General features: G+C 40.7%; 1 long non-coding RNA gene and 1 gene segment (V, D, J or C); one reads left to right on the top strand and one right to left on the bottom strand.

The window, feature by feature from the left end:
* Nucleotides 1-802: 802 nt before the first annotated feature.
* On the top strand, nucleotides 803-12,667 carry LOC125104231 (immunoglobulin heavy variable 3-23-like). The segment is given in 4 exon segments: nucleotides 803-922; nucleotides 1,026-1,336; nucleotides 2,740-2,754; nucleotides 12,656-12,667. Coding segments are annotated over 3 exon segments (363 nt in total).
* On the bottom strand, nucleotides 1,192-20,459 carry LOC125104251 (uncharacterized). Its single transcript, XR_007128622.1, has 3 exons — nucleotides 20,415-20,459; nucleotides 14,618-14,624; nucleotides 1,192-1,320 (listed from the first exon to the last, which is right to left on the bottom strand). It is a non-coding gene; the product is annotated as an uncharacterized LOC125104251 (long non-coding RNA).
* Between the last annotated feature and the right edge of the window lie 40,489 nt (nucleotides 20,460-60,948).

The raw sequence follows: 60,948 nt of genomic DNA, 5'->3' as shown, positions 1-60,948 counted from the left end.
GCAATTGCATGACTGGGTATTTACCCCAAAGATACAGATGTAGTGAAAAGAAAGGCCATTTTTACACTAATGTTCATAGCAGCAATGTTCACAATAGCCAAAATGTGGAAAGAGCCAAGATGCCCTTCAACAGATGAATGGATAAAGAAGATGTGGTCCATATATACAATGGAATATTACCCAGCCATCAGAAAGGATGAATACTGAGTTTTTGATTCAACATGGATGGGACTGGAGGAGATTTTGCTGCATGAAATAAGTCAAACATAGAAAGCCAATTGTCATACAATTTCACTTATTTGTGCAACATAAGGAATAGCGTGGAGGACATTAGCAGAAGGAAGGGGTGAAGGGGAGAAATCAAAGTGGCAGATGAACCATAGGAGACTACGGACTCCAGGAAACAAACTGAGGGTTTTAGAAGGGAGGAGGGTAGGGTGATGTATGAGCCTGGTGATGGGTATTAAGGAATGCACAGGTTGCAAAGAGCACTGGGTGTTATATACAAACAATGAACCATGGAACACTACATCAAAATCTAATAATGTGCCGTATGTTGAGTAACATAACAATAATTTTTAAATGCTGTAAAAAAAAAAGAAGAAAAAACAATTCTGTTCATATGTTAAAAATACATACTGACACAGTGCTGTCTAAACAAAGTGATCTACAAAGAATGGAATCTTTGTTTTTAACTTGTAAAGAATTAAACCTACAGGTGGAGCTAACTATATACTCAGAGAACATGCAAATAGGGTCTTCCCTCCACTGAATAAAACAGCACAGACCTTACCATGCAGCTGGGAGAGGACCCCCAGCCCTGGGATTTCCAGGTGTCCACATTCACTGATCAGGACAGAACACAGAGAACTCATGATGGAGTTTGTGCTTGGCTGGGTTTTCCTTGTTGCTTTTTTAAAAGGTAATTTCTGGAGAACAAGAGACATTGAGTATGTGGGTGGATAGGAGTGAGAGAAAACATGGGTGTGTGATGAATTCCTGACTGGGATGTCTTGTGTCTGCAGGTGTCCAGTGTGAGGTGCAGCTGGTGGAGTCTGGGGGAGACCTGGTGAAGCCTGGGGGGTCCCTGAGACTCTCCTGTGCAACCTCTGGATTCACTTTCAGTGACTACAGCATGAACTGGGTCCGCCAGGCTCCAGGGAAGGGGCTGCAGTGGGTCGCATATATTAGGTATGATGGAAGTAGCACATACTACGCAGACTCTGTGAAAGGCCGGTTCACCATCTCCAGAGACAACGGCAAGAACACGCTGTATCTGCAGATGAACAGCCTGAAAGCCGAAGACACGGCCGTGTATTACTGCACGAGAGACACAGTGAGGGGCCCTCAGTGTGAGCCCAGACAGAAACCTCAAACTATAAGTGTATTAGACCAGTAGAGGGTGCACATTATTCATCAATCATGTCTTTAATCCCCAGGAGCCACTGCAGATGGAGTCTATGGCATATTTCCTGTCAGGGTCTGGGGTTTCCTCTCCATAGAGCACTTTTCCCAAGGGAGCCTCCTCGACATTATTCTGTGCTTACCTATTCACTCTCTGACTTAGAAACTTAGTTGTAACAGGAAGAAATATATACTAACATGCAAAAAAAAAAAAAGAGTTAGTTACATTAGTTTCCTCTTGTCCTTAAAAACCAATTAAATACAAATATCCTGATGCAGGTCAACAAAACTTTTATAAGAATCTCAGTGGCACTGACTGCGGATCACAAGAACCTCCAGCAGAGCCAGAAGATCTCTCTCTCACACACACACACACACACACACACACACACACACACACACACACACGTGTATAAAACCTCCACTGAAAACATAAAATTAAACTTAAGAAAAGAGTAGAAAACCTCTATCACCATCCTGTAATTTCTCTGCAGCAAAGGTGATCCTAAGACAGAAATACACAGCGCACAGAAGTACCTCAAGAAGCAAGAAAAATCTCAAATAAACAACCTAACACTACACCGAAAGGTGCTAGAGAAAAATCAATAGCTGAATCCTAAATATAACAGAAGGAAGGAATAGCAAAATTAGAGCACAAAGAGATTATATAGAAATTAAGAAACACAGAACAGTTAAAAAACCAGGGTCTGAATATTTTTTCCCTAAATCAATTAGCCAAGGTATAGTACATCATTGACTTTTGATATAATATTCAATGCTCCTTCTGTTCGGTATAAAACCCTGTGCTCCTACTGGCTATTTACCCCATAGATACAGATGTGGTGAAAAGAAGGGCCATCTGTACCCCAATATTTATAGCAGCAATGGCCACGGTCACCAAACTGTGGAAAGAACCAAGGTGCCCTTCAGTGGACGAGTGGATAAGGAAATTTTAGGACGATTTGTTCCAACCCTTTGAAAACTGCTGTGGAATTATGATCGGGGTGTCATTGAACATGTAGATTGCTCTGGGCAGTATGGACATTTTAACAATGTTTATTCTTCTGATCCATGTGCATGGAATGCTTTTACATCATTTTGTGTCTTCTTCAATTTTTTTCATGAGCATTCTGTAGTTCCTTAAGTACAGATCCTTTACCTCTTTGATTAGCTTTATTCCCAAGTATCTAATGGTTCTTGATAATATAGTAAATGGAATTGATTCTCTAATTTCCCTTTCTACAGTTCCACTGTTAGTGTATATAAGAAAGCATCTGATTTCTGTACATTGATTTTGTTTCCTACCACATTACTGAATTGCTGTATACGTTCTAGTAATTTGGGGCTGGAGTCTTTCTCATTTTCCACATAAAGTATCATGTCTTCCATGAAGAGAGATTTTGATTTCTTCTTTGCTGATTTGAATACCTTTATTTCTTTTTGTTGTCTGATTGCTGTTGCTAGGACTTCTAATACTATGTTGAACAACAGTGGCGAGTGTGGGCATCATTGTTCCTGATCTGAAAGGGAAGGCTGTCAGGTTACCCCACTGAGAATGGTATTTGCTGTGCGTTTTCCATAGATAAATTTTATGAAGTTGAAGAAGTTCCCTTCGTCCCTATACTTTGAAGAGTTTGAATTGAGAAACAATGCTGTATTTTGTCAAATTCTTTTTTCTGCTCAATTGATAGGACCATGTGGTTCTTCTCTCTTCTCTTATTGATTTGTTCTATCACATTAATTGATTTGCAAATGTTGAACTATCCTTGAAACCCGGGGATAAATCCTACCTATAACTGTCCCTCAGAACAATGTATAACTTAAAATGTAATCCATGAGAAATTATACTAGTTACCAGCACCATTTATTGAAAAGACTGTCTTTCTCCACTGAATATTTTTTTCCTGCTTTGCCGAAGATTATTTGATCATATATGCAGACTGAAAATGAAGGGATGGAGAAGCATGTTCCATGCAATGGGTCTCAAAACAAAGCTTGGGTAGTGATTTTCATATCAGATAAATTAGATTTAAACTAAAGACTGTAGTCAGAAATAAAGAAGGATACTACATCATTCTTAAATGATCTATTTACCAAGAAGATCTAACAATTGTAAATATTTATGCTCCCAATATGGGAGCAGGCAACTACATAAGACAAATGTTAATCAAGATAAAGAGTCATATTGATATGAATATATTAATAGTAAGGCATCTTAACACACCACTCTCAGTAATAGACATATCACCCAAGCAGAAAATCAATAGGATACAAGAGCATTGAATGATACATTGGACCAGATCGACCTCGTAGATATATACAGAACTTTCCACCCTAAAACAACAGAATACTCATTCTTCTCATGTGCACATGGAACTATCTCCAGAATACACCACATACTGGGTCACATATCAGGGCTCAACTGACACCAAAAGACTGAGAATATTCCCTGCATATTTCTCAGACCACTCAGAAACTGGAGCTCAACCACAAGAAAAAGTTTTTTTTTTTTAATTGAAAAATAAAATAAGATGAGGGGAGAATTAAAACATATAAATTGAGGATTTGTCATAATGAATGCTTCTTAAATAAAATATAGATCACAAATAAATAAAATATATATAAATGAAAAAAGTAAAAATAGAGAAAAGGAGTATGTATATTTATAAAAATTAAACCTAAAATATATAAGGAGAAAGTAATATGTAAAGTAAAGAAAGATGAATCAGAAAATAAATAAAAAATTAAAAAAAAACCCTTAAGAATCAAAAGAATGAAATCTAAGCCCACTTCCCCAGGAACTGGAAGTGTGCCACATTTTATGATCATTAAACTTGATGAGATGGAATTGTCCTGTGGATCTTCTGGGGCAGGTGCCTGCTATGATTATTCTCAGGGGTTTTGCCCTCATGGAAATGCACATCTTGGAAGCAGGGGAAAGGGCTTGGTATAAGCAGGTCTGCCCTCCACTAGGTGCCATTGTTTTGCTTCCTGATGGCACTGATGGGTAGTTTGAATATGGAATCTGTCTCTAGGCAGGGGTTGAAATTTCACATACAACCCACTCTTCAGTGAGCCCTCACAGAGAAGCAACCAACCTCTTTATCTCCAATGTTTCCATCTGAAACCCATGTTCACCCTACCTGTGTCTGAGCTGTTGCATTTCAGGCACAGGATTGAGTTTCAAAACTTCAAAATTAGGGGCTCCTATGGTGTGGACCCATTCTATTCGTCCAGGGGAGAGTCTCATGCCTTTTTCCATTTGCCCACAGGTCTCAGGAAAGAGATCACATGACCAGATTGTGGCTCACTGTTTATGGCAAATCAGAGCAGAAACTTGCACATAGACTCACTGTTCAACCGGGATCCAGGCTCTTTGCCTAGCATCTATGCATCACAATGGTGCCACACATCCTTCTTGTGACTCAGCAGACCTCAGACCCAGGAATTATGCCCCACTTTGCCACTTCAGCACCTTTATGCCAGCCATATCCCCACAGTAGCACACTTCTGAAAGTTCAGATGTTGTGCTCTGCTGCCACAATACATCGTGGCAGCTTCCAGAAGCAGGCTCCATCCCTGATGTCACCCCCACAGCTCTATCTGTCCCAAGACAACTCTCTGCACCTGCTACATAACAAAGGGAGATCAATTTTCTATTTGAAGACTTGCAGGTTTTTTTCTCTCAGACCTCTGATGGACTTCTTGGCTGCTCTGAATGACTTGATGACTACCTAGCTGTGTTCCAGAAATCCAAGCCTAGCTACCCCTTCTCCACCATCCTAACTACCACATCCCACATTTTCTTGTAGCAAAGATAGTGTGATAAATTCCTTCTTCTGTATATGCTGAAGCTCAAAGTTGAAATACAGTCTTTTATTTAGTTCTCTAAATAATTTAGTTCTCTAATTTAGTTCTCTCTGCTCTGATCCGGTTGTCTTATGGTTCAATTGCTCTTTGAATGAGAAATTCAATTAAATATTGTGCAATTATTATATTATTTTGCATTAATGGTTGACATATGTTGTCCACATACATAACATCACTCACTAGGTGTGGGAGGCCGCAATAAGGTTTGAGACGAGGACAAAACCAAGCCCTGACTTGTGCCTCCTTTAAAGTCTGAATAACCTAACAAAAGGTTTAGGATGGGAAAAGTTGAGTAGCACTGAGAAAGGGTCTGTGCTATGTGTTGTGCGCTCACCAACGTGACTTCCCACATGCTTGCTAAACAAATGAGAACAATTCAGTTGGGGTCATAAGTTCGTGGCTGGTCCTTGCTGCCCTAGTACAGCCCATAAATTACTTTCAGGTTTGCTGTATCAATACAGAACACTTGTACTGGCAGCAGCCATTTGGCATCATGAGGTCTGCTTATAGTTAATTGTGAAACTTATTATGGGAACTCATGGTAGTTTAACTAGACACAGATGTATTGCTTGTCTTATTGTAATATCAATATATATGTGGCCTTAATGCTTTTAATAAACTTAGCACTGTTGGACATCCTCCTCAGTGCTCCTCCTGCCCCCATCTCTCTGCTTCTTGAGTTCTTTCCTTCATCCTTTTACCCTCACGTTCCTGGTCGATTTGTCACGCTGGCCGTGACAACTAGGAGACTCAGAGAGGAATGCACCTCCTGGCAGTAAGCCCGGGGCTATAAGCAAGTAGTGAGGTGTGCTCCCCAAGACAAGAGTTTCAGGAACATTACTAGCACCACTCCATGTCTCTGTGCAGTGAACACAGGTGCATTTTGGATGGCATGGCCAGTTTGCAGTCTTCCTGATGCACAAGATCCATTCAGGGAAGGAAACTGGAGTATGTGGAGACAGAGAAGAGTACACTCATCCAGCAAGGTCAAAGAGTCTGAGCTGAGAAAATGAAAACAGAGATAAACCAGAACTACAACCTGAAGTTGAATTGGAATTGAATTTCCCCTCCTGCGTTTGTTGTCAAAAGTCCCTGTAAATCCTTCAAAGAGGTTGAAGGGTAGCATTTATTTATTTATTTATTTATTTATTTATTTATTTATTATTTATTTATTATTTATTTATTTAGCACTCCCATTAGGTTGAGTTTACTAATTGAAAGTCAAAGGACGTGGAAAATTGAAAAAAATTTTTAAAAAAATTTTAAAAAGAAAGTCAAAGGAATCCATCAAAAACTCACAGTGGACAGGCTGACTGATTCTGTTAGTTTTGGGGGCATATGATGCATGAATACTTTTTAAATGTCCCACAGCAGAATGCAATAGGGCAGAGACTAGAGGTGGAGAAAATATTCCTAAATGTGTGGCTTCACCAGGTGCCATGTCACAGGGAGATGAGGCATGTGCTCTTGAGTCCATTGACAATAACGATCAGTGCCAGTGGGAGTATCTTTGGACAACAGAGTCCATGCATCTCTGAGAGATTGTGTAAATTTACTTTAAGGATGCTCTTTTCTCAACCTTTCCAGAGACTGTGGATATGATGATCTTTTGGTATCTGACACTGAACCACACCGTGCACCATTGTCCCACCATGACAGCTGTCAGGTGTGAACCTCAGCCATTGGTATAATCCAGCATGGAAATACAAATCAAGAAGACTTTCATCTGCAGGAAGGGATGGAGGCTTTGCTTCAGGAATGACTTCACAACGTGGGAAAGTGCACATACAAGAAATAAAACATATCCACATGCCATGGAGGGTGGACATGGGATTAAGTCCATCTACCTGTGTTCTATGGGCTCCTGAAAACTGTTTTCTCACAAGGTTCCACCTGTCAGGTTCCCCAGGACAGGACTTTGCTGCTGAAGATGACACATGAGAAGTAAACATTCTGACTCTCTTTCTGAGTTTCCTTAGAAGTACGAATCAAGGTTGTAACCAATTTGTCGCTACACTGCACCATGTTACAACAGAACATTTAACTAACAGGCTTTTATATCACCTGGTGACACCAAAGAGGTGAGAGGCTGCAGATGATCCGACGGAAGTGACAGTCAGACTGCCTCCAGTATTGTGATGTAAAATCAATTTTATAGCACTTCCAAATTCCAGGTAACCCCCATCGTGGGTGGACATAGTGGCAGCATTCCCAAAGGTGACAGACAGACCCAAACAGGGACTCAGAGAAGGGAGAGATTCTTCTGAAAGTATGTTCTGGAGAAGTACGAAATTCCCAACAGACCATCTCCTGTCTCCCTGACCAGAATCGTCTCACTGCCACAGAGACACAGATCCCAGATCAGACATAAGATTGTGTCCACAAGGTTGATATTATTTCCACATAAAATTAGACTCACCAACTCCCTTAATGGACAGGGGTTTTAATTATATGCTGATTCTTTAACCCATTGTTATAAATGATACTCTGGATTTCTGCTCCATGGTTACCCCCTAGTATAGTTATGGGCATCAAGCTTTTCCAAAAATACCTTAAACTTATTACATAAACATATTACACATGTACTTAAAGCATCTTCACAGAAACATCCAAATTTTAACTATGCTTTATTTATATTCCCATGTTTGACATTGAGCTTTCAAAAATACCTATGTAAAGTAGGAACTTAACAGGGCAGAGAAACTCATATATTGATGCAAAATTGTTCCTCTGCATCTTCTTCAGGTTAATGGCTGTTGTGGAAGGCATATAAATAACACATTTTCGAGCTCCTCAGTTACATATCTAAGGGTTGAAGGAACTTTATTGTAATATCAGACACTGGAAACAATTCCAACCCCAACCAACTACTTCAAAAAGTAAAATCCTGCTATGTCCATTCTTTGGAGAGGTGCTAATTATTAAAACCAGTGATTCTTTTTTAAGGTCTGTATTATATTAATTGTTTAAAAACACATTGTATTTTGGTAGTTTTTACTTAAAAAAGAAAGAAACATCTTTAATAACTGAAATCTCACCTCTAACAGGAATCTCTACATTCCCGCAGTGCTTATCCTGTCTCACGTTAGTCAGTCACATCTTATCTTGAGTTGCAATTGAGGTGTCAAGATCTCCTCTCCATTAAACACTGGAGCAGCTCCAATGGGGACCTGTCTATCAAGCAAAGCTCCACTTTGCAGGGACACACTGTGGAGAACCTCTGGATAGAACAAAACAACAGTTAAGTTTGCAACAACAGAGGGCCCTTCCCAGAAATTGTGGGAATTCTAACAATCTATATATGTGCATGAGCTAAGAGCTTTGCAATGGATAAGCATAGAGTGACAGACGTATTTCTCAGGAAGTCAGTAAATTCCTATCAGAGGACATGTTCATTGCTCAGGAAAATTTCAGAGTGACTTCTGAGTGTGCCAAGACAAGCTCCCTCTAGGATATGACCTGAAAGGAACAAGACACTGACATTCTCTGGTAGATAAAAGTGTAGATTTTGAGCTTCAGAATGAAGGGGAGGCTGTACCATAAATGACAGTAACCCAATGTGGTCCTGAGAGAGAGAACACAATTCTAGGCAGAACATAATGGGGAGATATACATGGCCACTCAGAAGCAGAAGGACTCCAGGAAGCAGGAGGCAATGGATGCCTCTGTCTCAATTCTAAGCTGTTTGCTCTGATGTAAACTCTCTGGACTGTCACACATGACCACCTCATCATGGGTGTGTCTGGAAGTGGCAGTTTGGAATGGAGAGAATGGGGTAGAAGTATCCTCCCCATCCATATTTCTCAATGACACTATTTCCAGAAACCTCAACATCAGGGCTGTATTTATTCTCCTACCTGAATCAACCAAAAACTAAAAATGGCAAAATATATTACAAAAATTAAACCGGATGGAAATATTTGAATGATAGTGATGCAACAGAGAACTGTTAATACAAGGTGCAAGGTGGGCATGAGAATGTTAGAGAGGACAGACAGACAGACAGAAGGGACAAAAACATGGACAGAAAGAGAAACAGCAAAGCCAGAGATAATGAGACACAGTGAACAAAACCTCCAGGAGTCCACAAGAGATAAGAGGATTGGGGTGGAACAGCCCTTCTCACAGGATGAGAGACCTCCAACTCTGGGGCTAATAGCTGAGTGCTCTCCTTAACCGCCATTTTCTCTCACTCCATGGCCAATTAGCCAGCAAGTCTTGCCGGTGACAATTTCAAGACACACTCAGAATCCAACCATTTCTCACCCCTTCGCTGCTGCTGACCTGGACTGAGTTTTCACTTGGACACCAGCAAGAATCTCCTCACCTAACAGATACTAAGCTCCCATGTCTCTATCTCTCTCCTAACTACTCTCTTGACACCAGAGTCAGTCAGAGAATCCTTTACCATGTGGAGAAAAAGAGGATTCTTACTGGTTTATGGTCTGTCTTCTCTCCTCAAAGGTAAGCCCCATGATGGCAAGTTCTTCTATTTCTGTTCATTGTCATATTCACAAAGACCAGGCAGAGCTACACTTTGTGCAGTTAGAACTAAATAAATATTCATTAAAGAATTACACACACAAAAAAAGTTATAGAACTGTACACTAGACTTCTGGTTAAAGAATAAAAGATCTGCATTTTGTATTCATTTGTGGGTCTTCAGAATGGTCAGGACCTGGAAATCATGTCTCTCTCTCTCTTTTTTTTTTTTTTTTTTGTCCTCATCACTGAGACTACAATGGCCTCTTCATAACGTTCACTGCATGAACTAGTGGAAAGAATGTCCGATAGGTTGACTACCTTACATGGTGCCTAGAACTGGCCTGGGAAGAATATGGATGATGTTCTGTCACCATGCACAAGAGCAGGTACATGAAACAGTAGAGTTCATAAGGAATGGCCAGTCTTCAGGAAAACCACTATTCAACATGGGCTGAATGTATTCTGCACCAGTGACACACAGTGAAGAGGTGACGAAGATATCTATTGTCTTCGAGGACTAAGAAAATTATAGGCATGTCTGCTTTTACTGCTTGTGAACAAGTACCATGGTGGTGGATGTGTTCTGAGGGTGATGCACACAGGGAACATTGGGAGCCTTGAGAAGTAAGTGATCATCTTACCTGAAGAGGCCACATGGTCAAGGAAGGACTAGGACTTATGAGAAAGTTTTTACCTGAGCTGAACCAAGGCTTAGGAGGATGTCTAGCAGATGAGAAAAAGCACAATGAGGGAAGAAGGCACAGACTGTGTGAAGGCCCAGCACACATGGTTGCCTTCCCAAGTGGATCCTGGGAGGAAGTTAACAAAATGGGGAAGGACAGGAAACCCTTATAGCACATGTTCCTCTAAGGAGAGAACCTGTGCTTTCCAACGTTCATGGACACACCCCCTCTCAAACTACTCATTTCCTTCCCTAGAAATATGACCAATAAAGGGGCTCAACTGAGTTTAAAACATTGAGAGACAAAATCAGAGAAGGGAATCAACTATCTGGCTTCCACTCCAGTTTATGGGAGGACTGATGCATGTGTGTAGTGCAGTGTTCCCTGATTGTCAGCACTTACAAGGAAGAATGTGGCTTCACACCAGCTCTGTCCCAAAGCATGACATGGCTGCCTGGAGGCTCCATGTGGGGCAACACAGTCTTCTTCCTGGTTGTGCAGTTCTGAGGCATTCCCATTGGAGTTCTGTTCCTTTGTTCTAAATACACTTTGTACAAAGAAATGGACAGAATCTGAAACAGAGATCATGTTTTCAGGAAAGCACAATAGTTCTTATTTTCTGATTAAAATAGTAAAGCAGGAGGGTGGCAGAGTGGCAATAAATTTGCATTGTTTTGACAGAGGCTACATTCTAGTCACAGTTAATACCCACAGTCAAGATCCACAATTGCTCAAAGTAAGTAAGTACTTGGAGTCATAGGAGACACAAGTTTGTTGAGCCTCCTAATGAACCTCAGTAATGCAGGGAAATTATTCTCAATAAAAGGAGATTCCAGATATGTCGGTACACTCTGTGGGAGTGTGGGCAGGTGTAGCGGCAGAAATGGGTCCTCTCCACGCACTGGTGACAAGGAAAGAAGTCTCCTGGTTTGAGGCAAAGAGCAGCTTCTGTTCCCAGGTGGTAACTGCAGCTCACAGCTGAGGTTAGCAGTTGAACTGAGTGGAGAATGTGAGAGTTATGGTCATAGTCAGAGGCTGGCCACTTGACATGACATCCACAGGCTGGTGCCTGAGTGTTGGATTTGTTTGTGCACAGGTTTCTTCTGCAGCAGGACAGCTCCTCCCATGCTGTGCTTCCTCCTGGTTCCTCGTATCTTCAACTGAAAGGCCTTTTTGAGCTTCTTATTAACCTTCTCTGGTCCACCTCTTTCTGCCATTGGTTCTCTTCTACACAGCCAGCAGAAACGGTTCCTGAACAACAGGGGAGATCTTCTCATTTTTAGAACAAAGAACTCCTGGGTCAAGAGGGTGTATGGATGAGGTTTGAAGCAAGTGGCTTCTTTCTGCTCTTTCAGATCTTCCTCCAGCTGGTGCTTCCAACTGTTGCCTTCAGAGCTGTCAGTCATTAAAACCAGTGATTCCTAATACAGACAGCAACATGACTGTATCCACAAGGATTGATTCTGGGGCAAAGAAGCCCCACAAAGAAAGTACATAGAGTATAATGTCCCATTTATGATTTCTACAGAATTAAAGCTAGTATAAGGTGACATGAGAAAGAACAATAGCTATGTGGGGACAGGGTGAACAAGGGAAAGGGAAGGAGGAATTCTAGGGGGAAATGCCAGAAATTTTAGGGAGGATCTATGCACTCACTGTCAATAATGTTGATTGTGACACTTGTGTTTATCATATCAGACTATCTGTATGTGGCACATTGATCTTGTGTTGAATATATACATCGAACTTATTTTTTTAAGATTTTATTTATTTATTTATTTATTTGTTTATTTATTTGACAGAGAATGCAAGTAGGCAGAGAGGCAGGCATAGAGAGAGAGAGAGAGAAGCAGGCTCTACACTGAGCAGAGAGCCCGATGCAAGGCTCGATCCCAGGACCCTGGGATCATGACCTGAGCTGAAGGCAGAGGCTTTAACCCACTGAGCCACCCAGACCCCCCTATACATCGAACTTACTATAGGTAATAACAAAGGTGATTCTGGAGGGACGCAGAGAAAGTGAAATGTTAAAGACATGAAAATACACGTACACGATTCTGATTTTCTCCATATTTATGATAAACTATAAAATAAGCAAAATAAATCCATCCCCATTACAGGATGGGTTCCACATACCTCATAGCCTGACACTCTGTCCTGTGGATGATTCGAGGTGGGAGGCAGCAGCTCCAGTGGGGGGAGCACTGACCTAGATCCTGGGGCCAATCTCACCCCATATGTGTTCATGGACACCTTACAAACCCAAGTATACCCACTGGAAAGCTATATATTAAAAAACTTTTTTTTTCAAAATTGGTCATTAGCACTAAATTAAACGCATTCACAAATGCTTGGGTCACCTCCTCTCTGTCCGAATAGATCCCCAAGCTGAATATATAGCCAGAAAACATGCAAATAGGGCCTTCCCTCTGCTGATTTAACCAGCACAGCCAAGACCCTGCAGCTGGGAGAGAAGCCCCAGGCCCAAGATTCCTGGGTGTTCATTCAGTGATCAGGACAGAATACAGAAAACTCACCATGAAATTTGTGCTTGGCTGTGTTTTCTTTGTTGCTCTTTTAAAAGGTAATTCATGGTGAACAAGAGACGTTGAGTATGTGAGTGGATATGAGTGAATGAAACTATGGGTGTGTGACAGTTTCCTGGCCATGATGTCTTGTGTCTGCAGATATCCAGTGTGAGGTGCAGCTGGTGGAGTCTGGGGGAGACCTGGTGAAGCCTGGGAGGGTCCCTGAGACATATAAATTCTGTAACAGGATTTTCACTTCAGGTTTTAGCTAGGATATTTTTGATTGTGGAGAAAATCTTGTAAATTGTACCAGAATATCCACATGCGTGCTATTTGCCTCACAGACACATGATGACAGAAAATACTGAACGAACACCAATATCCATATATTCCCCCTTCCAGGACACTCAGAGGATTGTACTTTCCCAACACAACCTGCATTTCGGTGTGGCCACATCCTGTGACCACGCTGCAGGAATGTCCTGGAGGGAAGGCTCCCATTTGGCCTGGCCATCAACTCAGAACGGTACAGGAGGACAAGAAGAGAACTCTGGTGGAAAACCAGCCCTTCTGTCTATTTGGACCTTAGTGTTCCAGACAGTGGCTGACCCAGTGAACCCAGAACATGCACTGGAAATACAATCTTATCTTCGTGATAATGTAAGAGCGGGTCTTGTAGAAAATCAAGAACCCTCATGCCAGACACACAGACTTCCGGAGTCTTCACGAGCACACAGTGTTGTGGGTTTCACGTCTAGTGCTGATGTCTGCATTGAAAAGCACACTGTGGCTGAATGCAGAGTCTAGTGAGGGGAAGGGGAGGAAGAATTTCCCTCAGTCACAGGTTCTGGTGGTCAAAGAAGTAAGTTGACATGAGATGGATTAAGAGGAGAAAGAAAACAACATTTTATTACATGTGCACAGAAGGCATGTAGTGAAACTGAGACCCAGAGAGATGAATAGGCAGGCAGTTATTTTTTTCACATTTTGGACAAAGAGATGATACATTTTTGAGGAATTTACAGGAAAATGAAAACAGGTATTTGGAAGCTTTACATAATGAGGAATCTAAGGCATAATTTGTCCTGAGGTAGTATCTTAGTTAAAGATTAGCAAGGTCTGCTTCTCCAGCTTTCTCAGATAGAAAGTCTATCTCTAGTGAGAAGGATGTGTTTTTACTTGTTAGTACAGGATGGGAATTATTCTTCATGTGGCAGAATTACTCCTGCCTTAAGGGGCAGAGAGGAGGGTCTGAGGGGCCTTGCAGCAGGGGTTACCTAATTGCATTCCATGCAAAACAATGAATCTGCTTCTGGTGTACATTTGGGGCAGGCTGCCATGGGCCCTACAGAGGATGTTTGGGGCATGTGTCCCAGCATGCACCGGTTCAGTGATCAAGGTCCTTCCTTCAGGTGGGACAGTGTTTCCTGTGCCAGCCACAGAGAAGATTCAGAGGTGCAGGAAAAGGCATTTCACAACTTCCCCAGGATAAAAAGGGCACTGGAACAGAGCTAGGTGCTGCTGGTGGGAATGCAAAATGGCACCCTGGACAAAATGTGGGCCACTCTTTTGTTAGGTGGGTCACATACTTGACCTCAGGACCAGTGACACCAACTGTAGCCACAGAACTAAGTGAAGTTATAACACCTGTGCACTCAAAACACACACAGATGCTTATAGGGGCTGTCTTTGTACGTCCTACATCATGGACACCACTAAGCTTTCTTATAGGGGATGGCTAAACACTGAAATACTAGTTGAAGACAATAGAAGCATAAGCCTGAACATGGATGACTTTCACATTCATGGCCCTACATGGGAGAAGCCACTGCCTGAGGCTACATGCTGCATGGTCCCACCTGCACAGTATGCAATCTGCAAGGCCAAGTGCATAGAAAACTAATTGATGTGGAAGGACAGGTTTGGGCAGACATAAGAATGACCATTTCCTTAAGCTGTGGTTACTGAGTTGTCCTGTAACTTTATTCTGGTCTTGTCACATGGCTATAGTGCATAGCTGAGAGTAAACTCACAGAATCTTACCTTAAATAAGGTCCAGGTGTCCATATTTGTTACTTCTGTAAACTTCTAATTTCCATGATTATTAGATTAATTGTACTAAATTTATATCCAAGAATACTTGCTTCAACACCCTGTGCTGGAGTCCTTTTTGTTTTGTTTTTCTTTTTCAACATTTCATTAGTAATTCATGGTTTCCTCTGGTTCCATACAGACTTTACAATTATTTGCTCCAGCTCTGCTGGAATTTTGATCAGAATGGAATTGGAAGTTTAAATTGCTCTAGGCAGTATAGACATTTTAACAATGTTTATTCTTCTGATCCAAGAGCATGGGATGGTCTTCCATCTTTTTGTGTCTTCTTCAATTTCTTTCATGAGTGTTCTGTAGTTCCTCGAGTACAGATCCTTTACCTCTTTGGTTAGGTTTATTCCCAGGTACCTAATGGTTCTTGGTGCTTAGTGAATGGAATCGATTCTCTTATGTCCCTTTCTGCATTTTCATTGATAGTGTATAAGAAAGCGACTGATTTCTGTACATTGACTTTGTATCCTGCCACATTACTGAATTGCTGTATGAGTTCTAGTAGTTTGGGGGTGGAGTCTTTAGGGTTTTCTATATAAAGTATCATGTCATCTGTAAAGAGAGAGAGTTTGACTTCTTCACTGTGAATTTGAATACCTTTTATTTCCTTCTGTTGCCTAATTGCTGTTGCTTGGACTTCTAAAACTATGTTGAACAAGAGTGGTGAGAGTGGGCATCCTTGTCGTGTTCCTGATCTCAATGGGAAGGCTGCAAGCTCTTTCCCATTGAGGATGATATTTGCTGTGGGTCTTTCATAGATAGATTTGATGAAGTTCAGGAATGTTCCCTCTATCCCTATACTTTGAAGCGTTTTAATCATGAACGGATGTGGATTTTGTCAAATGCTTTTTCTGCATCAATTGAGAAGATCGTGTGGTTTTTCTATCTTCTCTTGTTGATTTGTTCTATCACATTGATTGATTTGTGAAGGATGAACCACCATTGCAACCCAGGGATGAATCCCACGTGGTCATGGTGGATAATCTTTTTTTTTTTTTTTTTTTTTTTTTTTTTTGTGGATAATCTTTTTAATGTGCTGTTGGATCCTATTAGGTAGGATCTTGTTGAGAATCTAAGCATCCATATTCTTCAGGGATATTGCTCTGAAATTCTCCTATTTGGTGGGGTCGTTGCCTGGTTTAGGGATCAGGGCATTGTTGGCTTCATAAAAAGAGTCTGGAAGTGTTCCTTCTGCTTCAATTTTTAGAAACAATTTCAGGAGAATAGGTATAATCTCTTCTTTGAACGTTTGATAGAATTCCCAAGGGAATCCATCAGGTCGTGGGCTCTTGTTTTGGGGGAGGTTTTTGATCACTGCTTCATTCTCATTACTAGATATTGGTCTATTCAGGTTGTCAGTTTCTTCCTGGTTCAATTTTGGGAGTTTATAGGTTTCCAGGAATACATCCATTTCATCTAGCTTGCTTAACTTATTGACATATAACTGTTGATAATAACTTCTGATGATTGTTTCTACTTCCTTGGTGTTAGTTGTGATCTCTCCCTTTTCATTCATAATTTTATTCATTTGGGCTTTCTCTCTTTTCTTCTGGATTAGATTGGCCAGTGGTTTATTGATCTTATTGGTTCTTTCAAAAAAAAAAAAAAAAAACAGCTTCTAGTATCATTGATGCATTCTACTGTATCTCTAGTTTCTATCTCATTGATATCTGCTCTAATTTTGACTATTTCCCTTCTTGTGTGTGTCATTGGCTTAATTTATTGTTGATTTTCCAGTTCTTCAAAGTGTAGAGACAGCTGGCGTATTCTGGATTTTTCAGTTTTTTTTGAGTGAGGCTTGAATGACTATGTACTTCCCCTTAGGACCGCCTTGGCTGTATCCCATAGGTTTTGGATCTAAATGTCTTCATTCTCATTGGTTTCCATGAACTGTTTAAGTTCCTTGGCTTTCTGGTTGATGCAAGCATTTTTAAGCAAGGTGGTCTTTAGGTTGCAATTGTGTGAATTCCTTCCAAAGATTCTCTTGTGGTTGAGTTCCAGTTTCAAGGCACTGCAGTCTGAGGATATACAGGGAATAATCTCAATCTTTTGATATTGGTTGAGTCTAGTTTTGTGACCCAGTATGTGGTCTATTCTGGAGAAAGTTCCATGTACTCTCGAGAAGAATGAGTATTCTGTTGTTTAGGGTTGCATGTTCTGCATATATCAATGAGGTCGACATGGTCCAATGTGTCTTTTAATGCTCTTGTTTATTTATTGATTTTGTGCTTGGATGATCTGCCTATTACTGAGAGTGGTGTGTTAAGATCTCTTACGATTAATGTATTCATATCAGTATGACTCTTTAATTTGATTAAGAGTTGTCTTATGTATTTGGCTCCTCCCATATGGGGGTGAGCATAAATATTCACAATTTTTAGATCTTCTTGGTGGATATATCCTTTAAGAATGATGTAGTTTCCTTCTGTATCTCTGACTACAGTCTTTAGTTTAAAATCTAATTTATCTGATATGAGAATCGCTACCCCGGCCTTCTTTTGAGGCCCACTGACATGAAAGAGGCTACTCCATCCCTTCATTTTCAGTCTGGATGTATCCTTAGGTTCAAAATCAGTCTCCTGTAAACAACATATGGATGGGTCCTGTCGTTTTATCCAATCCGAAACCCTCTTTCATTTTATGGGTGCATTTAGACCATTCATGTTGACAGTGATTATTGAGAGATACTTTTTATTGACATCGTGTTACCTTTGAAATCTTTCTTTCTGTAGATTGTCTCCATATATTTATGTTCAATGATATTCTTAGGATTTTTCCTCTTTTATAGAGCCCCTCTTAATATTTCCTGCAGTGTCGGCTTGGTGATCACATACTCATTTAAGCCTTGCTGGTCTTGGAAGTTCTTTATCTCTCCATCCATTTTGAAGGTCAGTCTTGCTGGATAAAGTATTCTTGGCTGCATGTTCTTCTCATTTAGTGGCCTGAATATATCTTGCCAGCCCTTTCTGGCTTGCCAGGTTTCTGTGGACAGGTCTGACATTATTCTGATGGACTTTCCTCTGTACGTAAGGAATTTCTTTGTCCTAGCTGCTTTCAAGAGCTCCTGTCTATAATTATGATTCATCATTTTCACTATCAGGTGTCTTGAGGTCTTTCTACGTTCTATGATCTTGGGGGGAGACCTTTCTGCCTCTAGTACACAAACGCTGGTTCCATTCTTGAGATTGGGTAATTTTTCATTGATAATTTTTTCCACTATATCTTCTAGTCTTCTTACTTTCTCCTCCCCCTCAGGGATTCCAATAATGCTGATGTTGGAGTGCTCATGTCATCATTTACTTCCCTAATTCTGTTTTCATGGTTTCTAAGCTGTTTGTTCCAGGCTTCCTCCTGATCCTTTTCTCTATCTGTTTGTCCTCCAGCTCACTAATCCTACCTTCTGTCTCAGTTACCCCAGCTTTTAGAGAATTTAGATTAGATTGGAACTCATTGATAACATTGTGAACGTCATCCCTGGTGGCTTTCACTTCTGCCCTAATCAATTCCATTTTGTCATTCAAGGCTTTCTCCAACCTAGCTATTGCCTGAATTCCCTCTCCAACATACTGTCTATGTCCATATCCAATAGCTCTGATGCAGAAGGCCCAGTCTCTGAACTTTTCTTCTTTTGGGCATTCCTCCTCCTAGTCATTTTGGTGAGAGATGGATGAACGGATGTGTAGCTGAATGTATCGACCCTGGTGCAGGCAAGGTGTACCCTGGAATGCTTCTGAGCAATCAAGGGTCCCCACCCAAAAGAAAGAAAAAAGGAAAAAAGAGAGAGAGAGAAATACAAGAAAAAAAAGAAAGATAAAATTAAAGACCCAGCCCAAATAGGCCGCAAGGTAAGATTTATGAAGTATACAAACAAAAACAGACAAACAAAAAGACTGATGAAAGTAGATGACAAGAGAAAAATAAATAAATAAAAACAAAACAAAACAAAAAGAACCTCATCAAAAAGAACCCTGAGTATAAGATTTATATACTACCAGGACAAAAACAAATACACAGAAACACTGGCAGAAGAAAAAGTTGGGAGAGTGGTTATTAATTCTCAGTATGGGCAAGGAAGATTATTTTGATTCTTCTTGGATGTATTTTGGTATCTTTGTTAAAGGACTCAACTTTCCTAAGGTAAAGCATCATTAAAAACTGGTTTACTTATAGGGATAGTATTGATTGGGAAAGGGGATTACCTTGAGTCATAACTGTATATGAATATTAAAAAGAATAAACTAAAATTAAATTAAATTAAATTAAAAAATTAAAAAATAGAAAAGCAAAAGGAAAACAAAGTATATGTATCAAAAAGTTCAGGTTAAAAGGTTATTATGGAATTTGATGTACTGGACATCTCCCTATGATGGTAAACTGGTTAGAAATTTATATATTAAGAAAAATGAAAAGAACCAGAATAGTGGGAATGAATTAAAAATAAAAGTTGTATCTATGAACTAGTGGTGGTTATCCTCTTGTCTTTTTGTTGTTTTTGTTGTTTTGGCTTTCTGGGGGAGGGCCCTGCTCCATGGGTTTTCAGGGAGTCTTGCTAGAATTAACTCCTCCAGCCCCCATCAAAGGGGTGGGCTTTGAGGAAACTGGTTTTTCAGGCTTTTGTTTTCTGGTGGGTTTGTTAGTTTGTCTGTCTGTTTGTTTTCTCTCCCCTTGGTGGCTTTTGATGGTTTTTGGAGATTTAGAGGAAGGCATAGTGCACCCAGATCTCCCTCTTAGAGAGAAGCTGCAGTCTGTACCCCTCTGGGTGCTCCAGGGCACATAAGTTCCCCCTTTGCTGCTGGCAGAGCACGTTCCCAGTCACAGTCTCTGGGGTCACAGGAACTCCCGCTTATACCCAAAACCACGAGAAATAGTAGCCTCCGCTGTCTGTGTAGCTCCAGACCACCAGAGAGGTCCCAAGAAGTGATAGCCACTGAGATTTCCATGCCGGCTGGGCTGGGAGTGCTCAGACTCTCTGGGTCCTAGACAGCACCAGCTGGTGCCTGAACACACCTCAATTGGGGGAGGGTGTGGGGCATGACTCAGACTCTGGTCATGCGGCAGGCACCATGGAGAGTGCAAAAACCTGTGGTACTGCTGGCTGGCAAGGCTCCCTTAACCTCACAGACACCTTCACCCAGATGCTCTCATGCGCTCCGGGCAACTCACGGACCAAGCCCTGGCTTCTTCGCTGCACTCTCTCTGGCTCAGCACCAGCGGTGGCTGTCCTGGATTGGCTGACTTAAGACCCTGTCCCTAACCACCCTATTCCCAAAATTTCCCCACATGAGCTTTTGCTCTTTTTGAGTACTTTCAACCAGACTCCAAGTTAATGTTGGTCCCTAACACAGGTCAATCTCATATTGGGGTATTACTTTCCAATGGGTCATTTCTGGTGGCTCCCTATCCATTTTGTTTATCTTCCAATATCATTCCAATGTTTCCACTCTGCTTTACCTGCCCACTGGCAGCTCCTGCCTCTGTAGAGATCCAGAAGTGTATAATTCTAATTTCAGGCTGATTTCATGGGTGATCAGAGTTCTTTGGTAGGTAATCAGCTCACTTTAGGGTTCACGTTGAAAAGGTGCCTCCTCCTACTTCCCCGCCATCTTGTCTCCTCTCCAACTGCTGTTTTAATGTGGAAATCCCATTAAATATTTTTTCAATTAGTATATCATTTTGCAGTAAGTGACTGTTTCCACCTGAGGTCCAGGCACATAATCTCACCCAACAAGTCACAAGTAGAAGAAAGCACTTCCCAACAAAGAGACAGAAACTTTGAGCAGGAAGTCAGAAGTGTCCAAAAGGATGAGAATGACAGAGATATTGTCATTAGCACTCAGTATCCCAGTGCAGCACACTGCTGCATTGTGAATGGTTTGGCTAGATGGCAGTGTTCTTGATGCACAGGATCCTTTCAGGAATGGAAACTACTGGATCTGGAGACAGAACACAAGTCTTCTGCTCACCTTGTGGGGTCAAAGGGCCTTGTCTAAGAAAACCTAAATTGAGGTTGATCAAAATTGCACCTGAAATTGAATTCCTCTATCTTGTCATTTTCTCTAAGATTCTACCTTCTTTTCTGTGTTACAAAAGTGGGGTATGTTGAGGGCTTGGTGCTTCAGAGAGGATTCTGCTGTGTACTGGTGTGTACTGTGTACTGTTTGTTCTCTGCTGTTCTGTTTTAGCAGAACTTGCCTTCAGGCCAGTTGTCTACAGAGCTCCTCCTTGCCTGCAGTGCTCAGTGTTTGGTCCTTAGCCAGAATATGGGAGTTTTAAGGTGTGCTCTGCTGGGCTTGTTAAATGAGACCTGATACCACTTCCTTTGAACTGAGGCCCTGCAGAATTCCCTGGTGAGGAGATGTGTGGTGTGCAGTGTGTAGCCTCTGTGGAAAACAGGGTGTAGATTCCCCAAATATTTAAAAGTAGAACTACACTATGATCCAGCAATCACACGACTGGATATTTACCCAAAGAGCACAAAAAGACTAGATCACAGAGAACCTCACACCCCTATATTAACAGCAGCATTATTTACAATAGCCAAATTATGGGAAAAGGCCACATGTCCACTCATTGTTGAATGATAAAGAAGAGGTGGTATATGCAGAGAGAGTGGAGCATTACTCATAAAAAAGAATGAAATATTGACATTTCCAATGACTTGGATGGAGATGGGGAGTTTTATGGTAAGTGTATTAGTCAGTGAAAGACAAATACCATATAATTTCACTCATATGTTGACTTTAAGAAACAAAATAAATGAGGAAAGGGGGGAAAGAAGGAGACAAAACAAGGAACACACTCTTAACCACAAATAACAGACTGACAGTTACCAGAGAGGTGGCAGATGGAGGTGGGTTATGTAGGTTTGGGTCATGTTAAATATTCGCTATGTTAAATAACTGTAATTTAGACTAAAAACTTAAAACGTACCTGCAAGGAGTGATTGTGTTCATTCTCCTGAACTTCACAACATACCCCAGAAGGATTTTTCCATTAAACAAAGCTGATATTATTCAGGGATTTACTAATTACCACTTCTGTGAAACTGAATGGTTAACAAACTACCAAGATCCAAATTCCTGAACTCCTATTACTATAAAGTGACTCATTCTGGGAAACATAACTAATCTTAGATTTTTATGGTTTTATAGCTTATAGGGTTAGAGAGTCACTTGCTTATTTTTAAATTTTTCTTCTTGACTATTCATTTGCTTTATTTTAACTTTTGTATAGTTGCCTTCTATTTATGTCCTTTGAGCGTGAGAGAAAAATAGAACAACACAACTGGTAAACATTAACATACTATATGTATCTCAACTTTACTCAATTAAACCAGTAACACCAGGAAGCTCTTGGAAAGGTGAAGATGACATCCCATGAGGGGCAAGACTAAGGTCCATTCCTGAGGCCCTGATCATGGCAGGGCTGGTCCACATGTCAGGAGTGGTAGAAGAAACGAGACTCTGTTGGAGATGCTTCAGTGTGAAATCATGTGGTGTATATGCTTGTCACCATTGCATTTCAAATATTTAAGATTCTACATATTATGTGGTGTGTTTTTTTTCCCTAAAATAAACAATTAAAGGCAGGCATTTTTAACGAATAACAGAGAAAATTTATGCTCATATATATAGTGAATGGTTCTAAAGTTTCAGAATAATTTTAACGTTTTCTCTAATTTAGGTAGAAAGAGAGAAATTATGTCCCAAAGGTCATAACCATTGGGATCTAGAGTAATGACACTCAACTTTTTGTATTTGTCCATTTGATTCCTGACCATTTGTGGACATTAACTAAGTAAAACACTCATGACTCTCTGTGTGGTGCCATATGGGTTGGCATTTCCTAATTCGTCTGTGCCCACACCTCACTGGCAGCTGTCCAAACACCTTGCAGCCCACACGCTGCTCAAGTATGGTCGTCCTGAACTCCTGGGCCATGATGGTTCACAGCAATGCATCTGAGAACTCATGAAGCATGGACAAGTGTCAGCTGGCCTTTCCTTGCACCTCCCATTCCTCCGCAGGGAACAAGCCCGAGCTTGAGGTTGCATGTTTACAATGTGTTGTTCCTTGGTCCTCACTGCCTGACACCACACATGCCTTCCAGTGCCAGCAGATTTTTTTCTTATTTTATATTTAATTTAAATTTTATTAGTTACCACACAGTGTGCTATAGGTTTCTGCAGTAAAATCACTGATTCATCACTTACATACAACACCTAGTGTTCATCACAAATAGTGCCTTTTTTCATGCTCATGATCCATCTCCCCAATCCTCACTCATCTACTTCCATCAACCTACAGTTTGTTCTCTATTACTAAGAGTCACTTATAGTTGTTTCCCTCCCTCCTCTTTGTTCTTTTCCCCTTTCCCTTACGTTCATCAGTTTTCTTTCATGAATTCCACATATGAGTCATAAATGGGAGAAGATATTTGCAAAAGGCATATCTGATAAATTTAATATCCATAACCTATAAAGACTTTACCACACTCAACACGCAAATAATGCAGTTAAGAAATGGGCAAAAGAAAGAAATAGGCACTTATCAAAGGAGACATCCAGATGGTTATCAGGTACATGAAAAGATGTTCAACATCAGTCATCATCAGGGAAGCACAAATCAAAACTATGTAAAGATGTCACCTCATACCTGTCAGAATGACTAAAATCCAGTACCTGCTGAAGAGAATTCTCAGACCAATGGCAATTTAATTAGTGATTCACATCAAATATAACTGGAAAAATATAGAGAAATGGTTTCTAGGACTACTTCTCCCAGGACAAGCAGCTGACCCTCACCTTACTGGGAGAGGGGACATTTACCATACAAGAGAACCTATGAATTTGTACCCTCAGGAAGGAAAGGCCTCAGCAGTTGAGGGCACCTGATTATAGGGACTCGATTCAGGATTCCTGCTCACCTCTGATTACAGTAAATATATCTGGATATTGTAGACAAGGAACAAAGTGAGGAGCTCAATTATAGCAAGTAATTACGAGGAGATATCCTTTCAACAGGAAAATCAGTGGTGGTCACGCTGGTAAGGTAACTCCTCGCATGTTGGATAAAAGGGAAAGGGATAAGAGGAGTCCCTGCAAGGGTCTGTGACACCTGCTGGTGCACTGAGACCATCAGGGTGTGCTCACAATCCCTCTGACTCAAGAAGCATGGAGTTCAAGACCCAGGACAAAAGGTGGAGGGAGGCTGGTCTCCTCTCAAAGGTTTCCAGCTCTATGCTTTGCTAACTTCTCCTGGACAAGAACAGAGCAAATAGTTTGTAAATCTGTGGAAATACAGAAGAGTATTCCATTTTTTTAATAAGCCATCAAAATGGTAATAACCAAACTTGCCAAGGGTGAAGCATTGGAATAAATATAATTGATATCATCATGGCAATAAATGTGAATGTAGAAGTATGATGATCTCCATTTCAGAGATGAAGAATTGTCTTTAACTAACAGCATGCTTTCTGATCTCAGGTGTTCTGAAATTAATTGTTTAATAATTCTATTCTTATGTTTTTATTGAGTATTTCCATTGATGTGTACAGAGTGAAAATGCCCCTTGTTTTTTGTTGATAACCCACATTGTGTCCAGCACCTCTTTGAGTCTCTTTCAAGGCTTCTCATTGGCTCCAGGTTTCTGTAACAGAAAGAACTGTTCTCCACACATCAGTCTATTGGGACTACTGGACATTCAGAAAGTCTGCAAATATCATACCCACCTCTATCTTGCAGAATGTTAAAGGGAGCAAACAGGTTCCATGGAGAGGAGCACAGACCCACACTCTGTGGCTTAATTTCACCTGCTGTGCACGCCTGGACGTTCACACAAGCAATCTGTGCTACAGTGTGTACATATCCACCTTTAAAATTGTGGTAAAATTGGCACCTACATCACGATAATGGGGTGCATATGTGTAAAAAGGAAGATAATGGGTGCTAAGCAGTTTCTCTAGCAAAATCACAAAATAAAATAGTGTGGTTCCTCAAAGATATCATGGTGAACAAACTCCCCCAGGACCCTCACAACTGCTCTAGGGCACAGCCATCCTGAGGATGCTGCCTGGAAAATATGTTATAAATTCAGAGAAGATGCAAATAGGGCCTTCCCTCTGCTGATTAAAACAGCCAAGCCCTGACTCTGCAGCTGGGAGAGGAGCCCAAGCCCAGTATTTTCAGGTGGTCCAATCAGTAATCAAGACAGAACACAGACAACTCACCATGGAGTTTGCACTTGGCTGGGTTTTCCTTGTTGCTCTTTTAAAAGATAATTCAGGGTTAGAAAGAGACATTGAGGATGTGAATGGATATGAGTTAAAGAAACCATAGATGTGTGACAGTTTCCTGACAGGGATGTCTTGTGTCTGCAGGTGTCCAGTGTGAGGTGCAGCTGGTGAAGCCTGGGGGGGGGGTCCCTGAGACTCTCCTGTGCAGCCTCTGGATTCACCTTCAGTAGCTACTGGATGAACTGGGTCAGCCAGACTCCAGGGAAGTGTCTGCAGTGGGTCGCAAGTATTAGCAGTAGTAGTAGTTACACATACTATGCAGATTCTGTGAAGGGCCGATTCACCATCTCCAGAGACAACGGCAAAAACACACTGTACCTGCAGATGAACAGCCTGAGAGCCAAGGACATAGCCCTGTATTGCTGTGCAAAAGACACATTGAAGGGACTGCAGTGTGATCTCAGACATAAACCTCACTGTAGGAGGTGATCCGGATGACCAGGGAGTGGACACTATTCTCCAATTCTGTCATTAAGCCCCAGAAGCAGTGCAGATGGTGTTTATGGGTAGGTTTCCTGTCAGAAGCTGGCAATTTCTCTCCAGAGAACACTTTCCCTCATGGACCTTTTCTGCACACATGATTCTGTGGTTACCTCTTCACTCTCTGACTTTGCAAATTTGTTATAATGGGAAAACAATTATACTAAAATGCACAAAATACAGTCACTCACGTTGTTTATTGCTGTCCCTAAATAACAATGAATCACAAATAAACTGGTGCTCATCAAGTGAGCCTTTACAGAACTCCCAGCTGCTCTCACTGTGCATAACAGGTCCACCCAACTCAACATGCAAAATTGCTAGAAGGAGCATAAAGTGCATGCTGGACATCAGGCCACAGAGGCATCAACAATCCAAAGTAAAAGAAGAAAATGTCTTTGTTAGGGAGTCACTGTCTTAAACAATGCTTATAGCATCAATGTTAGTGACAACATGGGAAAGCAGTGGACCCATTCCAGGTGTGATGTGTAGTCTGGACATTACACACACACACACACACACACACACACACACACAAGAGTATGAAACCTTTTTTTCACTTTCCCCTAATTATTCTGTTGCAAAAGTCGTCCTAAGACAGAAATACAGAGCATACAGGAAGACCTCAAGAAGCAAGAAAAATCTGTAGATTGTGGCCATTGCTGCCATGAGCACATGGACAGAAAAGATACAATCTAACATTACACCTGAAGGAGCTAGAGAAGGTATGATGACTAAATCCTAAATACAGGAGAAGGAAGGGATTAGTGAAGATTAGAGCAGTGATAAATTATAGACATAGATATAGATATAGATGATATAGATATAGATATAGATATAGATGATATAGATAAAACAGAACAGACCAAAAATCAAGCTCTCGTTTATTGAATAATAATAAAAAAACAATAAAATTGAGAAACCTCTGCCTAGATTTATCAAAAGGAAAACTAGAAAACCCCAAATAAATGATATCAAAATCAATATGTTTCTCTGGGGAACAAACAGGGTAATGGGTTAAGGGGATGGTGTAACGTGGGGATGGGCGATAAGGAGGGCACATGCTTGGAGGAACAGTGGGAGTTATACACAAATAATGAATTGTTGAACACTAAATCAAAAACGAATGGTGTATATATGGTGGCTAACAGAACATAATTTAAAAGGAATTTAGCAGATAATGTTGTGAGAATAAATCAATAAATAAAGCTATAATTCTAGGATGAATACTCCCCAATCCAAACCCTGAAATTATACTCAAAATTTTGTTTTAAACTAGGAGTGGCTTCAGGGAGGGTGGTAACTGGCTGATGGACATTAAGGAGGACACTTGATAGAATGAGCACTCGGTGTTATATGCAACTGATGAATAACTAAATCTACCTCTGAAACCAGTAATGCACTGTGTGTTAACTGAACTGAATTTATTTTTTTTAAGATTTTTTATTTATTTATTTGACAGAGAGAGATCACAAGCAGGCAGAGAGGCAGGCAGAAAGAGAGGAGGAAGCAGGCTCCCTGCTGAGCAAAGAGCCCGATGCGGGACTCGATCCCAGGACTCCGAGATTATGACCCGAGCCGAAGGCAGCGGCTTAACCCACTGAGCCACCCAGGTGCCCCAACTGAACTGAATTTAAATAAAAAATTTTAAAGCATAAAATAAGAAATCAGTCTAATCTAGTGTATCATTCAAAGTCCTTGTTTTGAAAAATGCCAGTGGAATTTTGGTCAGGATGGCACTGAAAGTATAGATTGTTCTGGGCAGTATAGATATTTCAACAATGTTTATTCTTCCAATCGATGAGCATGTAATGTTTTTCATCATTCTGTGCTGAAACAAACAATCCTAAAATTTGTATGGAACCAGAAAACACCCTGAATTGCTCAGGAAATGCTGAAAAATAAAAACAAAGCTGGGGGCATTACGTTGCCAGATTTCAAACTTTACGACAGAGCTATTGTCAAAAAAGCAGCATGGTACTGGCACAAACACAGACATGCATTCCAGTGGAACAGAGTAGAGAGCCCAGATATGGACCAGCAATTCAATGGTCAAATAATCTTCGACAAAGCAGGAAAAAATAACTAGAAGAAAAAAGACAGTCTCTTCAACAAATGGTGCTGGGAAAATTGGACAGCGATGTATAGAAGAATAAAATGCAACAATTCTCTTACACCATACACAAAGATAAACTCAAAATGGATAAAAGGCCTCAACATGAGGAGGGAATCTACCAAAATTCTAGGGGAGAACATAGGCAGTAACCTCTTTGGCATCAGCCACACCAATTTCTTTCAAGAAATGTCTCCTGAGGCACCTGGGTGGCTCAGTGGGTTAAGGCCTCTGCCTTTCGTTCAGGTCATGGTCCCCAGGTCTTGGGGTTGAGGCCAGCATTGGGCTCTCTGCTCAGCGGGGAGCCTACTTCCTCCTCTCTCTCTCTACTTGCTTGTGATCTCTGTCTGTCAAATAAATTAAAAAAAATCTTTAAAAATGGTATGTCTCCAAAAGCAAATAAAATAAGCAAAAGTAAACTTTTGGGATGTAATCAAGAGAAAAGCTTCTGCACAGCAAAAGAAACACTCAACAAAACAAAGAGGGAACCCATGAAAGTGGAGAAGATATTCGCAAATAACAGTACAGAAAAAGGGATGATATCCAAGATCTATAAAGAATTCCTCAAACTCAAAACGAACAAAACAGATAATCACATCAAACAATGGGATGAAAGCAGGAACAGATACTTCTCCTATGAAGACATAAAAATGGGTAACAGACACCTGAAATAATGTTCATCATCACTAGCCATCAGGGAAATTCAAATCAAAACCACATTGAGATACCACCTGTCACCAGTTAGAATGGCCCAAATTAACAAACAGTAAACAACATGTGTTAGAGAGGATGTGGAGAAAGGGGAACCCTTGTAAACTGTTGGTGGGAATACAAGTTGGTGCAGCCACTTTGGAAAACAGTGTGGAGATTCCTTAAGAAATTAAAAATAGAGCTTCCCTACGACCCTGAAATTGCACTACTGGGTATTTAACCCAAAGATACAGATGTAGTGAAAACAAGGACCATCTGTAACCCAATGTTTATGGCAACAATGGCAACAGTCATCAAACTGTGGAAAGAACCAAGATGCCTTTCAACAGATGAATGGATAAGGAAGATGTGGTCCATATATACTATGGAGTCTTCTGCCTCCATCAGAAAGAGTGAATACCCAAGTTTTGTATCAATATGGACGGGACTGGAAGAGATATCCTGAGTGAAGTAAGTCAAGCAGAGAGACCCAATTATCCACATGGTTTCCCTTAATAGAGCATAAGGAATTACACGGAGAACATCAGGAGGTAGAGAGGAGAAGTGAGTTGTGGAAAATTGTAGGGGAGAGAAACCATTAGAGTCTGTGGACTCTGAGAAACAAACTGAGGGTTTTGGAGGGGAGGGGGATGAGAGGGTGGGTGAGCCAGGTGGTGGGTATTAAGGAGGGCATGCACTGCTTGAAGCACTGGGTGTGGTGCATAAACAATGAATTCTGGAACACTGAAATTTAAAAAATTTGTTTTAAAATTACATGATTAAAAAAAAAGTCTCTTATGGTTTGTCTCCCTCCCGATCCCATATCACCAAGAATATCATTGAACAGAAATTTATGGAGACATAGAAACAAAGACTTCACAGGTAACATGATGTCAATAAAAGTGTATCTCTCAATAATCACTCTAATGTGAATGGCCTAAATGTGCCCATAAAACGGCACAGGGTTGCAAATTGGAAAAAAACAACAGGACCCATTCATATGTTGTTGAACTTTTGGGACTTCATCAAGATCAAAAGCTTCTGCACAGCAAAGTTTTTTATAGATCTTCAATACCAACCCTTTATCTGTAATGTCATTTCAAATATCTCCTCCCATTCCCTGGGTTTACTCTTAGTTTTGTTCACTATGAATACCAAGGAAATGCAGATAGCTGTTAGAACATACTATGAATCACAATATGCCAACAAATTAGGCAGTCTGGAAGAAATGGATGCATTCTTGGAAACTAATAAACTACCAATACTGAAACAGGAAGAAGTAGAATATATGAACAGACACTCAGCCAGGAGGACACTGAAGCAGCAATCAAAAACAAGAGTCCAGGGCCAGATGACTTCCAGGGGAATTCTGCCAAACACTCAAGGAAGAAATCATACCCACTCTACTGAAGCTGTTTCAAAAAATGGAAAGAAAACTCCTGAACTCCTTCTGTGATGCCAGCATTACATTGATCTCAAAACTAGGCAATGGCCTCATCAAAAAGGAGAATTACAGGGGCACCTGGGTGGCTCAGTGGGTTAAAGCCTCTGCCTTCGGCTCAGGTCATGATCTCAGGATCCTGGGATCGAGCCCCGCATCGGGCTCTCTGCTCAGTGGAGAGCCTGCTTCCTCCTCTTTCTCTCTCTCTCTCTGCCTGCCTCTCTGCCTACATGTGATCTCTGTCTGTCGAATAAATAAATAAAATCTTTAAAAAAAAAAAAAAAGGAGAATTACAGACCAGTGGATGCAGAACACGAATGCCAAAATACTCACAAAAGTACTAACCAAGATGATACAAGAGTACATTCTTTTTTTTTTTAATTCGCCACTTATTACTTGGGTGTTTTTTTTGGGGGGGGTCACAAATTTTATTTTTTTAACATGTTAATTTAATTTTATTTTTTTCAATGTTCCAAGATTCATTGTTTATGCACCACACCCAGTACTCCATCCAATAGTATATTAAAAGGATTATTCACCAGGACCAGGTGGGGTTTGTTTCTGGTGTATAAGGGTAGCTCAATATTTGCAAATCAATCAACATAAGAGATCACTTTAACAAAACAAGAGAGAAGAACCTTTTAACCCTCTCAATTCAATAGGAAAAGCATTTGACAAAATACAGCATCCTTTCCTGATTAAAACTCTTCAAAGTATAGGGATAGAAAGAACATACCTCAAAGAACATACCTCAACAGAATAAAAGCCATCTACAAATTGTTGGGTCCCCCAATAATGGGTCCATGGTAAAAGGAGCAAGACTGATACAAAGCAAAGGTCAAGCAAAGCTTTATTTCGTGCCAAGCCCAAGAATTAAACCAACCATCAAACAGACCAGTCGGGGCCACGGCTTATAGAGAGGGTGACCCCTCCCTGCCTCACAGACTAACTTTTATAGAGCAAAGGCCATGTGGTTGGGCCTGACCACACACAGGTGGCCAATGTGATTGCAACACACAGAGAAAGCTGCACAGTCATGCTAGGTCACACACGAGTGGCCATTTGAACTACAATTCACCCCATAGTAGCTATTTGAACTAGCCTATCACCCTGGTCAGAAATGGCGCCCCAAAAAAGGGCTGAAAATGTGGGGCCCACACTCCTTGGTAGCTAGGGAGACAATATGCATACTCCACTGATTGGATGTCTCCACCTCACCTGACTCATCCCTGCATTCAGGCTGTTATCTCCACCTGACCTAACCCACCCTTGTATTTGGGCTTTGTTACCTGGGACTGGTTTCCCGGACTTGCTTTTAAGTAAGTTCCCCGGGGAGGCAGGGTCAGTTTAAATTTTACTGCATAAACAACAAAATGGCTGCTCAACCAAGGTGGGGCCACTCTGGCTAAATAGGCCCTTACACAAATAGCTACAGAAAATATCATTCTTAATGTAGAAAAACAGAGAGCTTTTCCCTTAAGGTCAGGAACACAACAGGAATGTACATTTTTACTACTATTGTTCATCATAGTACTAGAAGTCATAGCCACAGCAATCAGACAACAAAAAGAAATAAAAGGAATTCAAGTTGGCATACAAGAAGTCAAATTCTCTCTCATTGCAGATGACATGATACTTTCTGTGGAAAACCGAAGACTCCACCCCAACATTGCTAGATTTTATACAGAAGTTGACCAACGTGGCAGGGTGTTTAATCAATGCACAGAGACCAGTGGCATTTCTATACACTAAAAATGTAATTTAAGAAAGAGGAGATAAGGAATTGATCCCATTCACAATTGCACCAAAACCATAAGACACCTAGGAATAAACCTAACCAAAGAAGTAAAACACCTGTATTCTAGAAACTATGGAACCCTTATGAAACAAACTGAGGAAGACACAAAGAGATGGAGAAATATTCCATGCTCATGGAATGGAAGAATGAACAGTGTTAAAATGTCTACACTGCCCAGAGAAGTCTCCATATTCAAAATAATCTCTATCAAAATAGCATCGTCATGTTTCACAGAACCAAAAGAAAAAAAAAAAAAAAACCTATAATCTGTATGGAACAGAAAGGGCCCCAAATCACAGGGGAGCCTGGTGGTGGGTATTAAGAAGGGCATGTATTGCATGGGCCACTGGGTGTGATGCATAAACAATGAATCTTGGAACACTGAAAAAATAAAATAAATCTTAAAAAATAATAAAATAAAAATAAATTAAAAAAAGAAAAAAAAAAAAAACAAAGGTGGTACCCTCACAATGCAAAGCTGGGATCATCAAGAATTCATGGTATTAGCAGAAAAACAGACACATAGATCAGTGGAACAGAATAGAGAGGCCAAAAATGGACCCTCAATTATCTTCTTTTCTCTCATAAATAAATAAATAAATAAATAAATAAATAAATAAAATCTTTGAATAATATAAAAATAAAATAGTCCTGATTCTCATTGCAGTGCCATATCAGTAGGACTTAATATCACAGATGCTCTTCCTAGATCATCTGTGTCCAAACCTTATGGGCAGCATGTCCAGGAACATTGCCTTCCCTTGTCCTGCCTCTGTGCAGTAGTCCTGTGCTCCTGGACCTGGTTGATTCCCAGGGTGCTGCTGGGTACTCAGGAAGCAAGGACAAGTATCAGCTGGCATTTACTTGCACCTCCCATTCCTCGGTAGGGAACACTCCTAAGCTTGAGGATACCCATCTCCAATGTGCTCGTCCTCTGTTCTTCAACACCTAGCACCATCCATGTATCCCAATACCTGCCTCTGAAGGGACTTTTCAGATGAGGGGAAATTTTTTTAGTGACTGACACTAAAAATAATTGGGAACAAGTGTAGGCACAATATCAGATTTTAGCTGCATGGAAAGGGAACCATTGCTTTCACTCTCAGAAGATAGTGCAGAGGTTTAGAATATGTGTCGAAACACAGAAGTGCCTTCCTTTCTTGGAATCAATCATCAGAAAGTTAATACCCAAATTTGGAAAGTGCTAGGTCACTGGAATAAGTTTAACTGTACGATCTGAGCAATAACTGTGAGATTAGAAGTACAATGATCTTCATTTCACAGGTGAAGAAATTTCCCTAAATAGCAGCATCCATTCTGATCTCAGGTGTTGTGAGTTTTATTGTTTGCTAATGATTCCACCGTTTTATTTTTATTGAGGCTTCCATGGGTGTGTATACAAATATCATGTATAAATGCTCCTTGTGGTTGTTGAAAACCCAGTGTCTGCATCATCTCTGTGAGTCTCTCCCTAGGATGGTCAGTGTCTCCAAGATTCTGAGACAGGAAGAGTTGGTTTCCACCCTTCAGTCTATTTAGGAATCTTGAAACTCAGGAACATTGTATATCTCACTGCATAAGATCAACTCTGACCTGGAGGTGATTTGGGCAAACAGGAAAGTCCCGTGGTGGGGAGCACAGGTCCAGACATGGGCTCACATTCACCTGCTGTGTGCTCTTGCACACTCACAAAGCCCCTCTCTGTTGCAGTATGGATGTATCCACCTGTAAAATGGTGAGAAATGGATACCTACATCACATGTTATTCATAGAGAAAAAAAGACATTGAGTATGTGAGTGGATAGTAGTGAAAGAAACAGTGGGTGTGTGACAGATTCTTGACCAGGATGTCTTGGGCCTGCAGGTGTCCAGTGTGAGGGGCAGCTGGTGGAGTCTGGGAGAGATCAGGTGAAGCCTGGGGGGTCCCTGAGACTCTCCTGTGCAGCCTCTGGATTCACCTTCAGTAGTAATGCCATGAGCTTGGTCTTCCAGGCTCCAGAAAAGGGGCTGCAGTGGGTCTCACATATTAGCAGTGATGGAAGTAGCACAAGCTACACAGTCTCTGTGAAGGGCCGACTCACCAGCTACAGAGATGACACCAAGAACATGCTCTATCTGCAGAAGAACAGCCTGAGAACTGAGGAAATGGCTGTATAAAACACTGTGTGAATCACAGAGTGAGGGGACATCAGTGTGAGCCCAAACACAAACCACACTATAGAAGGGGAGATGGAACAACAGCAGTTGCACACTACAATTCTGTTTTTAAACGACATGAGCAGATGTTGATGGAGGAAATGGGCAGGTTTCCTGTCAGGGGCTGGGGTTTTCTTTCCATGGAGTACTTTTTCCCGGGGATCCTCTCTATACACATGATTCTCTGCTTCCTCTTCACTCGCTTATGTAAGAAGTTAGGAAATCAACTATACTAACAAGTGCAAAAGTCAGTGTCACTTGCATGTATTTGTTCCCATCCCTAAATATGAATGAATTACATATATCTACATGCACCTATTCCAAACATTTTCAGGAGTCCCAGCTGCACTCACTGTGTGTCACAGGACCACCCAGATCCATGTGCAAGTTTTCTAGAAGCAGCATAAAGTGCAACCTGGCCATGAGGCTATAGAGGCAACAAAAAAATAAGGAAAATGAAAAAAGACCAGTGAGAGGGTAATTATCTGGAACTATGCTCACAGCATGAATATTATTGAAGCATGTGAAAGCAGAGAGAAACCCATGAGGACATTGTGTGAATGTGGAGACTGAAGATCTCTCTCCCTCTCTCTCTCTCTCTCTCTCTCTCTCACACACACACACACACACACACACACACACACACACACAAGTGCACTAACATGAGAGAGAATCTAAAAATTTATCACTTTCACTCAGGGGAGCATCTTGTGTAGAGGCAATCTCCTACACAGACCAAGGAGGGAGAACCAAGGGATTCCTGTTAGATTCCCCAACTGTGGGGTGTGAGAAGAGGGAGGGATGAAGGTTAAGGTGCAAGCAGGCAATAATCAAGGACAGGTTGTAATGACTATTTCCACTGAAAAATATGAAAACTTGAAGAACAAAAGAGAAAAAATTGCCATTCTAAGTAGAAAACAGTCTGAATCCTTTGTACATGAGAAGAATATCAGAGGGAAAAAGCACAAATTATAAAATGATAATAGAGATCGACTTAAGTCTTAACCAGTGTCTAAGAGGGAAGCTGTCCACTCCCCAAGGTCACCAACTGGCTGTGAACTTATTGTGTTCACTGTGTGCTTGCAGAGACCAGAAGATTCTGCTGGATCCTTGAGAAATCTTAGGTTGAGATGCTGGTTGGGAGGAGCCTTCTACCTTCAGGGAATAACTAACTAATCTTTCCATTGCTGAGATCTGCTCAGTATGTGTGACCTCCACCATCACAGGTTATGTTAATGTTTACCAGTTGTGTTGTTCTTTTCTTCTGTCACATAGAAAGGACATAAACAGAAGGACAATTATGCAAAAGTTAAATAAAGCAAATGAATAGCCAAGAAGCAAAATGTAAAAATAGGCAATGGACTTCATAACCCTACAAGCTACAAAACCTTAAAAATCTAAGGATTAGTTATGTTTCCCAGTATCAGTCACTTTATATTAATAGGACTTCAGGAATATGGACACCTCAGAGTTTGTTAACCATTCAGTTTCACAGAAGTGGTAATTAGTAAATCCCTTAATAATATCAGCTTTTGTTTTTTAATTTTTTTAAAAATTCTTTTTCAGTGTTGCATAATTCATTCTTTATGCATCACACGCAGTGCTCCATGCAATACTGCCCTCCATAATACCCACCACCAGGCTCACCCAACTTCCCAACCCCCACCACTCCAAAACCCTCAGAGTGTTTCTCAGAGTCCATAGTCTCTCATGGTTCGATTCCCCCTCCAATTTACCCCAACATCTTTCTCCTCTCCATCTCCCCAATTCCTTCATGTTATTCCTTACTCTCCACAAATAAGAGAAACCATGATAATTGACTCTCTCTGCTTCACTTATTTCACTCAGCATAATCTCTTCCAGTCCCATCCATGTTGATACAAAGTTGGGTTTTCATACTTACTGATGGAGACATAATTCTCCACAGTACATGTGGACCACATCTTCCTTATCCATATGTCCGCTGAAGGGTGTCTAGGTTCTTTCCACAGTTTGGAAACTGTGGCCATTGCTGCTATGAACATTGGGGCACAGTTGGCCCTTCTTTTCACTACAACTGTATCTTTGGGGTAAATACCCAGTAGTGCAATTGCAGGGTCACAGGGAAGCCCTATTTTTAATTTCTTAAGGAATCTCCACACTGTTTTCCAAAGTGGCTGCACCAACTTGCATTCCCACCAACAGTGGAAGAGGTTCCCATTTCTGCACATCCCCTCCAACACACGTTGTTTATTGTCTAGTTAATTATGGCCATTCTTCCAGTGACAGGTGGTATCTCAATGTGGTTTTGATTTGAATCTCCCTGAAGGCTAGTGATGATGAAGATTTTTTCATGTGTCTGATAGCCATTTGTATGTCTTCACTAGAGAAGTGTCTGTTCATGACTTCTGCCCATTTTTTGACATGATTATCTGTTTTCTGAGTGGAGAGTTTGAGGAGTTCTTTATAGATCCTGGCTATCAGGTTTTTGTCTGTACTCTCATTTTCCAATATCTCCTCCCATTCCGTGGTTGCCTCTTTGTTTTGTAGACTCTTTCGTTTGCTGTGCAGAAGCTTTTGATTTTGATGAAGTAACAAAAATTAATTTTCACTGTTGTTTCCTTTGCCTTTACAGACATATCTTGAAAGAAGTTGCTGTGGCCGATGATGAAGAGGTCACTGCCTATGTTCTCCTCTCCAATTCTGATGGATTCCTGCCTCAAGTTGAGGACGTTTATCCATTTCATGTTTATCTTTTTGTATGGTGTAAGAGAATGGACTAGTTTCATTCTTCTACACATAGCTGTCCAATCTTCCCAGCACCATTTATTGAAGAGACTCTTTTCCACTGTATATTTTTTTCCTGCTTTGTCAAAGATTATTTGACCATAGAGTTAGGGTCCATATCTGGGCTCTCTATGCTGTTCCACTGGTCTATGTGTCTGTTTTTATGCCAGTACCATGCTGCCTTGGTGATCACAGCTTTGTAGTAAAGCTTGAAATCAGGCAATGTGATGCCCCCAGCTATGTTTTTTTCTTTCAACATTTCCTTAGCAGTTCAGGGTCTCTTCTGATTCCATACAACTTTTAGGACAGTTTGTTCCAGCTCTGAAAAATGCCAGTGGAATTTTGATTGGGATAGCATTGAAAATATAGATTGCTCTAGGCAGTATAGACCTTTTCACAATGTTTATTCTTCTGATCCATGATCATGGAATGGTCTTCCATCTTATTGTATCTTCTTCAATTTCTTTCACGAGTGTTCTGTAGTTCCTCGAGTACAGATCCTTTACCTCTTTGGTTAGGTTTATTCCAGGTATCTTATGGTTCTTGGTGCTATAGTAAATGGAATCAATTCTCTAATTTCCCTTTCTGTATTTTCATTGTTAGTGTATAAGAAAGCATCTGATTTCTGTACATTGACTTTGTATCCTCCCACGTTACTGAATTGCTGTATAAGTTCTAGTAGTTTGGGGGTGAAGTCTTTTGGGTTCTCCATATAAAGTACTATGTCATCCGTGAAGACAGTGAGTTAGGCTTCTTCCTTGCCCATTTTTTAAAAGATTTTATGTACTTATTTGACAGAGAGAGATTACAAGTAGGCAGAGAGGCAGGCATAGAGAGAGAGAGGAGGAAGCAGGCTCCCGGCTGAGCAGAGAGCCCAATGCGGAGCTCGATCCCAGGGCCCTGGGATCAAAACCTGAGCAGAAGGCAGAGGCTTTAACCCACTGAGCCACCCAGGCGCCCCTTCCTTGCCCATTTGAATACCTCTTATTTCTTTTTTGTGATCTATTTGCTGCTGATAGGACTTCTCGAACTATGTTGAGAAACAGTGTTGAAAGTGGGCATCCTTGTCTTGTTCCTGATCTCAAAGGGAAGTCTATCAGCCCTTCCCCATTGAGAATGATATTAACTGTCAGTTTTTCATAGATAAATTTTATGAAGTTGAGTAATATTCCCTCTATTCCTATACTTTGAAGGGTTTTAATTGGGGATGGATACTGTATTTTGTCGGATGTTTTTTTCTGCATCAATTGAGAGGACCATGTGGTTCCTCTCTCTTCTCTTATTGATTTGTTATATCACATTGATTGACTTGTGAATGTTGTAGCATGCTTGCATCCCAGGGATTAATCCCACCTGGTCATGGTTGATAATCTCTTTAATGTACTGTGGGATCCTATTAGCTAGGATCTTGCTGAGAATTTTAGCATCCATATTCATTAGGGATCTTGGTCTGAAATTCTCCTTTCTAAAGGGGTCTTTGTCTGGAACAGGAATCAGGTAATGCTGGATTCATAGAAAGACTGGAAGTTTTCTTTCTGTTCTTTTTCTTTCCTTTTTTTTTTTTTTTTTGATACAGCTTCAGGAGAATAGCTATTATTTCTTCTTTGAGTGTTTTGTGGAATTCTCCAGAAATCCACCAGGTACTGGGCTCTTGTTTTTTAAAAGTTTTGATCACTGCCTAAATGTCATTACAAGATATTGGTCTATTCAGGTTGTCGATTTTTTCCTGATTCGGTTTTGGAAGTTTTGGGTTTCCAGGAATGCATCCATTTCATCTAGGTTGCTTAACTTATTGGCATATAACTGTTGGTAATAATTTCTGATGATTGTCTCTATTTTCTTGGTGTTAGCTGTGATCACTCCTTTTTCATTCATAGTTTTATTAATTTGGGTCCCCTATTTTTTTCTTTTGGTTGGCCAATGGTTTGTTGATCTTATTGATTTTGTTAAAAAAAAAAACACCTTCTAGTTTTGTTGATGTCTTCTACTCTATCTCTAGTTTCTATCTCATTGATCTCTGCTCTAATCTTGATGTTTTCCCTACTTTTGTGTGGAGTTGGCTTAATTTGTTGTTGAATCTCCAGTTCTTTAAGGTGTAAAAATAGCTGGTGTTTTCTGAATTTTTCATTTTTTTTGAGTGAGGCTTGGAGGGCTATGTGTTTCCCCCCTTAGGACTGTCTTGGCTGTATCCCATAGGTTTTGGACCAAAGTGTCTTCATTCTCATTGGTTTCCATGAATTGTTTAAGTTCTTCTTTGATTTCCTGATTGGTCCAAACATTCTTAAGTAAGGTGGTCTTTAGCTACCACGTGTTTGAATTCCTTCCAAATTTTTCCTTGTGGTTGAGCTCCAGTTTCAAAGCATTGTGATCTGAGAATATGCAGGGAATAATCTCAATCTTTTGGTATCATTTGAGCCCTGATTTGTGACCCACTACGTGGTCTATTCTAGAGAAAGTTCCATGTGCACTCGGGAAGAATGAGTATTCTGTTCTTTTCAGGTGGAATGCTCTGTAAATATCTATTAGGTTCATCTGGTCCAATGTGTCATTCAAAGCTCTTGTTTCTTTATTGATTTTATCTTTGGATGATCTATTACTGAAAGTGGAATTTAAGATCTCCTACTATCAATGTATTCATATCAATATGGCTCTTTATTTTGATTAACATTTGTCTTATGTAGTTCACTACTCCCATATTGGGGGCATAAATATTTACAATTGTTAGCTCTTCTTGGTTGATAAAGACCCTTTAAGAATGATGTGATTTCCTTCTTTATCTCTGACTACAGTCTTCAGTTTAAAATCTACTTTATGTGATATAAGAATCACTACCCCTGTTTTCTTCTTAGACCCATTGGCATGAAAGATGCTTTTTCATCCCTTCACTTTCAGTCTGGATGTATCCTTAGGTTTAAGATGGGTCTCTTGTAGACAACATATGGATGGTTCCTGTCATTTCAGCCAATCTGCAACCCTGTTCCATTTTATGGGAGCATTTAGGCCATTCACGTTGAGAGTGATTATTGAGAGATACGTTTTTATTGACATCATGTTACCTGTGAAGTCTTTGTTTCTATAGATTGTAACCATATATTTGTGTTTAATGATATTCTTGGGTCTTTTCCTCTTTTATAGAACAACCCCGCCCCTTAATATTTCTTGAACTGTATGCTTGGTAGTCACACACTCTTTTAAACCTTGCCTGTCTTGGGAGTTCTTTATCTCTCCATACATTTTGAATGTCAGCCTTGCTGAATAAAGTATTCTTGGCTGCATGTTCTTCTCATTTGGTGCCCTGAATACATCTTTCCAGCCCTTTCTGGCTTGCCAGGTTTCTGTGGACAGGTCTGACGTTATTCTGATGGACCTTCCTCTGTACATAAAGAATCTCTTCCCCCTAGTTACTCTTAGGACCTATTGTCTAAAACGGTGATTTGTGAGTTTCACAATTAAGTGTCTTGAGATCTTTCTAGATTCGTTGATCTGGGGGTAGGGCTATCCTTTCTGCTTCTAGGACATGAGCACTTGCCCCATTCCCTAGCTTAGGGATATTTTCATCCAGAATTTGTTCAACTATATCTTCTAGTCTTCTCTTTCTCCACCCCCTCTGAAACCTTAGTATTTCTGATGTTGGAATGTTTCATGGTGTCATTTACTTCCTAATTTTTATTTCATGGCTTTAAGCTGTTTCTTCCAGGCCTCCTCCTGATTCTCTTTTCTATCATATTGTCCACTAGATCACTAATTCTATAGTCTGCCTCAGTTACCCTAGGTGTTAGAGTATTTAGATTAGATTGGATCTCATTAATTACATTTTAAATTTCTGCCCTGGTGGCTCTCACTTCTGACCTTAGAGATTCTATGTTGTCACTAAAGTTTTTTTGAACCTAGCCATTACCTGGATAATTGTTGCCCTGTATTCTCATTTTGACATATTGCTTAAGTTCATATCCAATAGTTCTGATGGAGAAGGCACAGTGTCTGAATTTTTCAGCTGTTGGGTGTTCCTCCTCCTAGTTGTTTTTGTGAGATGTGGTTGAGTGGATGTATAGCTGGATATATCAACCATGATCCAGTCAAGGTGTACCCTGGAACTTACCCATAAGTAAGATTTATAATTTATATAAACAAAAATGGGCAAACGAAAAGACTGACAAAAATAAATAGCCAAAATGAATCCCAAGAAAAAGATTTATATAGTACCAGAACAAAAACAAATACACAGAAACACTGACAGAGTGTTCTGGTAGAGATATAGCTCACTTTAGGGGACCAGTTGAAACAGGGTGTCCTGCTTCTCCACCATCTTGCCCTTCCTCCCTTTTAATTTTTTTTATTTTATTCTTGTGTTTTAATTTGCCTTTCTTTTTTTCAATGGTGGCTTGTGACCACTCTGGATTTTGCTAGGATGCATCCTGCTTGGGTCATGGTTGACATTTTTAACTCGATCCATTCACTCAACATCCATGGGCAGAATGCCTGGGAACAGGTAATCCCAACAAAAAAAGAACCAGAGGCAATGTCCTCTGCCACAGAACTAATGGATTTGGATATAAGCAAGATGTCAGACACAGACTTCAGGATAGCAATCATGAAGTCAATAGCTAGGCTTGAAAAAATCATTAGTGACAATATAGAATCTCCAAGGACAGAAGTGAGATCAAATCAGACTGAATATAAAAATTGTTATGAATGAAATGCAGTCTAAACTGGATTCTCTGACAGCCAGCATAAATGAGGCAGAAAAATGATTAATGACCTAGAAGATAAGCTGAGACAAAAGAAGGAAACTGAACAAGACAGGGATAGGCAGCTCATGGCACATGAAATTGGACTAAGAGAGGAAAATGCCATGAAAGGCTCTAAGTCAGAATTACTGGGATCCCCAAGGAGGTGGAGAGAGAGAGGACTAGAAGTTATATTTGACCAAGTCATAGCTGAGAACCTCCCTAATCTAGAGAAGGAAACAAGCATTCAAGACCAAGAAACAGAGAGGACCCCCCAAAAATCAATAAAAATGGATCAACACCCTGACATGTAATAGTGAAGCATGGAAATCTTAGAGCCAGGGAAGATAACCTTAGAGCAGGGAGATGGAAGACTTTTCATACATACAGAGGGAGGAAGATCAGAATAACATCAGAACTGTCCACAGAGACCAGAAAAGCCAGAAAGTGATGGTAGGATAGATTCAGGGTATAAAGGAAAAGAGCATGCAGCCAAGAATACTTTATTCAGCCAGACTGTCATTCAGAATGGATGGAGAGATAAAGAGTTTTAAGCACAGGCAGAAACTGAAAGATTATGTGACCCCCCCCCAAGCCAGATATGCAAGAAAGTATTAAATGGGATTCTGTGAAAGAAACCTGTAAAAGATTCTGTAAAAGAAATTCTTCTGAAGAGAAACCCCAAGAGTCACATAGACCAGAAGGAAACAGAAAGCCTACAAAAACAGGGACTTTATGGGCAATGCAAAAGCAGTAAATTCATATCTTATGAAAGTTACTCTCAACATGAACAGGATGAATATTCCCATCGAGAGAGAGAGGGTTTCAGATTGGGTAAAAAAGCAAGACCCATGCATGTGCTGTCTACAAAAGACTCATTTTGAACCTAAAGTTACGTCCTAATTGAAGGTAAGGGGATGGAGAATAATTTATAATGCCAACAGAACTCAAAGGCAAGATGGGGTAGCAAATCTCATATCAGACAAATTAGACCTTAAGCCAAAAACTGTACTGAGATGTAGAGGGACACTATATTACACTCAAAGGATCTATTCAACTACAGAACTCTTATGAAAGAAATTGAGGAAGACCCAAAGGATTGCAAAACAATCCATGCTCATAGATTGGAATAATAAACATCACCAAAATGTCTATGCTGACCAAAGCAATTTACACTTTCAATACCAACCATATCAAAATATCATTGACAATTTTCACACCGCTGGAACAAACAATCCCACAATTTGTATGGAGCCAGAAAAGACATCGAATCACCAGGAGAATGTTGACAAAGAAAACCAAAGCTGGAGGCATAACAATGCATTTCAAGCTATATTACCAAGCCATAGTCATTAAGAGAGGGTGGCATTGACACAAAAACAAACACATAGATCAATGGAACAGGATAGAGACCCCAGAAATGGACCCTCAATTCTATGGTCAACTAATCTCTGACAAATCACAAAAGAACATCTAATGGAAGAAAAGACATTCCCTTCAATGAATGGTGCTTGGAAAACAGGACAACCACATGCAGAATAATGAAATTGGACCAGTCTCTTAACACTCAAACATAGACTTAAAATGGATGAAAGGGCTCGATGTGAGACAGAAATCCATCAAAATGCTAAAGAACCCAGGCAGTAAACTCTTTGACACTGGCCAGAGCAACTTCTTTCAAGACACCTCTCTAAGGCAAGGGAAACAAAAGCAAACATTAACTTTTGGGACTTCATCAAGATAACAAGTTTTTTACAACAAAGTATACAATCAACAAAACTAAGATACAGTTCATGGAATGTGAGAAGATATTTGCAGTTGACATTACAGAAAAAGGGCTGATATCCAAGACCTAAGAAGAACTTATCAAACTCAACACCCAAAAACCAATTAACCCAATCAAGAAATGGGCGGAAGACAAGAACAGACACTTCTCCAAAGAAGACATAGAAATGGCCAACAGACACAAGAGAAAATGTTCAACATCAGTAGCCATCAGGGAAATAGAGATCAAAACCACAATGAGATACCACCTTACACCTATAAAAATGGCCAACATCAAGAAGACAGGAAATAACTAATGTTGGCAAGGATGTGGAGGAAGGGGAACACTTTCACACTGTTGGTGGGAATCCAAGCTGATATATCCACTCTGAAAAATAGTATGGAGATTCCTGAAAACACAGAAAATAGAGATACCCTACAAGCCAGCAATTACACTACTCGGTATTTACCTCAAATATATAGATGTAGTGCAAAGAAGGGTTATCTTTATGCCTATGTTCATAGCAGAACTATTCACAGTAGCCATACTGTTGGAGAAGTCATGATGCCCTTCAACAGATGAGTGGATAAAGAAGATGTGGTCCATATATACAATGGAATATTACTTAGCCATCACAAAGGATGAATACTTACCATCGATGTAGATAGAACTGGACAGTATCAATCAAAGTGAACTAAGTCAATCAGAGATAGACAATCACCACATGGTTTCACTCATATGTTGAATAGAAGAAATGGGGCAGAAGACCATAAGGGATAGGAGGGAAAACTGAATGGGAAGATATCAGACAAGGAGACAATGCATAGGAAACTCTTACCTCTGGGAAACAAAGTGAAGGTTACAGAAAGGAGTGGGTCGAAGGATGGGGAACCCGGGTGATGATAAAGGAGGGAATGTGTTGTGTGAGCACTGAGTGTTATACACAGCTAATGAGTCATTGAACACTGCACCAAAAACTAATGATGTACCATAAGTTGACTAATTGAAAATAATAATAAAAAAGTCCTTGTTTCCTCATTGATCCTTTGTTTAGATGATCTGTCCTTTGCTGTCTACAAGAGACTCATCTTAAACCTGTTAAATATCCCTACTATTATTGTACTATTATCAATGTATTTCTGTAATTTATTGTTAGTTGGTTTATATATTTGACTGCTCCCAAGTTATGGGCATAAATGTCAACAATTTTTGGAACTTGTTATTTGGTAGATACTTTTATTATTATAAAGTGCTCTTCTTCATCTCTTACTCCTGTTGTTGGATTAAATACTATTTGTCTGATATAAGGATGGCTACCGTAGCTTTCTTTTGATGTCCACTGGCATTATCAATAGCTCTCCACTCCCTCACTTTCAAACTGAAGGTGTCTTAGGTTCTAAAATTAGTCCCTTGTAAGCAGGAAATGATAGGGCGTGTCCTCTATGATCTGGAACATGACAGGGATGTCCACTCTCACCACTGTTCTTCAAGGCAGTACTGGAAATCTAGCCTAAGCAATCAGAAAACAAAAAGAAACAAAAGTCATACAAACTGGGAAAGAGGTCAAACTTTCACACTTCACAGATGATGGAAACTCTATGTAAAAATCCCAAAACTTTCTGGGGAAAAAATTGCTAGAATTAATACAGCAATTCACCAAATTGGCAGGATATACAATCAATGAAGAGAAGTCAACTGCATTTCCATACACTAACAGTGAGGTTTTAGAAGAAAAATCAAGCAATTGATCCCCTTTACAATTGCACAATAAATAAATAAATAAAAAGATACCTAGGAATAAACCTGAAAAAAGAGGTAAAGGATCTGTACTACAGAAACTACAGAACACATATGAAATAAATTGAGAAAGACATTAAGAAATGGAAAAAACCTTCCATGTTGTTCAATCCTTGATAAAGCAGGAGAAAAATAACCAATTGAATAAATATGGTCCCTTCAATAAATGGTTTGGGGAAAGTTTGGCAGCAACATGCAGAAGAATGAAACCGGGTCATTCTCTTACACCATGCACAAAGATGAACTCAAATGGGTGAAAAACCTAAATCTGAGGCAAGAATTCATCAAAATTCTAGAGAAGATTTCAGGCCACAACCAATTTCATCTCAGTCACAGGGACTTCTTGTGAGACAAATTCCCAAATGCAAGAGAAACGAAAGCAAAAATGAACCATTGGAACTGCATCAAGATAAAAACTTCTGCCCAGCAAAGGGAACAGTCAACAATGCTAAAAGGCAAACTCAGAGTGAGAAGATATTTACAAGTGTCTTATCAGATAAAGGGTTAGTATCCAAGATCTATAACGAACTTATCAAACTCAACACCTTAAAACGCCCAAATAATCCAGGCAGGAAAAGGGTAGAATACACAAATAGATATTTCTACGCAAAAGACAGGCAGAATGCAAACAGATGCAAGAAAAACTGTTCATCACTTGGTATCAAGGAAAAAGATATCAAAACTACAATGAGATACCACCTCACCCAAGTCAGAACAGCTAAAATTATTGAGTCAGGAAACATTGGTTGGCAAGGATGCAAAGAAAGGTAAACCTCTTGCACTGTTAGTGGGAATGCAAGCTGGTAGAGCTACTTTGGTAAATAGTATGCAGTTTCCTCAAGAAGTTAAAAATAGACCTACCCTAGAACTGAGGAATTCCACTACTAGGTATTTACCCCATAGTACAGATGTAGTGAAGAGAAGGTGCGCATGCACCCCAATGCTTACAGCAGCAATGTCTACAATAGACTAACTGTGTCAGGAGCTCAGATGTCGTTCAACAGATGAATTAATAAAGAAGATGTGGTTTGTATATACAACAAAATATTGCTCAGCGTCCAGAAAGGATGAATACCTAACATTTACACCAACATGGATGGAACTGGAGGGTATTATTCTAAGTGAAACGAGTCAGGCAGAGAATGAAAATTATTACATGGTTTCACTCATATGTGGAATATAAGGAATAGTGCAGAGGACAATAAGGGAAGGGGGGAAACTGAATGGGAGGAGACCAGAGAGGGAGACAATCCATGAGATACTCTGGACACTGGGTGGCTTGTTGAGGGTTCAGAAGGGAGGGAGATGGGGAGAGGGGGTAAGAGGGTGATTGATATTAAGGAGGGCACATGATCTAATGGACACTGGGGGTTGTATGCAACTAGTTAATCATTGAACACTACATCAAAAACTAATGATGTAAAAAAAAACTAATGATGTACTATACGTTAGTTAATTGAAATTAATAAAAAGGACTAATACCTAGAATCTACAAATAACTTACTGAATTCAACACCAAAAAAATCAATTCATCTGGCCAAGAAATGGGGAGAACACAACAAGAAACATTTCTCCAAAGAAGACATACAAATGGCCAACGAACACATGAAAAAATGCTCCACATCATTCAGCATCAGGGAAATACAAATCAAAACCACAATATGATACAACGTCAAAGGTGAGAAAGGCTAAAATGAACAAGGTAAGAAACAACAAATTTTGGCAAGGATGCGGTGAAAGGGGAACCTTCTTGCACTGTTGGTGGGAATTCAAACTGGTGCAGCCACTCTGGAAACAATATGTCTGTGCACATCCCAAAGCTCAGGACACCCTGGGAAGTAAGACCATGGGATGACAGGTAGTGGAAGCAGCCAGCTCTTGAGGGGAGGAGGAATGTAGTTACTTGGGGCCCTCAGGACCCTCTGACCACAGGTCCCAGCCCCAGATGCGGGTGCAGAGAGAGGCTGGGAAGTGACAGGTCCCTGTAGGGCTCTGTAGTCTCCATTGCTGTGAACAAATCCATGTTTAGGGCTCCTCTGTTTGCCTACCTCTGAGTCTCAGTTTCCCTTATAAACTCACACTCTGGGGAAATGGTTCAGGTACCCCTGAGCCTTCATCAATTCAGACACTGCAAAATGCTAAATAACACAAATGATCTTATTTACGTCCTCTCCATTTAAAGATGTGATCCTGCTTATGATATGACCTAGGTTTCAAAGGCATATTCCATGGGCTGTTATAGGCGAAGATGTGCTCCAGAGCTTACACAAAATTACACAACAACCAATATCTACAAGGAGGCATCACTACCCTAATTGGAAGGTGAGCTTATCCATTAAATAACTAACACATACCCTTACTTGGGTGTCCACACAAAGTTGACACCAAAATATTCTTTCATCATGAAAATATGGTTTTAAAACATTGAGAATTGTGAACATTCTATTTTAGGTGTCCATCGTGATATGATTCCTTTCTAGGGTCTTTTAAAATAATATAAAATTATCTAAGTATCCATCTATCATCTATATGTTCTAAGGTCATCTGATCTCTATTTGAAGTCTATTCACCTAACTCAGCATTTATCCTCTTGCCACAAGTCTTTGAGGAATACGAACATAATCTGCACAATCTCTTATTAGACCTCTAATGTTTAGATCCTAATAATCTCCGGATCATTAACACCATTTCCTTCTGGGTAGTATTTGAGTGTCATTAACTCCATGCCTGAATTAATGATCATCTCTGTGCCGCATAAGAGAAAAGTTACCCTCTTTTCCTTAAACTAAGAATCTCCTCCCAGAAATAACAGGTCCCTGTGTGAGGTGGATTTCTCAGGACAAGGGAGGCAACCTCCAAGCATAGGAACTGTATCTGAAGATCACAGAGTAGGTGTCTTGCCTTGGTGTCCATGCACTTGCGGACAAAGATACCACTTACATGTTTTGCAGACATTTCGGCATACAAAGCCCATCAGCAGAGACCATTAGGATCAAAGGTCTCTAGATGTGCCCACATTGTGCGGGTAGTTGTTCATTTGGAAAGCTGTAGCTACATAATCTGGATCCCATTAAATATCTTTTTGAAAAATAGTTTAGTAAAATGAATTTGAATTACTCATTTGTTCAACATTTATTCTTATGCTCAGAAAATGAGGCCACTATTGACCTGCTTCCAACACAGCTCATAGACCAAGGGCTCACCTGTCGCAGACCAACATGCCTTGTGAGTTCAACAAAGAGATACCCACAGGTGGTCCTGGAAGTTCCAGAGGAGCCTGACTCTGTCCCTGTTGGCTTTCAAGGGCAGGATCCCTCCCACACTTGCAAACTTCTCCTCTACACCTAGGGTAAAATCCAGCCTCAGGCATGGGAGCTCACAGCTCTCTCTTCAGACAAGGTGAGGTCTCTGGGGAAGGCAAAGCTGTGGTCTGGAGGAATATGAGTTCCTAGGCCTTTCTCTGTGTCTGGTGACAGCTCCCCACGGAGATGGTCCAGATGTCAGACATGGGACCATTGGGATGGTTGTGAGTGTCGTGAGTGACTGGGCTTTATGCCCAGGTGTGTCCTGTCCCAGGTGCTGCTTCAGGCGTCAGGCTCATGACTGGTGAGAGGCTCACAGACCCTGAACCTCACCATCACCATCTCTGGATTCTCCATTTCATGCAGTAATTTCTGGTGGAAATGAATCCTCCAACCCCAAGTGACTGGGTGCAGTGAATTGGTTTATAAATCATAGGTAAAGCACACATGATGGCCCATCCAAGAACAGCCACATGTCCATCTCCAGAGTCACATCCAAGAACGAGTTCTTGCAGCTGACTGATCTCAGTGCCACCAAGGTCCTGGCCCTGTATTACTGTGAAGATACATGTGAGGTCATGTCAGTGTGAACCCAGACCCAAACCTCCCTGCAGGGACACAGGAGAAGCTGGGCTGCAGGAACAGTCAGGACACCAGGGGGCGCTATTGTCACCAGGGAGTGCTTGGGTCACAAAGTGGCACTCAGGACACCAGGGAGCGCTCAGGCCCACCAAATACAGGGTAGGTCTAGTTACAGGTGAAGAAGGTGAATTGTTTTCCTTCTCAGCTAGAAAATTATGTACTGGGCTTGGGGTCCGGATTTTTACAGGTTCTGATATTTTCTTAGTATTATACGTTATAATCATTAAGTTTCATGTTGAAATAATTTTTACACTAAAATATATTTTATATGTTCTCTGGAAATAAAAGATGAAAAATATATATTCTGAAGAAATAATAATGTGCAACTATTTCCTCTTATCCTTCCAGGTTTTATGAATATTTATTGATATTTTGAACTACAAAGCAATTGGATTTCAATACATAACTACAAATAAATGCAGAGTTTAAAAAATCTCTAGGGTAAACTATTTATTAAATATTTAATAAAGTATTATTATTAAACCTTAAATACTATATAATACTATTAAACAATCAATAAATATTTTAATCAAATTCTTCTATAAATAGTTAATAAATAATAAAATTGAATGATGGACAAAGTATCAGTATTTGGGATTATCCATAACTAACTTCAATATTTCCATATACTATACATAAATTAATTTTTAATTTTTCACTTAAAATGTACTCATTCATTAGATTGTTCCTTTGATAAAATCAGTATTCTGTGTTTTGAAAAGATGACATCATCCTGAGACTCTCATCTGCACTCCTGGTTCTAAAAGGCTCTAAGAATTGCCCCCAGGTTGAACAGAAGCAGGTTTCTCCAATCAGTGTCCAAGGGCCATGGGTCTCTCCCTTCTTAGATCTGGTGATTTTTTTATCAATTCCTCATTATCTTCACTCAGCTCTTGTCCCAAACGCACAAGACGCTTCCTTCATAGAACTTTGATTGTTAGCCCTTCAATTGTGTGACGCATTTTGGCAGTTACAGTAAGCCACAATAACATTCTAGAAGCTCCATGTATTAGTCATAGTTCTCCTGAGGAACAGAACACATAGCTCATTGGCATACATCACTGAAGAGTCTGAGAAGAACCATGATCTACTATCACAAGGTGGAGACCCAGGATGGCCAGTGATGAAAGTCTCATCAGATTCTCAGTGGGGTCTAATGGGAGATCCTGGGAACCTGAAGTTGTAACTGCATCCAAGGCAAGGAGGTGACCAGTGTCCCAGCTCAAGCATGCACACAGGAAGTAAACATGAGGGGATTCCTTGTCCCTCAGCCTTTTATTCTATTCAGAACCTTGATGGATTGGATGATCCCAAGGTACACAGAGACAATGGATAAATTCACCAATCTCACCTAAGAACAGCCTCACAAAGCCCCAGGGAAACCAGATAAGAGGTGGATGGGGGCCGGTCTCCTCTCAAGGGTTTCCAGCTAAGTGCTTTGTTAACTTCTCTCAGACAGAAACACAGTAAACAGTTTGTAAATCTGTGGAAATGCAGAAGAGTCCTCCATTTTTGGAATAAACCATTAAATGGCAATAACCACACTTGCCAAGGGTGAAGCATAGGGATAAATATAATTGATATCATCATGTCAACAAATGTGAGTGTAGAATAACAATGATCTCCATTTCAGAAATGAAGATTGTCTTTAACTAACAGCAGGCTTTCTGATCTCAGGTGTTCTGACGTTAATTGTTTAAATAATATTTCCATTCTTTTTTTAAATTTTTAAATTTATTTTCAGCGTAACAGTATTCATTGTTTTTGCACCACACCCAGTGCTCCATGCAATCCGTGCCCTCTCCAATACCCACCACCTGGTTCCCCCAACCTCCCACCCCCCGCCCCTTCAAAACCCTCAGATTGTTTTTCAGAGTCCATAGTCTCTCATGGTTCACCTCCCCTTCCAATTTCCCTAAACTCCCTTCTCCTCTCCATCTCCCCTTGTCCTCCATGTTATTTGTTATGCTCCACAAATAAGTGAAACCATATGATAATTGACTCTCTCTGTTTGACTTATTTCACTCAGCATAATCTCTTCCAGTCCCGTCCATGTTGCTACAAAAGTTGGGTATTCATCCTCTCTGATGGAGGCATAATACTCCATAGTGTATATGGACCACATCTTCCTTATCCATTCGTCCGTTGAAGGGCATCTTGGTTCGTTCCACAGTTTGGCGACCGTGAAACTTCATTCAAGATATGCCTCCAAAGGCAAAGGAAACAAAAGGAAAAATGAATTTTGGGAACTTCATCAAGATCAAAAGCTTCTGCACAGCAAAGGAAACAGTCAACAAAATAAAGAACAAGAAAAGATATTCACAAATGACAATACAGACAAAAAGCTGATATCCAAGATCTATAAAGAACTGTTCAACATACACAAGAGAGATAATCATGTCAAAAAATGGGCAGAAGATATGAACAGACACTTCTCCAATGAAGACATACAAATGGCTATCAGACACATGAAAAAATGTTCATCACCACTAGCCATCAGGGAGATTCAAATCAAAACCACATTGAGATACCACCTTTATGAGTTAGAATGGCCAAAATTAACAAGACAGTAAACAACAAGTGTTGGAGAAGATGTGGAGAAAGGGGAACCCTCTTACACTGTTGGTGGAAATGCAAGTTGGTGCAGCCAGTCTGGAAAACAGTGTGGTGATTCCTTAAGATATTGAAAATAGCTTCACAGACCTGTACCCCTGGGGGTAATAACACATTTTATGTTAATAAGAAACAGAAATTAAAAATAGAGCTTCCCTATGACTCTGCCATTGCACTACTGGGTATTTACCCCAAAGATACAGATGGAGTGAAAAGAAGGGCCATCTTACCCCAATGTTCATAGCAGCAATGGCCACGGTCGCCCAACTGGAAAGAACCAAGATGCCTTTCAACAGAGGAATTGATAAGGAAGATATGGTCCATGTACACTATGGAGTATATGGCTCCATCAGAAAGGATGAATACCCAACTTTTATAACAAGGATGGGACTGGAAGAGATTATGCTGAGTGAAATAAGTCAAGCAGAGAGAGTCAGTTATCATATGGTTTCGCTTATTTGTGGAGCATAAGAAGTAACACGGAGTGGGTGCCTGGGTGGCTCAGTTGCTAAGCGTCTGCCTTCAGCTCAGGTCATGATCCCAGGGTCCTGGGATCAAGCCCTGCATCAGGCTCCCTGCTCAGCAGGAAGCCTGCTTCTCCCTCTCCCACTCCCTCTGCTTCTCGTTGTGTCTCTCTCTGCCAAATAAATAAATGAAATCTTAAAAAAAAAAGAAATAACATGGAGGACATGGAGAGCTGGAGAGGAGAAAGGAGTTGGGAGAAATTGGAGGGGAGACAAATAATGAGAGACTGGACTCAGAGGAACTAACTGAGGGTTTTGGAGGGGAGAGGGGTGGGAGGTTGGGTGAGCCTGGTGGTGGGTATTGTGGAGGGCACATATTGCATGGACCACTGGGTGTGGTGCAGAAACAATGAATTCTGAACTCTGAATAGATATTTAAAAAAATATTTTTTTTTTTAAGAAAAGAAAGAAAGCAAGCAAACAGGCAACTAAGCCACCTGGAGTCACCACACTCCAATTTCAAGCTAGATTACAAAGCTGTTGTCATCAAAACAGTATGGTGCTGGCATCAAAACACACACACAGGACAATGGAACACAACAGAAAGCTTGGAAACTGATAATCCTAGTACTTTTGCAAAGTTTATTCATTCATGTATTAAAGGTATATTTAAACTTGGCTCTGATAGAATTATTAACTCTGAATGGGAACTTATATTATTGATTTCCTGTTCCAATGTTTCCTACCAATAAATACATTTTTTAAACATTTTATTTATTTATTTGACAGACAGAGATCACAAGGAGTCAGACAGGCAGGCAGAGAGAGGGTGGTGGTGAAGCAGGTTCCAGGTCCAACAGAAAGCCCAATGAGGGGCTCGATCCCAGGAATCCAGGTTCATGACCTGAGCCAAAGGCAGAGGCTTTAACCTACTGAGATGCCCAGGCACCCAATAAATGCATTTTTTTAAACAAACAAACAAACAAACAAACAAACAAAAATAATACTGCATATTGTCAAAGTGCTGTCTAAACAAAGTGATCCACAAACAATGCAATCTTTGTTTTTAACTTGTAAAGTAATTAGACAGCTATATGTAGAAGAATGAAACTCGACCATTCTCTTACACAGTACAGAAAGATAAACTTGAAGTGGATAAAAGACCTCAAAGTGAGGCAAAAAGTATCCTACAGAATCCTAGAGGAGAACATAGGCAGTAATCTCTTCAATATCAGCCACAGCAACTTCTTTCAAGATATGTCTCCAAAGGCAAAGGAAACAAAAGTGAAAATAAAATTTTGGGACTTCGGGGCACCTGGGTGGCTCAGTGGGTTAAGCTGCTGCCTTCGGCTCGGGTCATGATCTCAGGATCCTGGGATCGAGCCCCACATCGGGCTCTCTGCTTGGCAAGCAGCCTGCTTCCTCCTCTCTCTCTCTGCCTGTCTCTCTGCCTACTTATGATCTCTCTCTGTCAAATAAATAAATAAAATTTTTAAAAAATTTCTGGGACTTCATCAAAATTAAAAGCTCCTGCACAGCTAAGGAAACAGTCAACAAAACAAAGAGGCAACCCACGGAATGGGAGAAGATATTTGCAAATGACAGTGCAGACAAAAGGTTGATATCCAGGATCTATAAAGAACTCCTCAAACTCAACACACACAGAACAGACAATCATATAAAAAGTGGGCAGAAGATAAGAACAGACAGTTCTCCAATGAAGACATACAAATGGCTATCAGACACATGAAAAAGTGTTCATCATCACTAGCCATCGGGGAGATTCAAATTAAAACCACATTGAGAAACCACCTTACACCAGTTAGAATGGCCAAAATTAGCAAGACAGGAAACAACATGTGTTAGAGGGGATGTGGAGAAAGGGGAACCCTCTTATACTGTTGGTGGGAATGCACGTTGGTGCAGCCACTTTGGAAAAGTGGAGATTCCTCAAGAAATTAAAAATAGAGCTTCCCTATGACCCTGCAATGGCACTACTGGGTATTTACCCCAAAGATACAGAGGTAGTGAAAAGAAGGGCCATCTTACCCCAATGTTCATAGCAGCAATGGCCACAGTCACCCAACTGTGGAAAGAACCAAGATGCCCTTCAGCAGACGAATGGATAAGGAAGATGTGGTCCATATACACTATGGAGTATTATGCCTCCATCAGAAAGGCTGAATACCCAACTTTTGTAGCAACATGGACGGGACTGGAAGAGATTATGCTGAGTGAAATAAATCAAGCAGAGAGAGTCAATTATTATATGGTTTCACTTATTTGTGGAGCATAATAAATAACATGGAGGGCAAGAGGAGATGGAGAGGAGAAGGGAGTTTAGGGAAATTGGAAGGGGAGATGAACCATGAGAGACTATGGACTCTGAAAAACAATCTGAGGATTTTGAAGGGGCGGGGGGGGGAGGTTGGGGAAACCCAGTGGTGGGATTAGAGAGGGCACGGATTGCATGGAGCACTGGGTGTGGTGCAAAAACAATACTGTTATGCTGAAAATAAATTTAAAAATGATTAATAAAAAAAAGAATGATGTAGTGTCATTCTGTATATCTGACTACAGTCTTTAGTTTAAAATCTTATTTATCTGATATGAGAATCACTACCCCGGCCTTCTTTTGAGGCCCATTGTCATGAAAAATGCTTCTTCGACCCTTCACTTTCAGTCTGGGTGTATCTTTAGGTTCAAAATATGTCTCTTGTAGACAACATATGGATGGGTCCTGTCGTTTTATCCAATCTGCAACCCTGTGCCGTTTTATGGGCACATTTAGGCCATTCACATTGAGAGTGATTATTGATAGATACGTTTTTATTGAAATCGTGTTACCTTTGAGGTCTTTCTTTCTGTAGATTGTCTCTATATTTCTGTTCAATGCTATTCTTAGGATTTTTCCTCTTTTATAGAACTCCCCTTAATATTTCCTGCAGTGTCGGCTTGGTGGTTGCATAGCCTTTTAACCCTTGCTGGTCTTGGAAACTCATTAGCTCTCCATCCATTTTGAATGTCAGTCTTGCTGGATCAAGTATTCTTGGCTGCATGTTGTTCTCATTTAGTGCCCTGAATATATCTTGCCAGCCCTTTCTGGCTTGTCAGGTCTTTGTGGACAGGTCTGATGTTATTCTGATGGGCTTTCCTCTGTAAGTAAGCAGCCTCTTTGTCCTAGCGGCTTTCAAGGGATTATATCTACAATTATGATTCCTCAATTTGACTATCAGGTGCCTTGATGATTTTTTGGAATCTATAATCTTGGGTGGAGACCGTTTGGCCTGTAGTACATGAACGCTGGGTCCATTCGCGAGATTGGGAAAATTTTCATGAAGAACTTGTTCCACTATATCTTCTAGATTTCTTTCTTTCTCCTCCCCTTCAGGGATTCCAATAATTCTGACGTTGGAATGTTTCATGGCATCATTTATTTCCCTGATTCTGTTTTCGTGGCTTTTAAGCTGTTTGTTCCAGGCTTCCTCCTGATCCTTTCTCTCTATCTGTTTGCCCTCCAGATCACTAATTCTATCTTCTGTCTCAGTTACCCTAGCTTTGAGAGAATTTAGATTAGTTCGGAACTCATTGAGAGCATTGTGAACCTCAGCCCTGGTCGCTTTTAGCTCTGCCCTGACATTGTGGACTTCATCCCTGGTCGCTTTCCATTCTGCCCTCATCAATTCCGTTTGGTCATCCATGGCTTTCTCCAACCTAGCTATTGCCTGGATAATTGTTAGCCTGAATTCTCTTTCCGACATATTGTCTATGTTGATAGCTGTTAGCTCTGTTGCAGAAGGTCCATCCTCTGTATTTTTCTTCTGTAGGGCATTCCTCCTCCTAGTCATTTTTGTGAGAGATGACTGAACAGATGTAGCTGGTTGTATCGACCGTGGTGCAGTCTGGGTTCACCCTGAAACACTTCTGAGCAATCAGGATTCCCCACCCAAATGAGAGAAAAAAGAAAAGAAAAATAAAAGAGAGAGAGAGAGACAGGAAAGAAAGGGAAGATGAAAGAAGGTTCAGCCCAAATGGGCCCCAAGGTAAGAGTTATGAGGTATACAAACAAAAACAGACAAACAAAAAGACTGATAAAAGTATATAACAAGAGAAAAAAAAATATATATATATGCATATATATGCAAATAAAGGAAGAACCTTGTCGAAAAGAACCCCAAGTGTAAGAGCTATATACTATCAGGACAAACACAAAAACACAGAAACACTGGTGGAAGAAAAAGATGGGAGAGTGGTTATAAATTCTCAGTGTGGGCGAGGAGGGTTGTTTTGATTCTTCCTGGATGTATCTTGATGTCTTTGTTAAATGACTCAACTTTCCTAAGATAAAGGGGGATTAAAAATTGGTTTACCTATAGGGGTGGTATTGATATGGGAAAGGGGATCACTTTGAATTTTAACTCTATATGAATATTAGAAAATAAAAATAAAAAAGGAATAAACTAGACTAAACTAAACTAAAATTTAAAAAAAGAAATTTAAAAAATAGAAATGCAAAAGAAAAACACAGGTGCATGTATCAAAAAGTTCAGGTTAGAAGGTTATTATGGAATTTGATGTACTGGACATCTCACTGTGATGGTAAATAGGTTAAAAATTATCTATATAAAAAATAATGAGCCAGAATAGTGGGAACAAATTAAAAATAAAAGTCCTACGAAGTAGTGGTGTTTGTTCTCTTGTAGTCTTTTTTTTTTTTTCTTTCCTGATTGGTTTTCTGGGGGAGGGGCCTGCCACCTGGGTTTTCAGTCAATGATGTTCCCTGAGTTAAGTCCTCCAGTCCCCCTCAAGGGGGTGGGCTCTGAGGAAATCGGTTTTTTCAGGCTTTTGTTCTCTGGAGTATTTATGTTTGTTCACTTTTTTTTTTTTCCCTCTGGCCTTGAGCACTTTTGATGGTTTTTGTAGGTTTAGTGGAAAGCAAACTGCACCCTGACCTCCCTCTCAGAGAGAAGCCTCATTCTGGCTGCAGAGCCCATATAAATTCCCCCTTGGCTGCTGGCAGAGCAGATTCTGAGTCAAGGTCCCTGGGGATGCAGGATCTTCTGCTTGTGCCCAAAACCACGGCAGCAGCGGCGGCTGTCTGGGCAGCTCCAGACCCCCAGAGAGGTTCCAAGCAGTGATTGCACACTGTGATTTTCCCACTGGCCCGGGGTGGGAGTGCCTGGTCTTTCTGAGTCTAAGAACGCCGGACTTTCATGCACCTCTCTCAGGGGAAGCTGTTGGTCGCGCGTGTGCACGTCTCAGGCTCTGAGAGTGGGACACAGGTCCAAAAGCACCAGGCTGGGCCTTTGCACACCTCTCTCAGGGGAGAGTTTGGGGCATGTGTCTCAGGCTCTGAAACAATGGCGCAGGTCTAAGAGCGCAGGGTTGGCTTTGTACACCTCTCTCAGGGGAGGGTGAGGGGTAGGCGTGTGTCTTAGGCTCAGTAGCAGAGCTCAGCATTCTACCTTCTGGCATAGCTCCCAGCCCCTCACAGGAGCCAAACCCCACGCAATTTCGGGCATCTTGGCCACTCAGGGACCAAGACCTGTTTCTCTGCCGCACTCTCTCTGGCTCAGCAACAGGGGAGGCTGTCCTGGGTCTGGGGACTTAAGCCCCTGTCCCTAGCCACCCCAATTCCTACAATTTTCCCCCTCGCGATCCTTTTGCTCTTTTGGAGTGCTTTCAACCAGTGTCCAAGTTAATGCTCATTCCCAGATGCAGGGCACTCTCATATTAGGGGTATTACTTTCCAATCGGTCACCTCTGGTGGCTCCCTCCCCTTTTTGTTTATCTTCAGATATCAGTCCAACGTTCCCACTCCGCTTTACCTGCCCACTGGTGTCTTCTGCCCCTGTAGAGATCCAGACGTGTATAATTCTGATCTCAGGTTGATTTCATGGGTGATCGGAGTTCGTTGGTAGGTAATCAGCTCACTTTAGGGTACAGGTTGAGAAGGCGCCTCCTCCTACTTCCCCGCCATCTTGTCTCCCCCCCTCATTGACTTTTGATATAATATTCAATGCTCCATCTGTTCAGTATAAAACCCTTGGCTCATCACGTCACGTGATACTTTGGGGAAAAAACCACAATACACCTGAGAATCCTCTACCTAAATTTACCAAAATGGAAGACAAAGTGCTCCAATAAAAAACAAAGAAGTCTATCTTGTCCAGTGTGTCATTCAAGGCTCTCAATTCCTTGGTGCATGAACAATGAATTCTGGAACACTGAAAAGGAATTTAAAAAAAAACGTGAAAAGAAGTCTGTATTCTTTTTTAATGTTCACTTATCCAGCATATAGTACATCATCAGTTTTTGATGTGTTCAAAGATTCATTAGATGTGTATAACACCCAGGGCCCATTACATCACCTGCCCTCCTTAATACCCATCACCTGGCTGCCCCATCCCCCATCACCCTCACTTCTGTAATCCTTGTTTGTTTCCCAGAATCCAGAGTCTGTCATGGTTTGTCTCCCTCCCTGATTTTTTTTTCATTTTTCAGTGTTCCAAGATACACTGTTTATGCATCACACCCAGTGTTCCATACAATACGTGTCCTCCTCAATACCCACCCATCCCTCCACCCCCTCTACTCCCAAACCCTCAGTTTGTTTCTCAGAGTCCACAGTCTCTAATGCTTCATATCCCCCAAATTTACCGCAATTCAGTTTTCCTTTAATATCCTAATGTCCTCTGTGTTAATCCTTATGCTCCACAAGTAAGCAAAACTGTATGATAATTGACTTTCTCTGTGGTTCTCCTCACTATTCCTTATGTTCCACATAGAGGTGAAACCATAGGATAATTATCTTTCTCTGCTTGACTTATTCTACTTGACATATCACCCTCTGGTTCCATCCAAGTCGATGAAATTGTAGGTATTCATCCATTCTGATGGCACAGTAATATTCCATTGTAGGTTAGGACCATGTCTTCTTTATCCATTCATATGTGGAAGGACATCTCAGCTCCTTCCACAGTTTCACTATAGTGGACATTAATCCTATGAATATTGGGGTTCATGTGCCCCTTTTTAACTACATCTGTATCTTTGGGGTAAATACCCAGTAGTGCTATTGCTGAGTAATAGGGTAATTCTATTTTTAAGTTTTTGAGGAATCTAGACACTGCTTTCCAAGGTGGCTGTATAATTTGCATCCCACCTACAGCGTAAGAGGGTTCCCTTTTCTCCACATCCTCTCCAACATTTGTTGTTCCCTGTCTTGTTAATTTTAGTCTTTCTAACTCATGAAAGGTGATATCACATTGTGGTTTTGATTTATATTTCCATAGTGACAAGAGATGTGGAACATTTTTTCATGTGTCTGTTGGCCACTTGTATGTCTCTCTGGAGAAGTGTCTACTCATGACTTCTGCCCATTTTTTGACTGCATTATTTGTTTTTTGGGTGTTCACTCTGGTCAGTTCTTTATAGATCTTGGATATCAACCCTTTCCCTGTAGTGTCATTTCTAAATATCTTCTCCCATTCCATAGGTTGCCTTTTAGTTTTGTTGAGTGTTTCCTTTGAATTTCATAAGATTTTTATCTTGATGAAGTCCCAAAAGTTCCTTTCTGTTTGTGTTTCCCTTGCTTTCAGAGACCCATCTTGCAAGAAGTTGAGCAGTTGAGGATCAAAGAGGTTACTTCCTGTGTTCTCCTCTCAGATGTAGTGCAATATTTTTCTTAATGGGTCTCTGAACTAACTAGGTAACACACCCTAGTATCCAGCCAAAGTTGTCATTGACAATGTCCAGATCACAGACCCCTGTTAAACACACATGCCAGTTGTTTTGTTCCTGGGGATGAGAACCCCATAGTAACCCAGCTGCACCCACATAAATATAAACACTCCTGTTTATTGCCTTCCCTCTGAGCAGTGATGTCAGCTGCTCTCTATCCAGGTCCACACACACCCTGGAGCCAAGGTGAACACTCACCTCTGTCTGTGTGGATTAAGGACCCAGAGAACAAACTGTGAGTTTGAGACGCCCCTGGACCCGTATGCTGTGGATGTCTCTTCCCGTCTACTGTCCCCAAGCTGGTCAGCCCACTCTTCCAGGCCCTAACACAGGGTCCAGATGTGTCCTCACAACTGGATCTGTCAGCTTCTCATGATCTTCAATCCCTCATTCAGGCAGGTAGTGTATTTAATATTTAATTCACATTAACAACCTACAGGGGAGCCAGGGGACAAGATCCTGCATCCACAGCTCTGTTCATGAAGACAACGAGAGAAGAGCCTTCACAGAGCACTGATCTAAATCACAGAGTGCAGTGATGAGGACACAGGTTAAAGGGGGTGACCTGCCTCTATCACACAGGTGTGAAGTGTCATTGCAGGAACGGAGAAGGCGTTACTTGTGTAAATGTGTCACTGAGAATTTAGAGTTCTCCCAGGAAGTTCCCAGGGAGGTGACACTGATTGGAGCGATGACTAAATCTGACAGTTCTGCCATCCTATTCTGTCTTCTAAACATGAACATATCTGGTCGTGAAGGTGTTTCAGGGAAGTTAAATCCACTCATGATGAGTGGAGCAGCTCTGAATTACCAAATACAGTGGAGTGACCCATCTTTGAAAAATGTCCACATGATTTGTACTTGGAGCTGCTGTCCCCAAACTTGCACACCCAGGACTTGAACCACAAGAGAATAGAGGGGCGGGTGGAACAGAGAGGTTCCCTAACTGTACGGAGCCCCTGGAATTATGGTGGGGTTTCATGAATGTCTACCATGCACAGGGCACTTGGTATTATATTGTTATGTTTTATGCTTCCTGTAGATG

The sequence above is a fragment of the Lutra lutra genome, chromosome 7 (genome assembly GCF_902655055.1).
Source record: "Lutra lutra chromosome 7, mLutLut1.2, whole genome shotgun sequence".
NCBI classification, from domain to species: Eukaryota; Metazoa; Chordata; class Mammalia; order Carnivora; family Mustelidae; genus Lutra; species Lutra lutra.
This window is presented reverse-complemented; position numbering and strand designations above follow the sequence as displayed.